This window comes from Anomalospiza imberbis, chromosome 8, assembly GCF_031753505.1.
Source record: "Anomalospiza imberbis isolate Cuckoo-Finch-1a 21T00152 chromosome 8, ASM3175350v1, whole genome shotgun sequence".
Taxonomy (NCBI): Eukaryota; Metazoa; Chordata; class Aves; order Passeriformes; family Viduidae; genus Anomalospiza; species Anomalospiza imberbis.
In genome coordinates, this window is record NC_089688.1 from 25,566,487 (window position 1) to 25,636,949 (window position 70,463).

Genomic DNA, 70,463 nt, shown 5'->3' on the forward strand with positions numbered 1-70,463 from the left:
AAAAAAATATTAATTGCTTTTAGAGTCTAAACCCAGAGAGAGCTTTCTGGGGGGCACTGCATAATAGAAGAGGAGTAATTTGACTTTAAACCGCTAGTGCTTCATGCCGAGGGGCCCCTTTGGAGTTCGGGTTTTGCTTGCAGTGCTGACCCCATCGCCCCCAGGGCTGGGCGCAGCACGGGCTCCCCAGCCCGCCTGTCACGCTGGCTCCCTGACCAGGGACAGACCCTCGGGCAGTGGCGGGAGGTGACACGGGGTGACAAGGGCCAGGGCAGGCCTGGCTGTGCCTCTGTGTCCTGGGGGTGGGTGCAGCCGGGCCCCCACCAGTGCCACCATCCCCGGGGGCGCGATGCCACCTCGGCCGGCGCAGCAGCCGGCGCCCCTTTCCAAGGGTTAGTTCCCCGCTGCGGAGCTGTAACACATCCCGGGGCTGCTGAGCGGCGACCCGCCGGTCCCCCCCGCCCCGGGACAAGCCCGGCCCTGCCCCGCCGGCCGCCCCCCCGCGCCGGGCGCCGCGCAGCCGCCGGCGTTCGCACTCCGCAGGCGCGGCCGGGCCGGGCCGCCCCGCCGGGGCGCGGGGGGGGGGCGGGACGGCGGCGGCCCGTGGGGCGACACAGCGGCGGGGCGGGCGGCGGCAGCGCTGGGACCGCGGCGGCCGCCGGGCTCGCCGGCAGACGGACGGACGGACGGACGGACGCAGCGCAGCACAGGGAGGCTGCGGGGCATGGGGAAGCGCGGCCGGCCGCGGAGGGAGCCGCGGAGCGAGCCGCGGAGCGCAGGGGCGGTCGGTGGGGCCCGGTGCCCCCTCGGGGACATCTGCAACACGAGCCCCGCGGCGGGCATGGACACCTTCCTCTACAACGTGCAGGTGCTCCTGGAGGCCGCCAGCTACCTGGAGCGGATCGAGAAGGAGAATAAAAGTAAGTGCGGGCTGGCGGCCGTGGCCGCGCGTGTGCGTGACCGCGGGGCGGTCAAGGGGAGTGAAGAAAATAAACCAAACTTTCGGCTGGCTGCAGGGGCTGGCGACACAGTGACAAAGGGCGCCGGGGCCGGCCTGCACCCCCCGAGGCAGAGGCGTACGTGCGACCCCCGCTGCCACTGGGGAGATCGGGCCCGGGGGGAAAGTTTGGGATGGAGAGTGGAGCGGGACGGTGCAGGGATGGTGGGACGCATCTCCGGTTCTCGGGGAGAGCGGGCTCGGAGGTGCACCGAGAGGGGCCGGGGGGGCGGCGGGCTCCGCGCGGAGCCAGAGCCGGTGGCGGAGCCGGAGCGGCGGGGGAGGAGGCGATGACACGTCCCCGCTCCCCCCGCCGGGGCATGGGCAGAGTCACGTAGGCAAGTGGCAGCGCTCGCCAGGTAGCCGGCGGGGAGGAGAGGGCAGGGCAGAGCAGTGCAGTGCAGGGCAGGACAAGCGTCCGGTGCGGGGCGGTGGCCAGCGGTGCCGCTAGCCCCCTGCTCCGCGGGCGCGGAGGGTGCGCGTAGCCCGCGGCTTTCCCCCGCGGAGCGGTCTCCCGAGCGGGCACGCGACCTGCGGGGGACGGCGGCACCGCGAGGAAGAAGCGCTTTGGGAACAAAGGGGCGGCCGTGGCCCGCGGCGGAGCGCGGCCGCGGACCCCGCGCAGTGGCGGAGCGCGCTCCAGCGGCGCTGCGCCCGGCGCGCCCCGCCCCGCGGGCGGACACATGGTTCGCACATGGAGCCAGCGCGCCGCGCTCATTGGCCGCCGCCCCCCGGGGGCGGGGCCGCGCGCCCCGCTCCGCCAATGCGCGGCGCCGGGGTCCCCCGTGTGACGTCACGCGTTGCCGAGCGGGCCGGGGGGGCTCGGGGCCGGGGGGGCTCGGCCCGGGGGCTCGGCCCGGGGGCTCGGCCCGGGGGCTCGGCCCGGGGGCTCGGCCCGGGGGCTCGGCCCGGGGGCTCGGCCCGGGGGCTCGGCCCGGGGGCTCGGCCCGGGGGCTCGGCCCGGGGGCTCGGCCCGGGGGCTCCGGGCACCGGCGAGCCCGGGGCTGTCACATGGACGGCTCGCCGGCAGCCCCGGGTTCCGCTCCGCCACCGGCCCTTTGCCCTCGTTTTCCTCGGGTTTCTCTGTTAGTCTTTGTTTTAGCCTTTTATTTTTTTTTTTTTCTACCCTTTCTTTTTTAATTTCTCTGCCCTCCTCGGTTTCATGTTTGCTTTTTTTTTTTTTTTTGTTTTTTCTCCCCCATTTTTCTACCGCGGAGTATGTGCTGCGTTTTGTTTTCCGTTTAACTTTACAAAGGGAGCGGCGAGTCCCTGGCCACGCGTCCCCATCGCACCATCACCCTCTCCTCGCCGTTCATCCCTATGGCAGCTATAGGTCCCGTACAGGTGCCGATATAGGGTGCCCTTGTTCTGCGGGAAAAGCTGCGTGCACGCAGGCTCCCAGGGAAAGGGATCCCACTGCGGAGGAGCTGCTCTGCCGCTGAAGCTGCGGCCAAAAGCCCTTGTTCCTTGCTCGCCCGGAACAAATCCAGGCTGCTTTTCTGTTTCGGAAAGTTGAGTTAATATTGGAGTGGGATTTTTTTTCCTCACGTGCTAATTGTTGTTTCGTAATGAATCTGCAAAGGCAAGCGTCTGAGGAGCTGAGCTGCGCCGTGAGCAGCAGCTCTGAGCAGGAAAATTACAGGAGACACGAGCAAGAATTGGGTTTGCATGTGAAAACAGCAGCATCCCTCGTTTGGAAACGGAGTGTGAGACCGTTTTGGTTTTTTTCTCAACGAGCACTGTTGTTGTGAAGGGGAACTGTCAAAATCGTGGCTTTTTTCGAGGTGGGGGGAGATAGAATTTTCCTTGCTGTTGAGATGGATAGTATCTGATCTTTTATACGCTCCATTTAAAAATGCATCATTTTGTATGGTTCCTTGTTTGGAACTGAAAAATGAGTGGGAGAACAGGATACAGGATTTTTTTTATTGCTAGATTTTTAAAAGAGGTGTTTGCATCTAAACAACTCCATTCCTGAGCACTTGTTTTCACTGAAGCTTTCACTAGTAATTGTTGAGGTCATAATGTTGAAAATCATCACTTTTATTAGGAAATTCTGCAAAACCTTTCAGTATTTTAATGTGTAATCAGGACATTTCAGGGTGAAAAGTCCCATTTAACCAAAGATTCAGCTGGTGAACATGCTGTTCAGAGCATGACCATCATAAAACAGGCAGCTTTTACGTGTTGCTCCCAAACAAAGAAAAATGCTGCTGGGATTGGAAAACAATCTCTGAGCCTTACTGGCCCTATTTAAACTAAGGAACAGCTGCAGAAGCGGGAGGGTTGTATCCTAATGTATATGCATCTCCTTTCTGGGAAGGGATTTACATCCAGAGCTCAGGTTATTGCACCAAGAGAATGCTGTGCCCTTTCATCTGCCAGGACAGGGGTGATTCCTCAGTGCACCCAGTGCAGGCAGCCTGGCAGAGATGTGGCTGGTCACTCCTCATTACCGTCTCTGAACTCACATTTCACAATAATGAATTGGGCAGCTCAAAAAAGTTTGGTGATGGAGACTGCCAGACTCGGTTGCAGTCAGACTTGGTGTTTGCCTGCTTCCTGCAGGATGCCCAGGTCATTTGACCATGGTGTTACGAAGGGCTGTAATGAGCTATTTTGGTGTTACTCCCATCAGGAAGGTGGCTGAGTCACAGCCCTGTTGTGCCAGGTGCTGTACATGCAGGGGAGTGACAGTGCCCTGCCCAAGGAAACAGAGTCTTAAAAAAATAGAGGTGACAAATAGATGTTTGTCTCTTCCTGGCCAGGATGGGTGACAGGGACAGAGCTGGGTAAAGCACCAGGATGCTGGTTGGGATCAGCATCACAGTGGTATGGAAGCTGGAGGGCTTCACTAGCCAAAAGAAGGAATTTAAGGAAGGGCTATTAAGGCTCCCAGAGTTCAAGTGGTTTTCTTCATAGTTTTATGGTTTCTGATAAACCACACTCAGTGTCCTCCTACATTCTTCCAAGCCTTTGGTGGCTGTGCCATGTTATTCACCTTCTCCAAACACTGTCCTCAGCAGGAGCAGATGCTGTTTGGTAGAGGGGCCTCCTGAGAGGTGGGCACAACCTCTTCTCTTGTGGATCCAAATGCTTGGATATCCCAGATGTGCATGTCACACCTTCTGGTGATAGAGGAGCAACTACAAGGATGTTTTCAGCCTCCAAAACACTCCTACCCTTGTCTGCAGGTCAGTGGTACAAGGCAGACAGCAGAGCCTTTCATGTCTAGGGCAGGACTTTCAGATAAGGCAGGAGTTTCCTACCTGCCTGAAGCTCAGGCGGAAATATGGAGATGATGATGATTTACATTTATAGGTCCCACATCCTATTGTTGTGGTCATGAATAACAGCAGAGGGGCCATGGGTTGGCTGGGTGGTGTGGAAGCAGAACCACAGGGCAGAGAGCTGTGGAGCAGGGTAGGATATACTGTCAGGGCTATGGCAGGGGGAGGCAGTGTTCAGGAGTGGCCTCTCAGCACCACCCTTATAGTATTCACTTATATTTTAAAATATTAGAATAAAAATTACCTGTGTTACAGTATGGTGACAGGGAAGGTTAGAATCCTCTTATCAGACTCCTTGGTTAAGCTGGAGTATTTTAGCTACTGAAATATAACTTAATTATTTTTCCAGTTGAGCCTCTGGGAGTGAATAACAGTGCTGCCTGCCTTCTTGCTGCAGTTCTCATGGTGACACCACAAAACCCAATCCCAACATACACCTTGCTAACTGACATGTACAGGTTTCCAAATGACCTGTTTCCAGAAATTTAAGCTTGGTATCCAAGGAATAGAAACATCACATAGAGAAAGTTACAGTGGCTGTTTTCAGAAATGAAATTTGTGCTGAGGGCAGCTCTGTTGATACATCTGTAACCTCTGCAAATGCCACTTCATGAATAAGCATGGCTGAAAATCTGTAGCAGCTGAAATGCTGGAATTTGGAAGATGTTTTTAAAGGGACCTGGAATAAATTCAGCTGAGGTTTAGTATTGTGCCAGGCATCCCCTTTGGGTGTGTAGACTCATGTTTTTGTCAGTAGGAGTTGCACAAACACATGATGAATCCTTTGGATACGATGACTATCTGTAATAGGCATGGTGTGTAATACATTCTGATCTCACTACAGATACAGACCTGTGTTGCCATATCCTCTTCCAAAAGCATGAAGGCAATCAAGTCTCTGTAACAGGGGTGACAAGTTCACAAGTCTAATAGAGGTGTGCATGCATGGGACAGTGGACCGTGGCCCCTTGCAGGAGATAGCTAGATCTTCTTCAAATGCTGGCTATGTTTATTGATCTTCTGACCAGGAACAACAAATGGGTGATCTTAGATTTGCCCTTTGCTCCTGAATAATTCTCTCTGAGGGAGAGGACAACTGAGCCTTGGGGATGAGTTAACACTATGTTCATCATGTGTCTCCTTCCATTGTTAATGTGCTGTTTAGAGTCTTTTTCTGACAAACCAAAGAAATGTCAGAAACCTGTAATTAGTGGAGGGCAGAAGAAGCTGAGACTGCCTTTGGTCTGCATGCAGAACTCCCCATTGTATCAATGAGAGCTGACTATGTGGCTCAAGGTCAGTGTAGATGGTCTTGGATCTTAAGGTGATGTGATCTACAGAGATGTGTGGGACCCCTTTATTTATATGTTTTTCATCCAGCTCACAGTAAACCCCTTTCATTCCTCCTGGTTCATGACCTGGCCACAGTGATTCATGCGTTAGCCACTTCCAGGTTGGGGTATTTTGACTCATGCTATTTGGACCTCGGCATAGAATTCAGAAGGAAGCCACAGCAGGAGAAATGATAGGGCAGAGGTAGAACCATGGAACTGTGCCAGAAGCACTGCTGAGAACCAATTACATCCCTTGTCAGCAAAGCATCCTGAGAGCTGGGAGAGAAGCATCTTCTGCCACTGGCTGAACAACCCTACCTTCTTGTTATTTAGCTGAAGGACTGTGTATATTTTTTTCTCATGGAAATTCCTCTTAATTTTGCAGCTGGATCAGTTAACTGACTTAATCAAAGTTACAGACTAAGTCACTGACTCATTATAAATTTGGGCACAGCACAGGTCTGAAAACAGAGCATATCTCCTGGAGAGAAGGAACAAGTGGCCCAAAGAGCCATTAGATCTGTGGCTTTTATCTTATTGTTTGGCAGAGCTTAGTCTTTGAATCAGAGTGTGCACTTTATTCCTGTTCAAACTTTTGGATATCCCAGAGGTTTGGTTTTGAGGAACGTCTGTCCTCAGTGGTGGATGGGTTCCAGATACCAGTGGGAGTGCTGAAGTGGATTATCTGATGCCTTGGAAAGACTGAAACTCCTGGATGAGGAATGAGGCCATGTCCTATAGGCACTTGTAGGTCCCTTAGTGAAGGTATTGCAAGCCTTGGAAGGGAGCTGAGTAGGTGGGACTTGGGTTGTGCGCCCGTCTGCTGCTGCTAGTCCTGCAATACTGAGCTATTACAGCCATGACTACAGGAATAGAGACCTCTTTGTTACAGTGTGTGCTGATATGTTGTTCAGATGTTGTTCCCCTCACTAGAGAAACAGGAGTGGTATGGATCTGCTGTTCCCAGAGATTTGGGGAATCACCGAATCTTTGCACTGTTTTGAGAGTGCCAGAAAATGGTTCCCACCAGGGATCTCTGTTCATGCTTTGATTGCACAAATGTTAGATTTCAAGGATTTGAAAACAATATTAAGGATTTAGAGGGTTTGTGTGAAGGTGGCAAAGGAAGCGCTTATGGCTGTTGCCATCTTGATGTTCCTCCCAGAAAATGCACATGGTTGGGAACAGGAGGATTTTAGGAAAAGCCAAATACAGAATGAAAAACAAGGCAGCTTAGCCAAAGGGATTGCCCTTACTGAAAATAACTTCCACGTTGCAAAGCATTGTGTTATTTCTAAGGTTTGTGTTCAAAGGAGAGGGCTGGGCATCTTGATTTGTGAGACGTGTTCCTGTTCCACCTCTGACTTAGGGTGTGTCTTCATGTGAGTAATTATGCTGCTTACACCTCAGTTTCACTTCCTGTCGAGTGGAAAGAAAATAGCTAAAGTAATTTTGGGTTTGAGAAGCTTAAAGCATTACTTTTGGAAAGCTCTTAGAAAATTTCCCTGATGGAAGTTGCTAGTTTAATGTAAGTGATGGTGATGTTGATAAAAAACAGATCACATCTGTTATACTTGATGAAAATAGTACAGCAGCATTTCAGATGTAAATATTAATTGATTTCTGCACTGCAGATTTCTTCTTGGATATTTAAATTATTGCTAAGGAGGAGGGAAAGGCTATCAGGGAGATTAACAAATCCATTATTAAGGCTGGAAATGGAGGGTTGCCGAAGTGCCATTTAATAAAATGTAAAAAGCCCCTTTCTAAAGGGCGAAGCAGCAGAACACACAATGAAAGTGAATCACAGCTGCCAGAAGGGATGCCAGCAGCAAGCACTTATAATCAGAAAACTGTACTTACAGATCATTCAGAGCCACTAAATTAAATGATCTCATTCTCCCCTAAAATACTCTTCCCTTAGCCCCTCCCCAGTGTTGCCTGTGGATTGCTCAACCACATTTAAAATCTGACTTTGGGGGCTTTTTGGTCAGCAGTTGAATGGTATTGGGCCTCTTCGTGCTATTTACTTTCCACCCACTTTTGTTTCTGTCACACTCTGGCATTTTGCAGGCTGACCTGCCCACATGAGCACTTGGGATGGCAATTGCAAGATTTTACATATCTGCTGTGGCTCCATAGTTGACTTGCCTCTTCTCTAGGGCTCCTTCTTTGGGAAAATGTCCCACAGCTTATTCCCAAATTTGTCTTTGTTTCACACAGAATTTTTTTTTCCTAATTGTACATCGTTTACTTCAGAAACAAAGACTTGGAAGCTGAGCTGAAGTGTAAATGCAAGAGCTTATCCTACATAATTTCACACAGAACTGATCCTGCTGTTACTTCTTTCCAGGCTGATTTAATTCACCATGTGTATCAGGATCCCCCTCCTTCATCCTCTCTTGTTTTGTATCTTGAACTTTACCTTCATGAGGCTGACACTCTGACATGCTCTTAACCTACCCCTTCATTTTCCAGACATGGCTTTCCCTATTTAATCCCTAGAGTGGCACCACATATCTCCCAGTGTGCCACCAGAAAAGCTAATGGCAGTGGATGCTCACAAGGGCCTGTTTTACAGTGATTTTGGGGCTTCATCATGAGTTTGGGGGGTTGGAGTTGCAGGGTTTGGGTTTTTTCCATGTTTAGTGTTGCTAATCCTGAGAAGCAAATGGCTCGCTGGTTTTGGAAGTAGGTTAAAGGAAGCACAGTTAGAGCCCAGAAATGCTCTTGTGTTAACCTCACTGTTGTGGAGATGTCTGTGCACCTGTGTCCTTTTCTCTAATCCAAGATCTTATGAGCAGTCCTTGAGACTGCTCAAATTTGGAGCTTTCCAGGTGCTTTTAACAGTCTCCTCTATGGGCAGTTTCCAGTGTAGAAATATGAGGTGGGGAGAGAGAATACTTCGTTCCTTGAGTTCTCCCCCGGACAAAAGCCAGTCTTTGCACATGCTGTGGTCTGGCTCGGTGTTGTGCTTACCACAGCTGGGTGTAGGTGCCTGAGTGGAGACTGTCCTGTCCGAGCAAGGTCTGGGACTGGCTTTCCCAGAATGAGGGAGGGATGTCCCTGGAGGTGTCCCAGCTTCCTTTATTTTTCAGCTATCCCACCTTAAGAGAAACAAAACAAATCAACCTCTAGAGATTTGGAGATGAAAAGGTCTATGTAAGAACTGAATAGTGGTATTATTTTTACCTCCATCAGCTGCAAGCCTGCAGTTTTCTGAGGAAACCTCAGAAATGGTGAATCAGCAAATTGTACGTAGAGAAAAGTTAGCTACCCTGAATCCACTTTTTTCAGCTCTTCTCTAGTTCAGTGCTGCCGACTCTTGCAGCTCCATCAGAGTCCCCTGATACTTTGTGCTCTGCCTAAAGCCCTTGCTACCAGACATAAGCCTTTGATTGAGAATCTCTGCTTTTTTGGGATTTTTTCAAGGTACTTTTCTGTCTCCCATTGTGATGGAGGAATGTTTGCAAATGTAACCAGTCATGGCCTAAAGGTTCAGAAAATAACCCCAGTCAGAACTACAAAACAGTCTTTGGGGGGTTCTAAGTCAGAATCAGTTGGAGATTCAGATATTTACTATGAATGTTCTGATCTTGAATGTTTTCTGAGTGCATCCTTTTCGGTATAATACAAAGACTGGTATAATAGAAATCTATGTTATCAGGTTTTTAAACTCTATTCCAGCTAATGCTGAAGTTGGTAAAATTCAGGGTGATAGAAGTGATCCAAGGGTTCATACCTATATGAAAATCAGGGTGTAAATACATTACTAAAGTTCTGAAAAGAGTGAAAATACTGAAAGCATTTGTTATAATGTTGAGATGGTCACTGTTGTGCCTTGTTAATGTGCTATTTCAAGTATAGTGAATTTGCTGTCGGTGGTATCTCTTGGGCTCTTAAATAATCTGTGCACATTGAAAAATGGGCCTTGCTCATTAGCCTCCCATGAAAAACAAAGTATCAGTCACTCCAGGTGGGAATTCCTGGCAGCTTTTTTTTAGTTCCATCTCCACAGGTGAGATGTAGAAAGTTTCCACACTGTGGCTGTGGCTTTGTCTTTTGCAGCCTTTCTGCTTTATCTGTGCCAGTTCCATGTGGGTGGGCATGGAGCCCTCACCTGGAGTGCTGTGTCCAGTTCTGGGCTTCTCACTTCAAGAGAGATGTGGAGCTCCTCGGGCAGGTGCAGTGGAGGGCTACAGAGTTGATCAGGGGACTGGAGCTTCCCTCTTAAGAGGAAAGGTTGAGGGAGCTGGGCCTGTTCCGCCTCAAGAAGAGATGGCTGAGAGGGGATCTCAGCGATGTCTGTCTGTTTGAAGGGAGGTGTCAGAGGTTGGAACAGGTAGTTTTTGGTGGTGCCCAGCAGTGGGACAAGTGGCAACGGGCAGAAACTGATACACAGCAGTCCCACCTGAATATGAGGAACTGTGCAAGTTACTGAGCACTGGCACAGGTTGCCCAGAGAGGTTGTGGAGTCTCTCTCACTGGAGATATTCCAGAGCCATCTGGATGCAATCCTCTACACTGTGCTCTGGAGTGACCCTGCTTGAGCTGGGAGGTTGACCCACCGTGGTCCCTCCCAGCGTGACCCACTCTGTGATTCTGTGACCTCCTCACCACCACCACCACCACCACCACCACCTCGGGGTCTGGGTGGGCACGGAGCCATCCCCTCAGGCGTGGGGACACGCAGCCGTTGCCCCGGGAGCTGCCCCCGGCACGCTGCGGCGGTGCCTCGGTGCTCCCGGGAACTGCATTTCCCAGCCCGCCCCGCTCCGCTCCGCTCCGCCCGCCCGTGAGCGCCGGGCAGAGGTAAACAAAGTGCTGCGAGGCGGCGGGCGGGGCGGCGGCCGGAGGGGCCGGTCCCGCCGCGGGGCTGCCGGGCCGAGGGGGCCGGGGCTGGGATCCTGGCAGGGCCCGGCGCGGGGGCAGCGCTCGGCCGGGCGCTGGGGACGGGGCTGGGGCAGGAATAAGCACTCGCCGCTCCCCGGCGGGAGCATCCCGGAGCGGGTCCTTCCTCCGGCATTTCCTCGCGTGTTCCCTTGCCGCCCCTCGCCCTCCCAGGAGAGCCGCCCCCGGGACGCTGTGACGAGGCCCGGGCACTGGGCAGAGACGGCGATCCCCGGCGCCTCCCCACCGCAGCCGCCCCCGTGTCCAGCGGGGGAGCCGGGAGCGTGGGGGCGGAGGGCGGCCCGGGGCTGCGGAGCCCCCCGGCCATGGAGCAGGTCCAGATGATCAACATCCAGCGGCTGCTGGAGGCGGCCGAGTATCTGGAGCGAAGGGAGAGAGGTAATGGGGGGAGGATGGGTGCCCTCCGTGAGGGGAACGGGTCTGGGGTCAGATCCCCACCGAGGGCGCAGAGTGACCCCGGAGAAGGGATCAGAGCCAGTGTTTGCTGGCGGGATGGTGGTAAATCCCCAGCAGTGAGGGCTGGATGAAGGATAGGGCTGATGAGTCCTCCTGAAGGTGGTGGGTGAGGTGGAATGTTTTTGCAGAGTGGGGGGGAGATTGACGTGGATGTGGTTTCTGGGAGGAAAAGGGGGTATTGGTGTGAAAGTTTTCCACTGGGCAGGAGGGATGATGATGGGTGGCTCTGGCTCAGCAGAGACGTCAGTGGCACAGTGAAATACATCTGGCTTGCCTGGTTCAGATAGGTTGGGCAGGAGGAGAGATATGAGGCACTCTCTGGACTGTCATGGGGTTTTTTTTTATATTTTCAATGTTTGAGTGGTGGTGACCTTCCTCCAGGGTTGGCAAAGACTTTATACTTCCCTTCCTCCCTTTTCTCCAACCCCAGTCCACTTCCCTGTGAATATATCCTCAGTCATTTCCCTGAGCTGTTGTGGTTAAGGGCCTCCCCAGCTAGGCCAGTGGGTTAGTGGTGAGGCCTGAGGCCTGCCTGCTGACTTTTTTTTTCTTTTTCCTTCTTTATTTTTTCTCTCCTTTTTGTTTTTGGTTTGTGTTTTTTTTTTTTTTTTTTGTTGTTGGTTTTTGTTTTTAATGCCTTGCCTGTTGATTCTCTTGCAGAGTGTGAACACGGCTATGCCTCGACTTTCCCCTCAGTTCCAAGCCCCGGGCTACAAGACCCAAAGCCCACACGGAGGCTGAGCCGGGCACGGAAATACAGCAGCAGTGGCAGCATTGCCAGTATTGCCACCAGGTACGAGGTGGGCAGCACAGCACAGGGGGCTGGCTGGGGGTCGAAGCTGCAGGAGAAAGTTGGAGGCAGTGGAGAGAAACTTGCTCTCTTGGAAAAATGGGAAGAGTCGGAGCAGCTGGAGGGATTCAGAGCTGAGATTCAAGTGCAGTGTCCATTCTGGATTCATAGCTCTGGAAGTAGAGGGGACACAGGGGAGCTGGATCTGAAGTGGTACTGCCAGCTGACACCATGCCAAGTCTCAGATGCTGCAGAGGGAAGGGGAATAGGGAGATCTGTTCATAAGGTTTAGGGAGGAGGTAGGCAATAGCTATTCCCATTATATACAGCTGATGTTCTTCCAACCCAGAAATCGCTGCTTTTAAGGGATAGTGCATGTGCAGCCTGGGTGCTTTGGGATTGTAATGACAGGCATGATTTGAAGCAAGGAAATGTTTTGAAATGGATCCCATACAACAAATGGGAGAGAGGGAGATGACTGACTGTAATGTACAACATGTTAAAAATTCAGTTCAGGAAAACAAAGCTGTGTTTCAGTGTGCCTTTCAGGGCAGTGGGATTTCCCAGCTTTTGATAGCTTGGTAATTGTAGAACTCCATGTTTTTGACACCTTTCTTATTTTACAATGGCATGTTTCTTGGTTTTTTAAATCTAGAAGAGACAACAGGTTTAAGCCTGTTGCCTGGTGGTGTGGTTGCATCTGCCTCTTCCCTCTCATTCCTGTTCTTTTTATTTTTGTTTGCTACCTTCTGTAGATTTGTTGAGACCTTCTGAGATACAGAAACTTTTGAAACATCAGTATACCTTAGAAAAGGCATTTGCAAGCTTGCTTTTACTGCAGCAAGGCCTGTGCAATCCATAAAATGGTGGCAGGTGGCTCAGGTGATTAAGACTTTCTTAAGGCCATTGGGAAGGATCTGTAAAGGCCTAAGGGAAAGGTGCCTTTGCTTGCAGTGATTCTGCTTTGGCAGCATTTGAAAATAGAGGTTGTTTGAAGCAATGTTAGGACACCTTGCTGTGGGGAAGTTTTCTTCACCAGGATCAGCATATCTGGAGCTCTTTGTATGCTCAATGTTTGCATTTGCTTCCCTACTTCATCCAGCCTGTCCTAATTTGAGGGCAGTGGTAGCTCTTTACTGTTTATCATGAGCCAAAGCCCCCAGTCCTGTGACTTTGTGTTGGAAAATGATGGCAAATGCTGAATTGAGGTCGGTATTTTTCTCTCTAGGTTTCCCACTTACTATTTTTCCATCCCACACCTCTTTGTCTCAAAGGCCTTTGTCATGGCAACCTGCCCTTCTCCAGAGGAGAGCTGGAAGCACATCCCCCTCAGGAAATCCTTAGCACTGAATCCAGCAGCCTGTAGGCTGGAGAGGGATGCAGAGCACTCCCAGTCCCTGGGGCCAGGGTGCTCAGCAGGCCCTGCCAGCACAGAGCTCCAGGCACAGCTCTCCCAGGGCAGCTCTGGTGCTGACACCAGCCCGCTGGGCCCTTGAGCCTGACAGGCTGAATATATTCCTGTGGGGGAAAGGCAACAGAGAAGCAGAAGAGGTACTTTGTAGTCTTACTTAAACCTTCTTTATACAAGGAATACTGAGAGCAAATTGAATCTTTAGAGTGAAAGCACTGTTATCCAGAGCGTTTCCTCCTGTGGGTGTTTCAGCCTCAGGGAGTGACCAGTGTCAGATCTGCTCCAGGCAGAGACCAAAGTGGGTCTTTTGGGGAGCTCAGACCTTACATGCACAGTTGGAAATGGAAGTTTCTTTTAGCACAAGTCGTAGCAGCTTGCACTTGCTGTAGGAGATGGCAGGCCTTCCAGATGGCTGAAGTGCTGGGAAGTGACAACTGTGAAGTTTAGGGTGCCTCCAAATTCACTGCAGTGTCTTTTGTGTGATGCTGAGTATAGCATCAGCCTTGTTTAAGGAAGGCTCTGTATCATCTCTTCCTGTTAAAATCAAAGGGGCAATTCAGTCAGTTCTGTCTGGTGGAGGTGGAATGGACTTTGAATTAAATATGAAGTCCTTGATGAAGAACAAAACTTACATTTCATGTGTGGACAAGAGATTTTTCTTAGATTGCTTTTGTCTCAAAATGTTTCATTAGTGTAGAGTAATTATGCATTTAGATCTCATGCAGATCTTGTAATAAAACAGCCTCCTGTAAAAATATCTCTCAAGCAACCTTGGGAAAGCAACAATGTTTTCCTTTTTGTTTTATTTTTTATTTATATGCTTTTACAATTCTTTTACAAATGGGCACATGTACATTGTTGATGGTCTTTATTGAACCAGATAATCCATGATTTTGTGATACAGGGTATTTACGAAGCCTGTTTGTTTGATTAATATTTTAATTCCAAGTATTTCCCTTCAGCATTTGCAGCCCAGACATGACAGCTATTTCCTCCCAACAGGCTCTGTGCTGTCATTGCACAAACACCCAGAAAGTTCTGAGAAGCAGACAGCCTGGTTCTGGATGGCAGTGGTGGAGGAATTCTTATTCTTACAGAACTATGGTGGTCTCACAGTCTCAGCAAAATAATTCTTTTCTACCCCAAATAGATAAGAGGGAGAACATTGCTTTATAATTTCTAATTCATGTGATGCAATTGTAAAGAAGGTTGTTGTGGCTCAGGTTCTCTTTTCCTTTGCTTGTCTCCGTTGTGCTGCAGAGGGCTTCCCTCTGCAATCATTATCTACATGAATGTGCAGTGTTTCATGCAGATATTTGAAAGACCTAGTGAGTTTGAGTTAAAACATGAATGTGTTTAAAAATAAAGTCGTCTGTTCTGGGAGTGCAGTTCCATGGGTACATTAACTTGTACTCAGTGTCACTGGAAATTGCTGTCATGGACCCTCCATGTGCAGTTCTAATAGACCCAATTATATGAAAGGTTCATTATAGTTAGTTAGGATTAGCCTGGCTTGATATTTGTACATTTTGGGAAATAATTGAGAATACTTTTCAATCAATTAAATCATTGTGTCAGCAGGAAATAAAATAAACAGTAGGGATGTTAAATTATTTTTCCCCCAATAACACCGTCAATTTAATGAAGTTAAGATTTATAACGAAATCTGAAATTACGTTACAACATTAGATTGTCATTTGTGTTTTGTTTTTATTTAGGCTCTCAGGCACATAGAATGCCTGTTGTTTTTTTGGTCTAATCCTGGGGAAATACCAAGCATCCTCCCAGCAGCACTGGGAGCCTTCAGCTCTCCCAGGAGGCCCATGTTGTTAAGGGCTCTCAAATAATCTATTGCTCAGTTCCATGGGGGAGGGTTTGATCTCTGTCCAGTTTCTTTTTCGTTTCATTTTCCTCTCTTCCCATTATCCTCCCTTGTGTCTGGCGCTGCTTCCCAAGGGCCTTTCAGACACCTACAGTCTGGTAGCAGATTGCTTGCAGAGCTTGGAGTCAGCAGCTGTGATGAGTATGGTAAGGCATTTTGGGCATGTTATCTTGGAAATCTGGGTGTCTGGGTTTCTTTGCCCTTCTGACTGTTCTACTGGTGCAGCTCCTCATTTTCTCTGTCGTTACACTCCTGTCTATGCATATGAAACTTTTTCCCCACTTCTAAAGCCCATCACTTGGTTTTGTGCTGAATTTTCTCTGTAGACCTTCGTTCTCATATCCTTTGAAACTCTCTCTTGAGGGTTGATATGGGGACTGTACTGCTGAAACCTTCAGGTATCCTTGGCTTTAAGCTTGGTTTGCTCACAGTGTCCCGGAGCAAGGGCTGTGGGGTGGGTGTGTAGCTGTGCATTAGGTACACTGTGTGCCTTAGGTGATGGCTTAGTGTGGCACAGGTTCACAAACATGGGTGCAGAAGCTCAAAGGGTGTGGCCGCAGGTGAATCTGCAAGTCAGCCTTGGGTGTCTGGTACACAAGAAATCTGATTTACCGCAGCAGAAGTGCTGTGCAGCTGTACCTCACTGTGCAGGGAGGAATAGAGGGGTTAGTGAACATTGTACACTTTTAATATATTATATCTTTTCTGTCAGAGGAGGATTCCATCCTCCTCCCCCCACATCGTGCTGCTGACTGAGTACTTGGCAATCTTCAGTCCTTCCTAGAGCCTCTGGAGTTAGGATAGTCCTGTAATTATGATTTTATTAGGAGAGAGGGTGTGCAGGTGGCTGAGTGTTTTGCCTGTCTTTTGTAAGGAATTCTTGAAAGAGAAAATTGCTGTGTCAGCTCTTGTTGATCTATTTTTCTGCACAAAGCCCCTACCCCTATCTTCATGTCCCAGAGACCTAGTGCCTGAGACTTTCTGTCCACAGCTTTCCTTCTTCCTAGGCTCTATAGTTGTTACTTGTTTCTGGATGATACTTTGTTTATTTACTTGTGAGTTTTTTTGGGGTTTTTTTTTTCAATCCTCTTGCACTGGATCACACCTCACTCCACAGCTAGTGGGAGTTGAGTTTTGACTCGCTGTGTGTAGGTGGATTAGAATCTGGCCCTTGTGTAATATGGGGGGGATAGAGACTGCTTTCTGCCTCAAGCCTTGTAGTGAAGCTCTATTCATGGCTCAGGACCCGGCTTTGCTTCACAGAGTACAAATCCACACGTGTAAAACAGAGAATGTGTGAGATCTGCTGTGCTATGTTTTGAGTTATGCTTCATTTTGATCATGTACAAGCAGTGTGATTAGTATCTAGAATCTTCATCTTGCTATTGAAACTTTGTCTGGACATACTTGGAGACAGGATATTGCCTCCCAGTAGAGGGTATACCTGAATGCGCTGGTTAATTTTTCAAGAAAGGGAAGCTGAACAAAGCTGAGCTGTCAAGGATTGCTTTTCTCTTAGAGATATTGAGGTAGACTGGCCAGCAGTATTGAGTACAGTAAGATATGTGCATGACTTCTTTTTGAGAAAGCATAATGACAGTATAAATGTTGGGCTGGGAAGCTGGATTGGTGGTCCATGCACAAGAGGCAAATCACCCCCTATTCAAATCCCACTGTCTTTGTAGGTTTGTACCTGCATACAGGTGCTTAGAGAAGGCTGGCAGGTAGGACTGTCCTGAACTCTGTTCAGCCTCAGCACATCCCCTCTGCCCATTTGATGTAATTTGCCCCAGTGCAATCTGCAAGTACAGATAGGCAACTCCCAGTGATGCTGGAGTTTCTGAACCTGCCAGCACTGCATTGTGTGAGATCCTGCCATGATTTGGAAAACAAAGTACCCCATGTAGGTGACGTTTTGTATACAGTGTTTTCTCAGTGGTGCTTGGCTTTGCAGTACAGCTGGCAGGTTACCAGGGAAAGCACAGAAAGTGGGGTGAACCCAACAAATGGCATGAGAAGCATAAACCCCACTCCCTGGTGAGGAATGAGGCCTCCAAAAGTGCAAGAGCTGATGTAGCAATTTCCATGGGGTAACCCACTGTGTTCCTCTTTGTCACCCTGTTTATTTTATAAACCTCCAAGGAAGAAGATCCTGCAGAGCTGCAGTTCCTGTTTTCCTTTGTGTATTAGCAATATAGCCATATATAGGGATAGCTGGGCGGCAGGGAGTCTATGCAGAAACCCACAATTCTAGGCTCAATTTATACTTTGTACTTTCAGTAGTTGTAAAATGTAATTTGTGTTCTCTTTAGACTAACCAAGTTGTGCAAAGAGGCCTTTGTGTAAACTAGAAGTAGGCCCAGTTGTTGATGTTATCTGCAACTGAGCTGTAATTCTCTGCTGCAGCATCTGTCTGCTGTGAAGTGTCACTGTATGTGGCTGAAGGCTCATGATCCCTTTGTCCTCCCAGATTTGGGGGGAATCCTCTGCAGGAGTGTGCTGTTTTACAGCAGTGGGAGTCAGCGAGGGCTCATGCTGTTTGTGTTGCAGCACTGCCCAGTTGGAGCTGTGCTGCAGCTGCCGTGGGCTGATTTGCATCACTGATCACAGTGCAGTTGTGATGACGGGAAACTTCACATTTTGGTTCTTATGTTCTCAGGGTCTTTTGAAATGTGAAGCTTGTTAGTCCCAGCCCCTAGAGAAATTTGGTGTCCTGGGATGGTGGGGAGGATATTTGGGCCAAATCTGGTCAACTGTTCCTGCAATTCTCTTGTTTTCTCTTTCCATTGTATTCACTGTACAGGCAATTCTCTGGTTTAAGTCGTATTCCTTCTTTGTCAGTTGTTTTGGTTTTCTTCCCATCTCAGCACATTTGTACCCTTTTTTGTATCTTCTCTGTGTAATGCTTCATTCACAGCACATGCAGAGATTTATCCTTCATGGTTTTGTTTAACCTGACCTGGTGCTGTGCTCGGCAGTGAATTGGTTGTCACCTGTAGTGTTGTTTCCATCTGTTCTCCTGTTTTATAGGTAAGACTGACTTTTTCCTTTCCTGCTCCTGATGGAGCTTTCAAATCCATTTCTATTTCTGACCCAAACAGACTGGTCAATGTCCTGCTGCTGAGTTAATTGTCTTGCTTGTTGGAGTTCCTGCTGTTCATCATCTCCTGATCCCTCCTGACAAACTTCTGCCCAAATTCAAAGACTGGCTGCTATTTGTTCTCCTCCTGAGAGTGTTGGCTCTTACTTCCTACCTTCTTTGAACCAACAAAGATAGGATTTGTTTTTGTTGACTTATTTTGGGCTTTCTTGATCAGAGGCTGTGGGTCTCTGGGGCTGTGCACTTGGCTGGCCTTTGCCTGGATCTCTTCTCTATGAGACACTGCCTTGTTGATCAGCTCAGAGAGAACAGGCCTGCTTTTTCCATCTTGCTGGATATATTCCCATCTCTCTTTTCTGTGTTCCCTACTGTACTTTAAGTCCTTTCATTCTCTGATATGAAAGTGATTTCACTTCAGTTCTGTTGCTTTATGAATCCAGTTTGAAGTAGCCTTAGATGATTTCCAATATTATCTTAATTACTTGTTTATGCCTTGCTGCTTGCTCTGTGACAAGCAGGCATGTGGACTGAGAGCAATGCTTTTGCCTCAGTTTTGATTAAAGCTCCTCTCCATGAAATAGTCGATTATTTTCTGAAAGCTTCTCATTTATCTGCTACCATCTGTTACACCATCAAGAAGGGAGAACTTGTGAGAAAGGACAGAAGACATTGGGATTGCTGTTGGGGCTGCTACTCCAGTGGTCATTGCCCAGGTGCCTGGGCAGCAGTAAAGCAGCATATAGGCATGGTAAGGTAACATGGCACTGCTTCTGATTTGCCTTTAACTGTGAGGCTTCAAAGTGCAGCAGTTCACGAACTGCTTTACAAGCAGCCTGGCCATCTGGGAGCTGTGGGAGGTAGCCACCTTGCAGCCTTCATGTTTGTTGGTGCTGCTTGTGAGCCAGAACTGTAAGAATGGAAGAAATCAAAGCTCTTCTGTTTTTCTCAGCCTTTCTTTTCCATGGATCTCCCAAATGCTGAATGAGTATGTCCCTGTTGACAGAATACAGTTGGAGACATAAGGGCATCTGGATTCTCTTCCTGATTTTCTTGCAGCCTGTGGAATCTTTGTGCCTCGTTTTCCCTAGTTCAGCATGCAGCTAACAGTATTGTCAATGTATTTTCCTGTTTTAAAGTATATTTCCCCCTGCCTTCATCTCTAGGCACAGTATTGCAGCAGTATGGTTGCAACATGAGAGATAACTAACAAACCTAAACAGAAGTGAAGGAAGCCTGGCCTGGCCCACAGCCATACAAATGCCATCAGTTTCTTTTCAAACAAAGTGCAGTTCAGTCAGGTGGTGTTTACACAAAAAGCCTCACTTTCCCCAGTGCATCTGACGGCAGTTTCTTGAGGGCAGAAGATGTGGGTTTGCAGAGAAGTACGTGTTCCCCAAACAGACTGCTGCACTGCAGAGGACACTGCCTAGGCTATTTCTGGAAATGACCATCTTCCTCAAAAGGGTAATGTTGTGTGTGTGAAGAAGCACGTTATAGGGGAAGGGCCCGGCATGCTGGGCCCTTGGATCATTTCCTGAGTCTGCTGCCGAAAGGCTGCCCGATCTGGGCGCGTCAGATGACCTACATGGGTCCTACCATCTGCACATTATATGGTTCCCACCATCTGTATGTTGAGGTAATGCACACTCTTTTCTAATCCTGTTTTCTGGGAGCAGTATAGATGTTTTGGAGCTTGTAACTATTTGAAAGATGAGACTTAATCTCCTAAGTTTTCTAGATAGATTTGAAAATTGCCTTCTGTGTCTTTATTCTTTTTCTCTGAACCACTGCAATGCAGGTACCAGCAAGTGGGATATTGGTTCTGATGTGGCCTTGGAAGGGGCCAAGTCCTTGACCATGTAGTGAGACATATCCTACTGGGAATCAGCAGGACAGGGACCACATAAAGAAGTATTTGTATTTTTCTGTCCTCATTCTTTGTCATGCTCTTCCTTGTTCATGGGAGAGCTTGGAAGTGAATGGTGACATTTTTCTTCAGCAGGTCATGAAATACACGGTTTTGTCAATATATTAAAAAAAAAAAAAAGGCAAGAATCTGTTTATAAGAAGCTCAAACTCCCTTGCATCATGGATCACAGACAGGAGTCTTGCCTTGGTGAAGGCAAAAATATTCCTTTTTCTGGCATGTGAGAATCTACCTGAATTGTCCAAGTTTTAATTTGTTATAGATGATGTCTGCTGCATGTCCAAGGGGGATGGACTAGGTTTTCTCTACTGAAATGGCTAAGGTACTTCACCAAATGAACATACATCAGCCTTTGTCTCTGATCTGTGTGTACCAGCCTCTTTTGACGTGGTTAACTGTAGGCTGGGAAGAAAAGGAAGTGGTTTCTGTAGGACTTTTGCTCACTTGTGACAGAAGACAGACAAATGGAGCAATGAATACCACTTTGGAGAACTTGCTTCACTCTTGGCTGCTGTCAGCTGCCCGGTGTCCAGTCAGCAAGCCCCTTTCAGGCCAGATTGTTATGGGAGACCCCCAAACTGTCTATTCCTCACACTGATCTTTTCCAAGATACAGACCTGGGATCTGGACTGTGGAAGCGCTGGTGGTGCACAGCCAGAGGGGGCACCAGCAGGGCTTGTGCTTAGAACATGCAAAGTGGCCCAGAAAACGAGGTCCTTGGGGGTTTTCATGGAAGTACTCACAGGGACATGGAACATGCAGTTCTGTTTTCTCTGTTTCTTAGCTTCCAGATTGGAAAGTGAGGATGCATGACAATAAATGTGCTTGTGAACTGACCAGCCACTGCTCTCGGTGAGCCTGTCAAAAAGCCTGTAAGGAAAGCACCAGTTCTGTATTCAGAGCAGGACTTGGCTTGAGGCCACGCATTGAACAATGAAGAGAAAACAAAATATTGAATAGCTGCTTGTTCAGCAAACCCAGTTCCTCTTGGCCGTACAGGGCCCTGCATGAGGACAGTTTTCCTCTAGCATTTGGGGCTAGGATCAGCATGTAGGGTCTCAGGTGGTGCAGGAAAAAGCCCACACCAGCACACTTGCTCCCAGCCTGCACAGTAGGGAGGGAAGCCAACTGGGGTTTCTTTGCTGGCCCCTGACTGCAGCACTGAATGCAAACAACATTCCTGCTGTTATGTCGCCTGGCTTGGAAAACCTTTCCCTGCAGAGTGCCACCTTGTGCTGCTTATTAGGATGTCAGTCTGGTTTGGGGGAGCTCAGCTCTGGAACTGGGATAAACTCGTGGTGCTCAGCGAGGAGGAGCTGTCTTCCTGCTCTTTTCTCCTGTGTGCTGAAAAAGCAGAACATGCACCAACAGAACAATGTTGCTTCCCCAGCTGAGGGTTATGTCTGATATGTCTATTGGTTGAGTTATATCAGTAAATTAATACTGCTTTGTTATTGGCTGCCATTTTAGATTGTTCTCTGGCACTTTGTACCAGTGGTGTTTGAGAGTCAGGATAGCCCACTTGGCAGACAGTGGGCAAGACATCAAGGCTGGTTTAGGTTTGGGTTGTTGTTGGTTGTGGGCTTTTTTCTCACTTTCCCACTTACACTTCACAATGGTTATGTGATTTTTTGGGGGTATTTGACCCAAGAGTCAGATGGCATGAGTGTTCATGTTACCTGTCTCTGGGATGCCTGAGAACACCTACCTTATCCTGGGGTTCAGGGAACCCAAATTAAGTACCCTGCTCTGCCACAGGTTTCCTGTGTGACCTTGGGAAAATTATTTATAATTTCTGTGTGTTGGTGTTGTCCCCCTGCATAAAAAGTATTATGGAAGACTTAATTTTGAAATGTTGCAAACAAAAATAATGGTTATGGGGAGCTGGTACCAAATTGAGAGAGGCTGTGTAAATACTGTAGGTGACTTTGAATATATTTACTCCTTGAAGGGAAGTATGCAGTATACTTTTAAAAGTTGTTTTGACTGAGTCTTGCAGGAGACTTTCCCAATACTATGTAGAAACACAGGGGTAGGTGACTTTCTACAGTTGTGAACCACGTGGAAGAGCTCTCTTCTGCTCTTTGAGCTGAAAACAAACTGTGGGGCCATTTCTCCTTTTGCAAAGATGAACAAACACGAACAGATGCCAGTACGGCTGCGTTCCCTTCTCTGCTGGAGACGGAGAATGTGAACTTTGGAAAGGGTCTGGCTTGATCCTGGGAAAACAGCTTTGATCCGAGCCTTAGGAGGAATCTGATACTGTGTCCGTCTAAGAGCGACAGAAAAACTAGCCAGAGTTTGGGGCCAGGTTAATCTGGTGCATCTCCACTGACGTCAGTGAGAAGGTGAAACAGTCTGTTCCATCCCCTCACCTCAACTCCTCATGGAGAAGAATTTACTCTGGACCTCAAGGCCAGACAGTGTAGGGGATTATTGAGGTAGTAATGGCTTACGATAATTTTTGTCTCCGGTACTGCTTGGAAGGAAACATTTTGTTAGATTTGCTGATACGCAAGGCTGAGGTGATGTTCTTGTTAGACTTGAGGCTGCTACTTGCAAGGGGCATAAGGATGGCAGCAGAAGGACTCCTGCTCCAGCTGTGCCATCTTCTGTTCAGCTGCATTTTGCTCCTCCTAGCTGTAGGAGCTCATGGCAGTGTTGAGTACAATAAGTTGCTATGTTCCCAAGGCTCCCCTGCAGCTCTCTGAGGGCCAAACTTCTGGGCCTCCCAGAGGTGAGGAGGATTCACAACTCCCTTAGAGCTCTTGAGCATATCTGGGCAGGAAGAGTTAACTCTTGTGCAGCCTTCATTTGTCTTGCCATTGGGCTGGAAGCTTGACATGCTGCTGGTGCTGAAGGTTCTTTGTGGGCTTCCCAGGCTGACTTCTGCCCTGGTTTCATAGGTTACTATGGTGTTGATCCACTTGGAACCCTGGCAAAACACTGGGGTTCTTCAGACAGTAAGTTCTGTTTTGTGGACACAGATATATTTAAAATGTAAAAAAGCTGTTGACCACCCTTCTTTTCCATGATTTAATTTTGTCATTTTTGAGGAAGAACTTGCAAAAAAGAGAGCAGTAATGTAGTTTACTGGTTTCAGAAGGATTGGTTATTCTTGGCTTGGGGAACAGAAGAAGGCATTTCCTGCAGGGGAATTTAGTGGCCCAGTGAATGGGTCAGCAGAGCCAGAAGGTGGAAAGGGTCTGTAAAATGAAGAAGAATGTGTTTGTATATGGTGTGATGATGCATAAGCAGGAGAAGTAGCTGAACCTGAGTGAAGTAAGACAGAAAGCAGTTGGCCTGGTCTGCAGATTAATGTTCTTGTTTTGCTAAACAGGATTCCAGTAACTGTACCCTAATTTTCACAAGCTGGTGGGATATTTCTTTAATTATTAAACTCTTGATAAAGCTGAGTAGGGTGAGTGAATTTGGAGGAGAAGCACTGGGTCTTGTGTAGGCATTAAGGATGTACTGGAAGAGACCCCTTACTTATGGCCAGCAGCACCTCTGAGACAACAGTATATCTGTTGTGGTGCAGATGGAGCTCTTGGAGTCCTGGACTCCTCTGGAGCCAGGACTCCTCTGGAGCCAGGAGCTGATGCCAAATACAGGCAGGAAGATGACCAGGTTCAAGAGAGATGACAGGATCATTGGGTCTAAATGCCACCTGTGTATTGCATAGGACAAGGGCTCTTGAGGACTGCGATTTCCTCAGTAGAAAATAGTTACCTCACTGAGATCCCAAACCAAAATGCAGATGTTCTGCAAATGCCTGTATTGGCCCATTTATCAATAATAAATGTGTAAACCAGAAAGGTCAGCTGTGTTTCATGTCATGTGGCAGCTTTGTGATTTTAGTTACAGTAAAAACTCCAATGACAAATGAATTCAATGCTCTTTAGAGCTTGTTCCTTTCTGCTGCAGTTAATTGTGTTGCCTTACCTGTGCTTGGGCAAATTTGGGGGCTGCTTCTGCCATGGTAGAAGAAATTTTATTTAAATAAAGAAAAATGGGGTAAAGTGGCAAATTACTTGCAGATTCTCATTTACTGGGGGATCTCAGTGTAGCTTAATGCTTCAGGAACACCTTGTTACTGTGTTGGATAGCGAGGTTGCAGGCAATATCACTGTAACAGGCACAAAAAGGTTGCTGCATGTAACCTTTAATTAGAATGACTGACAATTTCTGCTTCCCTCTTTCTTCCTATTCTGTATGCAGTTTCAGGTATCTGGGGTAAATTGGGATAACTTGAGTTTGTCCTCTTTGAACTTTTTGTTGCATAGACAGGGACTGCTCTGCTATTTTTGTTGTTGTTTGCTTGGCTCCTTTATCTTAAGCTTCTGAAACTCATTATTGATCTTTTTCCAAGCTGTTTTCAAAATGTAGTGAGCAGGATCCTCCTTCTTAATAACATTTATTCAGTTTTTAGGAGTAGTTATCAGTTTGGGTGTTCTAAATTGACTGTTAAAGAATGTCTGCTATAGAAACCTGACTTTTAAATGCGGACCCTGCAGACTGTTTGTGCTGGAGCTACTTTTAAATTGCAGCTGACGTTTTGAGCAGTGCCAGTACATGTGCTTGGTCTTTTCTTTTCCCCTCTGAGTGTGTCCATACCCGCCTGGCTCTGGTTTCAGCTTTGCAGGTTCTGCTTGCCCTGTCCACCTGACAGCAGGGGTGTGAATTCCCCTGGTTTGTGGTCCATGCTCAACAGCAGTGTCCTTGTTTCACGGAGTGACACAGGCTGTGGCTGCTGTCAGCAGCAGCCCAGCGGTGTCACACTGAGCACACTGGTTACTTGCTGCAGTACAACTGGAGTGTTCCCTGGGTTTTGGCAACAGTTTTCAGCTGTGGTGTTCATCCTGTACCCACCAAAAAGCTGGTGATGGTGCACCAGGATGAGGCCTTGATTTCAGTCTGCTGATAGTCTCTAAGTTCTCAGTTGATGATAAGACCAGCTCACTTAGAGACCCAGTTACATTTTCTTCTGTTTACCTATTTACCTATTTAAGGCACTTCTTTTTCTGAGTTGTATCAGTAGAGGCTTCTCCACTTTTTTCCACTTCACTGACAGCACTGTCCTTGTTTAACTCCAAATAAATCTTAGTAACATGTGCAGCCCAAAGATGAGGGGTAAAAACTAATCTTTTGATTAGGAGCTATAGAAAATGAAATGAGTAATGAACAGAAGAGAGAGGGTTTTTTCCCTTTTTGTGTTGTCCAAGCAAAAGGAAACTGTCACAGAAAATTTGAGTAAGTGAATGGTGATAGTGAGGAGCAGTGCTGGACTTTTTTCATGAATCCAGGGGAAATAAAAAATTAAAACTTTTCCAGATGGTCCCCAGTGAGATTAAGCAAAACATAAGCAGGTAAGAGAAGAAGCCTCCCTGTAGGATTGATTCAATACCACTGAGATTCTTTTGTTTGCATTCAGCTTCAGTGGGAAGGTGTTGGGGGTTGCTTTTTTTTCCTTGCCACAGACGTGGTTAAAAGTCACAGTGAATATTTCCTGACTTGGTGAAAAGCCTGTGACCTCTCTCAGTTGCCTTGTTCATCGGAAGGCAGATAGGTAATAAAGAGTCTCCTGTGTGAGAGGAGTAAGGAGAGCCTGCTGTTTTAATTTTGTTCACAGCAGTGGGCCAAACTTTGTTCTTTCAGCGCTGGCCTTGGTAATTGGCTCGATATAATATAGGAATTCAAGCCATTGCATATCTTTGGCCTTATAACTGCTAATGTCATAGCCAAGAAGAGTGCAGTATCCTGCAGGAACATACAGTAAAAAAGAACAATAAGCATGTTTCAAACTTCATACAGGCAGTGGTTCTAAAGGGCCTCAGCTCAGTCCTGATGGGCTCATTTGTGTCCAAGTTGCCTGGACAAATGGATTTTGCTGGTTTAGACTCAGGGACGAGGAGGGTGGGGTGTGGGTTTGATTTGGGAATTTTTTTGGACTAAATATTATGTTATGATAAACATAATGGACTAAATATTATGTTTCTGATTCATGGGAACCAGAATTCACTACTTTAGGGAGGGAATTCAGGAGTTTTCTCAACATGAAGAGTTTGACTATCGTGTGCATTGCTTTCAGGGTGTCCCATGTCCTGCTGAGCAGGGTGGCTTGCACAGGTATATACTAACATTTTGGTTTTCCTGTGTTCTCAGCCATGGTCAGCTAAGGCTCATTTACCTTTTTTTTTGCAGACATCCACAGTTTATTCATCATTCTCAATGCAGTTCTAACACCTGTTAGGCACTCCTCCTTCCTTTTTTTGGAGAAGCATTTAATTATGACAGGGTTTCCCTTGAAGCACATCCTCCATTCAGTTCCCTAATTGTAGAATTCTCTGTGGGATTCTCCAGATGGGGGATAGAGGATAATCTTCTCAGAGCTCTGGAAGAAATGTGATGCCAAATTAGAGAAAATAGATCCTTTTTATTAAGCTCTTGGGTTCTTTTTACTCTTATTTTAAGGTGACCTTCTGTTAAAGAGAAATGTTGGACAAATGGCTATCCTTTTAAATAATCCTCAACAACCTTACCTGGGTTAGATTAGAAATCCTGAATGGATTTAAACTTTTTGTGCCACTCATTCTGTCATCACAGAGGCAAAGAGAATGAACTTGCCGGTTTCCCTTTTGTTTCTAGTTGGTTTAATTTTCAAGCTGCAAGGCTCTAAATTAAGGAATACTATCAGTGTTCTTGGTGTGGTGGCCAGGTATAAAGACAAAGCCCCCTCCTTTGTCGAGTATCACAGTGTCACTTTATGGGTCACTTCACTGCATGCTGGTGTTGTGGCAGGGCTGTTCCCATCCCCAAGGGGTTTCCAGGCATCCTAAATGCGCTACGCAGTGCCAATGATATTTGAAAACATGGCGGTACTGGCTATCCCATTTTGTGCCCAAATGCTGGCCATGTCTGCTTCTGCTAAATTGGCTCAATCTGGCACGTGACGGCAGAAGGGCTCCAGGGGCTGTCCCTACAGGGCCAGTTCTGCTGGAAGGAAGGTTCCCATGTATTTGATGCACAGATTAATTCTCTGTGAGCTCCTGCATTAGAAGATTATACCGATATTTTTGTAGCGAGAATGAAGAAATTAAAGCACAAAGAAACAACTTCAGCCCTGTACTGACTTGGTGGCAGTGCCAGGAGTCTGGAAGTGACAAACTCTGGTCCCTTGTTCTAATCATTGCCTCTCTTTGGGATTTTGTGTGCATTTAAGTGTCTAGGGAACATTTTCTGTAGCAGTAAGGGTACCAGCATTTGCACTGGAGGGAAGGGACATATTGTCAGCAAGGAGGATGAGACTGTAGATTTTAATGTGCGTCGTTGGTTGGCTTTGCAGTGTGATGTGCCAGTGGGGATGTGTACGGATTGCAGCAGTTGAACTTTGGTGCCCAGAGGTCAAAGGTGGCTAATCCAAATTTTTTTTTATTTTCTAGGTCTACGCACAACGAACTCGAAAAGAACCGGTAAGTAGCTAATGAACTGAATTCTAAAAAATGTAAACCTGGTGAGTGTAATGTGCTTTGACCTTACTCATGCAGGTACTGTTTGATCAGCTTAGACAGCTGTGAGTGACCACACTGCATCATGTAGTTTTAAAAGTTTGGGGGAAGACACAAAAAGATCTGAAAAGGAAGCTTTGTTTTCAGTTGGGTTTTTTCTCTCTCTCTGAAAAGGCAAGAAGTGACCCAGTTTTGTGACTAATCTGTATGCAGAGTAAATACTGTTCTTCTCCTGACACAGTGAAATCTGATTGGGGCACTTTCCATACATGAGGTTGCTACGGGATCAGGTTTCTTGGGCGCTGGGTACTACTATGTGTTGCCATGAACCGAAGGGCAGAGCCCTGTGCTCTGCACCCTCTGCCCCCACCCCTGCACTGGGCTGTGACAGTCTCTGTAGCGCAGAAGAAAATACCATTGTCCGCAGGCTTGGAGCTCTGGCTACCTGCACTCCTGCAGAGACTTTTCTAACCTGTTCTAGGATTGTGCCTGTTTATCCTTGAATCTGATGTTTTAGCAAGCCCTGCAGTTTTGTTACTTGGCTGGCTCTTTTATATGACTCAACCCTTTTGTAACAAGAGTTAAAGTTAGATAAATACCATTGAGACAAGGGGAGCTAGTTCACACACAGATCAGATTATCACCTTCTATTTAGGATGCTATAGTTAAGGTTGTGTCAGGGTTTCTATTATAAACTTATCTTGGCTCTTCTGTGGGATTTTAGGGGGGCTGAGGGTGGGTGTCTGTGTTTTTTGTGGCTGCTCTAACAAAGGCAGTGCTTTGGCCAGCTGCTCCTATGAAGAAACCCCCAGGGTGGGAAGGAAAGCTGAGGTTGATTGCCTCCTCTTCTCTCTCAGCAGCCATCATTTAACAAGGGATGGGAGGACTGTGAGGATAGCCAAAGACACAGGGAGGCTTTGAGCCATGTGTGTATTTTCATTCAGACAAGATCTTCCCAATGTGGCTTCAAGGGAATTGGAGCTGAGTACCTCATGTTGGTCTTGTTTCCCTGTCTAGTTAAGTGTATGCAGAAGTCCATTGGGGAGGTCTTCTTAGTAAGAAAAAAAAGCCCCCAGTTTCCCCCATATCTGCCTCCCCCTAGCAGCAGCCATGCTGGGAAGCAGCTTGACCTTTGCATGGTCTGGGTGTTTTCTTCCAGCCTGTGCTTCTACCTCCTGATATTTTTGAGTATCTGCAGAATTGCCATCGTCTTATCTCTCTGGGTTGATGCAGGCAGGGTTTTTTATTTGGGTTATGTTGCTCCCTGAGCTTCAGCCTCTCCAGTCCCAGGTTGAGCTGTGTTGAGGGATGTTGGCTCCTAGGTTTTCCAGTGCTCTCTCCAGTTCTGTTTACCAGTGAGGGAAAGAAAATGCAGTCCTTGGGTCTGACCCAGAACTGAAGGTGCTTTTTTTCCTCCATGACAACAGTAAACCGTCACTAATCTTCAGTGTGCTTATTTGCATATCTAATTGTTGCTGCAAATGCTGCTTTTACTCAGTACAGCTTTAGAGCAGAGCTGTCTCCATCTTTCCCTGTACCAGCCTGGTCCTATCACATTGGCCAAGTTTGCATGGATATGTGATCATCTTCTTCTAGCTTGAGGGCAGGCAGCAAAACTTCAATTTCTGTGTGGGTGGGATCTTAGCAGCCAGTGTTACATACTTACTGTCCAGCTAAGGACTGCTGTGGACTGATGGGGTTGGGATATGCTGGGTACCAGTTGTCTGAGTTGAGGAAGTTTCTGCCTTGATTCCCTGTCTTTAACTGAGGACAGTTATATTATCTGAGGTGGGGATACCATAAGGATTGACTATTGACTAGCATGTCAAGAAGTGTTACTCATGAGAGGAATGTTATTATTCAGCTTCCCCTTATGCCTTCTTTTCCTGAATATTGACAAGATGTTTGATTGCTGCAGAATTTGTCCTTCCATTTTCACTTGGTGTAATATCTCTCTCTCCCTCTCCTTTTGTCTGTTATTCTCCTTAGTCCCCACCTGCTCCAGGCTGAAGATTCCTAACCATCAGCCTTCTCAGCAAGGTCTTTCCTCCAGGGCTTCCCATTCCGGGGCACTGTATTCCAGGTCTGTCTCAGACATGGTTTTACAAGCCTTTGGTTTTCATCCTTCTGAGAAGGGCACACACTGGATCACATTGGGTGCTCTGTGTAGGCAGACTCCTGTATCTGGGAACTTTGGTCAGGAGTCTGGTGTTACTGGTTTGGGATTGTTTGTCCCTTGCCTGCAGATGCTATGGCTTGATGAGCTACTCACATCTGCAAACCCAGCTAGATGCTGTGGTGCCTTTGCTGTGTTTGCAGTGTTCATTACCAGTGATTTGGGCAGCGAGTTGCATACTGGAAGCATTTATTTTCAAACTCCACAGCAGTGTTTTCTGAATGAGGGGGATTGCTTCCTGTGTTCCTCAGCTCCATGTTTTATTTGCTGTGTTGTTAAGTTTGTAAGTGTCTCCCGACTTAACTGTTGCAAATATAAAAGCCCTGATACTAATGGCTTTGTGGCTGACAGGTGCTCATTTTCCCTATTATTTGAGATTATTCCTTCTGAATCTCACTGTTATCTCTATTATTGACACACACTATAATTTTCAAAATTGTCCACTATTAGGTCTCTGACTCTGGTTTTTTCTCTTCTTGTCTGTGAACAGCAGTCTTCTTATGTTCAGTTAAATTTTGGTTTAACCCGTTCAACAATTACACAGAGTTTGTTTCAAGCAGTAGCAAGAGAATATTAGTAAAACAAAATGCTCTTCTCCTTTTTGAATATGTGATTTAACTTGGACTTGGTATTGCAGAGCTGGCAGTGTTTTCATGTGTACCCCTTTAATGTAGAAAACCCCCTAAAATGTATTTTAATATATTAAAGCAATTTTTAAAGGTCTACTGCTTGAAAATATGTCACTCCAGAACACTCCATTGGTTCTGCTAAGGAGCTGTTTGATTTGGTACCAAACATTAGCTGTAATATTTAAATGACTCCTCTTCTGGCTTTGATTTGGGTTTTTTTATTTGAAAAGACTGCAGTGACATTTATATAAGGGACTTTGTTGTAAAAGATTAAAGTTAATTTATATGTATTATCTGTCATTAATCCTCACACTGAAAATTTTTATTTAATGGGTATGTGTTTCAGTTTATCTCTGCTCAGGATGAGTCATAGCTTGCATTTAAACAAGAAACCAACATTCTTCTCATCTGCTGCAATATGTAACTAAAATGATATTTTTTAGTCCTTTAACACACCTACCAAAAAACCTGATGTGTAAGCAACACTTCATCGTTTTCTGAAAGAAAACAAGATAAAGCGTAGGACTGAAAGATGTAGTCTGCAAGTGTAATATTTTCTCCAAAAGGATAACAACTGAAATTCAGGCTAAAGGTGAATGTTGTGTGTAGTACAGAGAGTGGTGTTAGCTGTTGTCTGTGAACATTTAGACACATGGCAGTGTTAGGAGGATGTGGCCAGTGTGGTATTAAGGGAAGACACACAGCTCTGAGGTGACATCCTGCTGCTCTGTGAAGTGGCAGTTCTGGTAGACCAATACAGCGGTGATGTCTGTCAGAAAAGTTACATCTCCTGACAGAACAAGGAAGAGTTTTGTAATGCTGTTGATCAGATTTAAAAAATAAAAAATAAAAACCACCAGCATTTTTCTGTAGATCATACATTGTTCTATTAGGTTTTGATGATGATTGCTTTGTAATACAGCAGAAGGAAGGAAAACAAAGCTGAGTAATTCAGTAAAGAATGAGTTATGAGAGCATATTTTTCTTATGGTAACAATAATTCAGTTCAAACAAAAGATAGACCAAGGAGGTAAAGAGACCTTGAGATCACTGAAAATAGAATTTTCTGAAGATCTTGCAGAATTTGTGGCTTTGCAAAAGTACATCATTTTGAAAGAAAAAGTCTAAAGGAGACAAACATCTAAACCAAGTTGCTAAAAGTTTGTTTCGTGTAAAAGCAGAGAGTGAAGTGATGTAACATCCTTTCTCTCTGATATCTTTTGAGATGATCAGAAGCAAAGAAGACAAACACATAGTAAGGATCAAGTACTGTGGTTTTTAGCCTGACTCTTACCAGAATTCCCCATCTTGCGGTTCCTCGCCCATTCTTTCTTTGACGTGAGAGACTGTTTTTTGCAGTGGTTCTCCAGGGCGGTTTCTCACCCAGAGCTGACTGTTGTGCTCGGGTGCCTATCTGAGGTAGTGGATAAGATAAACAAAAAGCCCTGCTGAAAGTTGAGGAGAGAACAATGACCTGGGTCAGCTTGCACTGAAACATGGGGGCCTTCTGAGGCTCTGCAGCATTTGTACCGTTTGGATCTGTTTCTTTAGAATAAGGCTTTGAGTGTGTCTTAGGAAAAGCTTTTAAGGTAGGGCTTTTAAATAGTGCAGACAAGCTGTCTAGGCTGGGAAAGATAGAAGGAAGGGAAATGAAAGTATGGTGAATCCTTGCTACTCTGAATAGACAGGGATGATTGTGCTTTTGTCGTGCTATATATACTTGCCAAGGCAATCTGATCAGTGTTTGTCTTGAACCAACTAATCAATGTGGTGTTGAGTTCAGTGCTATTTATCAGGAGAGCTGGAACAAGAAACAAATCCAGTAAATTTCATTTGTTCTCTGAAGTGGGCTTTGTTTTCATGCTAACTTCATGTAGCAAACGTTGACAGTACATATTGTTTTCCTCATTAATAAAACTTGGAACCTGTGATGTTCCTTGCAGCAGTCAAACTGTATCCAACACAGCTGAGCATGCATCTTTCTTTGACACATCCAAAGGTCAGAGAATGCACTGATCCAACTTGCTCCTTGTGGGAACTGTAGCTAAACTCTCCTGTCTCCAAGGCCAGTGTGGAACAAGAGCTGGAGGTAGTTAGCTGTCTTCAACTCTGTTGTTTGGATGACAGATGCCTCTCTTTTCAGCTGGGACTAACAATTTTCAACAGAGCTGCAGCATGTTTCTCTGTTTTAGGAGATCTGGATAACTTATTATAGTGCTGCTCCTGTTTTTGCTTAACCTGGAGAGGGTGAAGATGGTGGTTTTTGGAGTAAAGCTGTCAGAGAGCTGTTCTTTCTGGGTACATTCAGGCTCAGCCAGCATTATTTAGTGTCAGTCTGCCTTTTGCTGTTTCTTTGCATTGCTCTGAGAACTCACCAGTCACTGGTGTAACACTGGGGAAGGCTGACCACCACACTTGCTCATGCAAAGTGCCTCCTTGGGCAGAAGCAGCATTTTGATTCAGTTACAACTGAAAGTCTGCAAAGGCTTTGTTTCACATTGGCTGGGTTGCTGAACATTCTGAACTCTGAGTACAGCTGCTGCAAAGGGACAGTTAGTCTCCATGCCAAGATTTGAAGGAAACAAAATGATCCACATTTCATTTCAAGTCCTTTAGTACTGCTCATATAGGAATTTCTAGTTTCAATATGATTTATTTTTTATTCAAAGAGATGCAGTGAAGAATGTATGCATGCCTATCATCCTTTCTGCTCCCAGATCTCTGCACCTCCCTTAGGAATCCAATAGCTGTTGAAGAAAGAAGAGGAAAAAGAACAATACTACTATTTTGGATGAACTGTCACAAAGAAAAATGTTTTTGTTTCAGCAATGTTACATAATAAAATCACTGTTATAAGCCATTTTTCAGAAACATATTTATCACAAAGCCCTTCTTAATTAAGATGTGTTTGGGGCACTTTCTGATGTGTTTTTTTCTCCCGTGGTGTAGAAAGAACTGTCAGCACAATCTGCTTGGTCTTGTCATAATGGTCTGATGCTGAGAATCCTTTCATCGTCCTGCCTCTCAGAAGGGAGACTTGAGAGGAAACCCCCATCTTCGAAAGAAACATTCTCAGCAGTCAGGTCTCTGCACCAAATCACAGGTCACCAGTCTGAATCGGAGTGCATCATTGCCAGCTGTGGTTCCTGAATCTCTTCCCAAACTTGCATCCTCAGATTTCTACTTGGGTGCATTGCCATAGTTTTCTTTCAGGCTGAACCCTCTCCAGTTCTGTATATTTATGTTTGTCCTCAAAAAATTATAAAGACTGGGCAAATGCCCTCTCTAATCAGTGAGCTTGAATCTCTGGTCCCAAGTAGGAAGTCAAGCATTCAGCTTTCCTGGCTCCTTTTTCAGTCATGTCATGGCTCTGTACTTACCATCTCTCTCCTAAATGGATCTCTGGAGACTTTGCAGGCTTGCTATTTTTTTTTCCCAGGGTGCTTTTTGAGGTGCTGAGAGCCAGCAGTCCTGATGTAACAACTTTTCTTCTTCAAATGACTTACATTGCTCATGGGCCTGAAAGCATTGCTAGCAAAAAGCCAGTTGGGAATTTCTGCTGTAGGGAAGATGAGGTAAGAGGAATGTAATTTTGAGACAGATCACCTGTTAACAACAAATTTCAGGACCTTGTACTCTTGGGGCAGAAGTTGGAGTTGTATGTGTTGATCTGCATCTGGTACATGCAATAATGTAGCCCATGCAGACTTGTAATAACCAAAGGAAGTGAGATAGAAAATGAAGGAAACACACTCTTGTTGTCTTTTCTGTATGTGGCCCATTTTTACCAAAGTATGACAGCTTTGATAACCTCTAACCTTATATTGCAAGGGAAGATGGGAATAGTGGGATGCCCCCAGGTGTCTCCTGGTGTGACCTCTGCCATGTGAGAAGCAGAAACATGCATGGAGCTGATGCCTGGATGAAGAAAAGGAGCAGGGACAAGGTTGCATTGACCCAGTCCTTTGCTTCATTGATCCACATCTCTTGCCTTTTCTCTCCTTCACACAAGTTTCCCCTATCCCACCTTCCTTCAAAACTTCATGCTCACTCCTTGTGTCCCTCTCAGTGTCCTTCTGTCCCCTCAGTGCTGGCCAGGCCCAGGAGGTGCTGCTTGACACCTTCTCCCATAAGGAAAGAGAAGATGGACACAAAGTGTAGGCACATTTGCTGCTTTGGGAGGCAGCAGTATGGTCTAACTCCTAGTTTTGGGTGCTGTGATGGTAAATGCTAGTGTGTGACAGGTGTTCACAACCTTACCTGGGAAAGGAGAGATGGGCTTCATCTTGTGATTACTGTGGTTCTTGCCTGGCTGCAAATGGTGCTGGTCACCCTGAGTAGTTTGCATAACTGTGGGCAAACAGACCTCACAGGTTTCCTCCCAAAAAGTACATGAGAAAACCATAAAACAGTTAAATAAACAATGTGAAACCAAGGGTCAGGAATTTTCCTCACATGAAACAAGTGGATAACATGGACAGGGCTAAATCAGGGGCCTGGCAGAACATAGCAGTAGATGGTGTAATTTACCAATGTTCCTTCTGTCCTTGGGAGTTTGAATTTGTGTGGAAATACAGATCATCTCTGCCTAGTGATCTTTGTGGTTGTTCCTTATAGTGCCTGTGCAAAATTAAGAGTATCCTGATTTTCAGAGGTGAAACAGACTTGAGTCTGTTAGATGCAGGCTGAATCTCAGATAAAGATTTTGGATTTGTCTGAGTCTGGAGGAATGCAGAGGAATCCCTGCATGAGTCAGGTTTTCAGCCCAATGTTCCATTAAGAAGGCCTAGGGGCTGTCTTTTGAAGCTATACTTTATGGGTACACTGCTGCCTGAGCATCATTTCCCATTAGCCATGTAATAAGATTTTCTGTCCCTCTTGCCTGTTAATTATTTACCTTTGAGAGTACATTCATAAAGCAACATTACTTATTTAGGAGAAAAATGAAAAGCTTTTGCAAAGCATGGATGCTTTTCTCTCTCTCTCTTTTTTTTTTTTTTTTTTGGCCTGGGAGTTCAGTACTTATAAGGCTCAGGATGAAGAACAGATTGCTGTGAATGGGAGATTTTGCAAATGAGCATGTTCAGCTCACAAAAGGTGAGGCAGGAAAGGGGATGTAGCAGTTACAGAATGATCTGGTAACTGTACAAGGGTTTCTGCACAGGAGGGGCTGAGGGAAAGAAGGAGGATTGGTACAGGAAAGCTTATTCATGAAGCCACCAGTGGAAACAGGACATGAGTTTGAAATGCAGCGTTACTTTTATAGAAGCAGACTCAGTGCATGGTATCAGCGGGTTCACACATGGTCCGGACTGATAGCAGTTCCCATGGTAAGGGTGTGGTTTTTATCATGGTACGTAGTAAGCAGCTGCACAAAATTTAGTCATGCTTGCAAAGTCAAGTGCAGGCTGCTATCTCTGAGTTGTCTGGTGGCTGAGCCAGGGTGGAATATCTAAAAGCATCTGAATCATTTAGAAGCAGAGCTCTTAATGGCTCTTGGGTGAATACTTGCTCCTTCACTTGGGCAGTGGTTGCTCCTCTCTGGTTGTCTCTACAGTGCTGAAGTTATGCCGAGTCATTTGGGGAGCAGTGCCAAGGGTTCCTTACTCTCCAGGACAGTGCATAATGCAAAAACAAAAGGTGGGCATTTGATAGCCACTGCTCTTCTTGTGATTAAATGGGTGTGTTTGTAGTAAAAGGGTAAGGACCCTTCCACATGAGTGAAGGCTGGCAAAGCCATACAACCATCAGGAGGGATATGTGGAAAGGTAGTTGATGCCAGATTTGATTTTGCTGCATATTTGTGTACGGGAAGATCTCCCTGTGAGCATCCCAGGAAAGAAAAGGAACAGAACAGGAAGGTTCAGAGGTGAGGTCAGGCCCTGAGGAGCCCACTGTGGCTGTCAATAGCCTTGAAGAAGAGCCTGGTCAGCCAAGAGTGTTCCAGGACCTGACAACAGGAAAGTACCAGCATTTCCATGTGCAACTACAATGTGTTAATCTCCTCTTTCTCTCGGAGCTGGATTTTGCAGGAGGGATTGCTTTGGCTCTCCCAGGAAGTTATGGGCAATGTGTCCTCCACATTTTCCTCTCAGGAGAGACTTTACAGTACTACTTAAAGACACAACCTGCTGAAAAGTTGGGTAATTAATTCTAATTGCTAATTCCACATGGTCAAAGCCCAGCCTTTAGATGGGAATTGTTCTGCTCCTTCTGGAAACTCAATGAAATCGTTCAAATTAGTCATTCTAAAAGGAGGGGCAGTGCAGCAGTTTTATTGTAGAAATCAGAGGCTAAAACAGAGGTTTGCTTTGTATCTCCCATGTCTTTTATTTCCACCTGTTTGCCCTTGTTCCCTGGGGTGGGTTGAGTTGTGGGTTACCCAGTCAGGTTTTGCCCAGCTGTGTGGGAATCTTCCATACAGCTTGGAAAATACCATTCATTAGCTACACTCCGGTAATGCCAGGAGGCCGAGCGTGGGGAGAGTTGGCGCGTTTGCCCAGATGCACGCTTACGTGCAAGCGCACACAGAGAGCTTGCAGTTAAAAGCTACGTGCCCTTCTCCTTTTAACTGGGGAAGACAGCCCCAGCTGTGTATACAGCTTGGTGTTTCCCTTTGATCTCTGTTTGTTTCCAGTGTTTCTCATAGAGAAATGGCTCCTCAGAGCTGTCTGCCCTTTTCCAAGCTTGCAGCTGTGTAACTGCGGAGCTTGCTGGGGTGCAGGCGGTTTCAGCAGTTTGGGTGGGGGGTTCCTCTTCCCTGCAGTCCCTCCTGTTGTTTGCTTTGCTCCTGGTCTTTCCTTGCCAATGTGCACAGCAGGGAGCTGTCTCATTCTGCTAATGGAAACAGTGCCTTGCAGATGCCTCAAGATCCTCCCTTATACTTTGCTTGTTTGCTCCTACACACATGGCATTAATGCCCTTTGCCAGCTGCAACTGCCACTCTGGAGCAGATCTTCTGCTCTGTCACCCAGGCCAAACCTCAGAGAGGTATCTGGAGACTCAGCGTGCTGCCCCTGCAGCTGGGTCGGGCTCTGTATCTAAAGGGGAGCAAGAAATTGTGTTCTTCAGATTTCTGTGGTTTCTGAAGTTTTCTGAAGCTGACAGAGATGGGGCTGAGAGGAGCCTGCAGCACTGATTTGGTGCCCTCATCCCAAGGCAGGATAAGCTCCATCTAAAGCTTTTTCTGGCAGGTGCCAATCTAGCATGGCCTTAAAAGCATTTGACAGCAGGATTGCATAGGGAAACAGTGCAGCCTGTTGCCCTCATTAACTGTAGTTACTGCTAGAAAGTTTTGCCTAACATCTGACTAAGAAGAAAATTATTTCAGCATTGTTCAAGGAAGGAAAAAAAGCCATCCAAAGCTGAGTGCCTCTGTGAGTGTGAAGAGTCCCAAATGCTGAATATAGCAGTCAACTTTCCTAGCAAGAATCACTCTGTTAGACCATCAGAGTATGCTGAGGAGTTGTGGCTGAGATAGGCAAATGTGGGAAACAAAATACATGGCTCTTTTCTTTTTCCAATGCATGTGTTCTGAACCCACTTCACCTAACCCAAAGAGCAACTTCGATGCCAAAAAAAGTGGGAAACTGGATGGGAACACTTCATCTCCCATAGATATTCTATGTAATAGGACCCTCTTAGGAAATGTGCAGAGCCTGTTGTCCATGGTGTGACCTCTTTTAAACTTTTCTTGGCTTGGAGAAGCAGCTTACAGGCTTGGTATTCACTGGAAAAAGCACTTATTTGATATATTTCAGTGAAGGGATTGCAAAAGGAGATAAGTGAAATCTTATATCTAGTGTCATATACTTCAGGAAAACATGTGAGTGAAGGCTCTCTGGAGTCATGAGTGTCTCTTGGAGTTTCTCTGAGTTGTGTGTTGTGGTGAACTCTGCAAAGAGTACATGTGGTGGGGACAGAGCAGAATGGGAAGGGGTTTGTACTGTGTGTTGGGCACACTGGAAGTGCTCAGCAGCTGTCAGAATGGAAAGCTGTGGTACACATGCAGGGGACTCCCATAAGCCATCCAGGGAAAGCAAATTGCACCAGGTGCTTAAAGAATTTTTTATTTTTTATTTCAAATGAGCTTTTTTTTAAATTGTTCTGTTATTTAAAGTGAAAATATTATTAATCTTGCCAATTCTTGTAGTCTTCCCTGCAATTCTGGTGGTACTTGGGGCAACCCAGCACCCAGAGTTAAGTGTTTCCTATCCCCCACATAAAACCAATGAACCAGTGTTATCTTTGTATTTAAAAAACAGAAAGAAGAGGAATCATCTATATAGGTGTTTGTTTTTTAAAATAGTGTGATGTCTGAGCTGCTATGGTGTATATTTTTATGGGGCCTAAACCATAATGGGATTAACAGTAGGGCATCAGAAACTAAAGGTTTTAAAGTAAAAAGTTTTATGACTCTATGATTGCAGTGTCAACAATACAGCCTTCATCTTGTCTTCCTGATTATGACTAAACTCCTTTGAAATTCCATCTTGAGAATTGCTTGGGACAGAGGTAACAGAAGACCTCAGATAGATTTTTGTTGCATATATGGAGTAGTGAGGAATTACTGATCTAATTTGGGAAATGTGGCCATATTGTATTCTGAGCCTTATTAACTACCAGAGAAAGCTGGATGAATTGGCTTCCCAGAGCATCCTGGTCTCTTGGCTCTTCCCACCATTGTCATTGCTGAGCTCCATGAGCACCTGAAAACCAAGAGTAGCTATAGCTGTGCAGTACTGCATGAAGGAATTAGGATTAGCTCCATTTTGTGGATGAGTGGTGAGTACTTCAGTTCCTAAAGGATTTACCTGGGGTCATGCAAGCTGTCTGTGGACAGGTCTGATTCTCACTTAAAGGTCTTGCCTGCTGCATAACCCTTTCCTGCTTGTGGAAATGTCGTCTCCAGTTTGCTACTTTGCCCTTCCTGAAAGCGCCTGCAAGCTCTGCCAGCTCCTGGCTAGCACAGCACTAGGAAAGTCAAAAGGTTTGTCCTTCTGGTTTGTAGTTTGGCTCTTATGCTGAGGAAACCCACCACAGGCTTTCTCTAGGTGAATTGTGTTTGGAGAAAATGAGCTTTTTATTGTTTTTTAGCTATGATTTTTAACAGTAGTGTTTTTTGAAACCAACAAAGAGTCATCCCAGGATGGGATGCAACATAGAAAATAAAATATCTGATTGGTGAAGCAACAGTGAATGAGGCCCTGAGAGTGACATAAGCACTACAAAAGAGCAAGGAAGGAGGGTGTGATTGTGATTATAAAGTGGTGCTGCTGCAGGTATTTCTGTACGGTCACGTGGTTATTTTCTCAATACTGCTCTGATAGCAGAGCAAATGGAAACCAGTTTCCACCAAACCAGATGAGTAGGTGTTCCAGCTTCTCTCTCTTTTTCTTTTTTTTTTTAAATAATTTTTCTTTCCCAAACAAGCCATGAACCTTTCAGTGTCTGGTTTGTTCCAAGTGGGGTCCTAACCCTTCTCCTGCTGGGAAAATACAAGGTCAGGAAGCATAAGGCAGCTAATCCTCCTACAAATGTTAGTTTACTCAACTACAGCTGTTCTTGGTTTGGGGAATCAAATTTGTATCCATTTGTGGCATTGAAGATCCAGACAGGGGTCATAATGGTCTTCTCCAGCTGATCAAAAGTTCACTAGGTAGCACGTCCTGTGCTTCATTTAATGACTTTTGAGCCCTGTTGAAAGCACTAGAAGTTTTGTAGTTGAGCTGAAGCAAATGGAGCAATTTGCATGTCTTACAGATACATTTTGTCTTGCTTCCAGCCCAGGGAAGTTGTTTTCCAAGCAGCCAGCTCCATGCTTTTTCCTTGTTTGAGCCATCTTACATTTCCTGGCCTTCACCCACTCCTACAGGAGAGAAAGAAAATATAAGGAAGGTGCCCAGTTAAAGGGAAAGGGCAAGGCAGGGGGTTTGTGTTGTTCTTTCCCCCTGAAGTTTATGTTGTTTTAATTTTCTAGGTGATAAACTTGGCCTCTTTGGAAGAACTGTATTGAGAAAGAGTTTGTATTAGCACATCACACCAGCTAAGCAGAGGCAGGGTGTGTTTTCACACTCTCTGGTGCTTCCTTTCAAAAACTCTTTTTTTTCCTGGTACCTCTGTATGTGTAGTTCAGGACATGGCTCACCTGCTGTCAGTGTGCTGGAAGCTATACTCTGTTTAGGCTCCTCTCCTGAGTAAAAAGTATAGGTAACTTGAGTTAAAACCATTTGTCACTTAATATTAGCCAACTCCTAGCCTCTTGAAATACAGTATTGCTGGTTTTTCTGTGCAAAAATTCTTATCCAGTAAGAAAAGTACTGCTAGGATCTTTTAAGTTCTCCTTCCTACTGCTTTTTTTCAAAACATACATCAAAGAATGACCTTGGCTGGTAATTCATTTTCCCTCGGAAGTTTGAGGTTAAATTTAAAATAATTTTACAAGGTGAAATTACATGCACTGCTTCCCTTGTTCCAGATGTATGCCCTCTACTCCTGAAAGGTACAGTAGATATTTGATGACTCCTTAAATATTTCTGACAGTGTGAAGAGATATTAGATGAAGAGCACATGCTTTCCTTCTGGCATAAAAGATTTTGTGTAAACAAGTATGTCAAATGGTCACATTCTTAGAATATACTTTCATTAGGAATTTTCTTCCATGAGGTAAGCTTCAGAAAATAGATGTATGTGATGGAAGAATTCTTAGTGGCTATAACTTACCTGTGTGATTTTAAAAACTATGTTAATGACAAAAATAACTTCTAGTACCAGATCAGAATTTATTCTTGATACTGACAAATTTCCCACTCATGATTTTAAAAACAGGAAATATGTTTTTCCAAGTAACATTAATAGCATCCTTTACTCCTTCAGTGATGTACAAATGTCTGTCTTATGAAAAAAAAGCTTGCTTCTTTCAGCTGGTTAATGAAAGTACAAGTTTGAAATCTGACTCTATTTGGAAGGCATCAAAGTCCAAGGTCTCTTTCAGTAGCATTGCAAAGAAGCGGAGGCTTTGAGGTACTGTGTGTGCTTCTACTGCTGTGACACCCTGTGGACCAGGGGGAGCTTTTCCACTGTAGGCAGCAGACCAGTCCCTGGCTACTCTCCAGCTGCCTGCTGAGAAGCTGTCTGCTGCCTTGGGTTCTGCCAGGCTCAAGTGCAGGCATCGGTCTTCAAGGGTCTATGCAGATCCTTGCTAATTCATCTGTTTTCTGGTGTGCACCATCTTTGATTTCTTCTGGAGAGGCTGGAAGGACCTGGTGACAGTAGATCTGAGCTGGAGAACTTTCCCATTGCCTGGCAGTTTTAGAGGCCATTAAGGATTATGGAGTGAGAGCATCCCTGCTTCTCAGTGTCTGACTGCAGAAGCTTTGCAGGAGTCCAAATACCTCTTCATTTCAAAGGCATTGTGCTTAGCCAGGAAACCTCTGAACAGAATAATCAAGAATAGCTGGAGAGTTTGGAAAATCTTGGCTATCTTTGCTGGTGACCTAATTCTAGCCAGTAAAGCTGAAAATCTGTAGATTGCAGCAAAGCAGGTTAGTGCCTCCTTGCAGAGGAGGTTTCATCACAGGTTTCTGATGAATGGCACAGCTGCTTTGCAGGCCTGTTGGCATCATGCAGGAGGACTGCGCTGACTTGGCGGCTGTGAGCACACTTTGTATCCCTAGAAGGATAATTACAATGGTATTAGTGAGAACCAGGGCACAGGACACCGCTGGCTATTTGAAGAGCAGGTCTATTTTTAACCACCTTTTAACAAAGATAGAGTTTTTATTAGCCTGGGCTTTATAATTAACCAGCCTGGGTTGTATGTTGGTGTTTACAGCTTTCTTTGCATGTTCCCTGATAGTCAAATATAGGATTATAACCATATCTTATGGCCAGGGAAGGAAATTGCAATACCTGCATGCTTGGCAGCACATTGAAAAGTTGGTGGCAAATGATCTTTACCTACATGTGGCCATACTGGCGGCACCTGGGCTGTGTTTTTAAGTCAGAAGGAGAACGTGGTGCAGAGCATTTGTGGCCTGTGGTGGCTGTTGGGTTTAGCATCTTGTTGTGAGCACAGCTCAGCCTAAAAGGGGTTTAGCTGGTAACACTGTCTTTTGTGCTACACTAAAATATAATTAGTTATATTCACCAGGGATTAAAATACTTTCTGACTGATGTCCAAGATTGATAATAGGAGATCCTCAATATATAAATTTAGGGGGAAATCTGCTCCAGAGCATCTGTTGCTGTTTGACATCTCTTAATAGCTGTCCAAATTTCTTGCAAGGAATGACATAGAGGAGCTGGGAGTTGGGAAGAGAAAGTGGCAGACGGGCACTGAGGTCAGTGTTAGACTGTATGAAAATGAAGGGGTGAGAGGAATGCCAGGCATTGATTGATTCCATTCCTCTGCTGGGCAGATGGCCACCTATGCTGCTCTCATCGCCTTCTCATTGTGAAGCCCAGGTTACTGCATCTGATCTTTTTCTACTGAGTTGAAGCAGTCCTGTCTCATCAGTGCCTCTGAAGATCAAAGGGGTTATGAAAGGATGAGCAGTTGTGTTACTGACCAACTGTGAGTTCATTCTGGAGGAGGCACCTTCCAAAATGGCATAATTTTTATTACTGTGAGCATCACTATACAAAAGTTTTTGACATGGCCTTTTCTAGTTTTGGAAGTCATGAGATTACAGTTAGTCTCTCTTTTTTGTTTTATTCATTTAAATGAAGCTTCTGTCTTCTAGCCCTATAGTTTAAAGCAGAAAACCTCAAGATGTGCAACAAATAGGACCCAAAGGCCCAGATGTTATGCTGTGAATAAAATTAGTCCTAGATATATCACTTCAGCTTCAGAATCATAGTTTTGCTTTTGTATAATTATTTGGGATCTGCTTGATTTAGGAATTTTGAGTGCAGACACAAGAACCTGTTTCAATGTCTGTGCATTTGACAACTGTATACTTGTTCCAAGGAGTTTCCAATCCAGGAGACAGTCGGAGAGGAGGACAGAAACAAAGCCTGGACAGGCTGAAGGATTGCAGCTAGTGATAGCACAGCAGAGCAAACAGTACTGTGAGAGGAGAGTGAAAAGGAAGGTAAATAGAGGCTCAGTGTGAGATGAGAGCAATCCTTCTCCCTGAAGTGCTGAGATGAGGATGGGACTCCCAAGTTTTCAAAAGTGTACTGCTCACAGCTGTGTCTGCAGTGCTGTGGCTTTGAATCCTGGAAGTGGATGCTCTCTCACGTGTCCACGTAACTCAAAGTGTATGTAGGCCAACCCCTGCACTCACTGAACACTGTGATTTGCACTTAACATCTGGATAGTGTGAACAGACTGATCAGCCACTGGGAGATACAGCCAGGACTGTCAGTTACCACTCCACGCTGCAGCCCAGGAGACACCTGCAGGAAATCCAAATCTTTCAGCCAGATCCCCCATATTTCACCAAAGGATTGGAGGCTGCCTGATTTCCCCTCCCTCCATCCCTTTTTGAAAACCTTGATTTGCCTTCAAAATCATAACATAATCAGGAGAGCCCTCTCAACAATGTTCAGTTTTATACCCAGAAGGATCCCAGGAAATGCAGAGATTTTGACAGCTGTGTGATGCAGAGGGAGGTGGAGAGAGCATGTCTTTATCCAGGCTGCAGTAGTAGGCTAGAAGGATCCATGTTGGAATGGACCAGTGGTGGCAATACATCACTTGGCACAAGGTTTGCTGGTCTTGCAGCTTCTGTTTGCCAAGAATCTGAAACTCTTCCAGAGCTGACATCAGTGATGAGTGTTCCCATCTAGAAGAGTTGGGGGTAGAAGTAATTTCTGTGTAAGCTGGCCATACACTCATGCTGCAGTGCAAGGCCGCACAGGGCTCAGGGACAGTCAGGGTTTGTAGCATGGATGCTTCCAAAGTGTACAGTGAGAGGGTGAGCAGTACATTTTCAGGTAAAACCCTTGCTTTATGCTTACCTTAAGGCTTGCAGCTTCTGTTGCAGATGGGGGGAGGAAGGTGTATGTGCCCTAAAATCGACCATTTTTTCTTCAGTATTTCAGTTGCTTGGTAAGATGCTCCCTTTCCAGGGTACCTGGTTTTGGTTTTGTCTCTGAGGTGGCCTTTGGACAAAACGCTGCAGTTGTGGAGTACATCACTACATTGCTGTTTGTGTTTTGTTTCCACTTATGGCCTTGAATCACGACTCTGCTTTCTTATGCACTGTGCCACCCCTTATCTGCCTGGTACATGGCTTGTCACCAGGCAGAGGTACATTGATTTATGTGACTTTGAAAAACTGCATTGCCTTGGGATATGGGTGTTTTATTTCTATTATTGCTCTTACCATTGTTAGGTCATAGATCTCATCATTTGCAGTTTGTTTTTCCTTTGCCCTTGATTTGAGAATACAGCTGGGTTCATGTTCATCTCTAACTTTTGCAGACAGACCTGTCATGGTTAAGATAAGGTTGAAAATGTTGCTTGTAGAACTTTTTTGTTCCTTTAAATTCCTATTTATACTATGTTGTCAGGTCTTTTTATTGTCAGTCTTAAATTTTCATTTCTTTGTTTATTTTAAATGGTAGATCTTTACATGTAAAAATTTAAAAATATGAAGGATTTTTTCAGTTAATTTTCATGGCAGATTTTATTAGCTTTTGGAATAAAAATACTCCTACATGCCAGGGAGCCTTCGGTAGAAATTGACTGGAAACAGGGTCAGGCGAGCAAGTATCCTCTTCCAACTGGGAGCAAACGCACGAAAAGAATCATGAGGAGAGACCTGATTTAAAAATCCAAAAGCAAAGCTTGTTGCGAGTGATTTCACAGCTCAGGTGGAGAGCATTAACTTTTCGCTGTGCATTTGTGAGTCAGATTTCCTTGTGAAACGTGTGTCCGTGGTGCCGTGTGGAAGCGGGGTGAGCGGGTGTCAGGGTGTTGGTTGCAGGCTCCGGGCGCCCCCGCAGCGTTACTGCGTGACCGCTGCAGCACGGACCGCGGGCTCGGCCCGCTCCTGCCTCCTCCAGCCCGCAGCCAGGCGCTGGGGAAAACCGCTTCGCTCGCTGGAGACGAGTGCTCGGTAAAGCAGGGAGCGGGTACCTCGCTGAGCGGCTGGGCTGGGGGTCAGGGACAAGAGCAAGAAAAAAACATCGAGTGGTACGATGGCTGTTGGAGATAAGCAGCCTCTGACCTGTGAATTGCTTTTAGAAGGAAAGCGTGCTTTCCCTGCCCTGTGGTTTTTGCATGTGTTTCTCATTACTTTTACCTCAAAATCATTCTCGTACAGTGAATTATTGATGTGGGGTCACATGTGTTTCTTCAGGAATTGCTTTCTTTAACCAGTGATCCCTCCTGAATTTCTTAGACAATCTGTTAGGCTCTGAAATCCAAACAAAGTTGGTGGTTTCTAATTTCAGGGTTAAATTAGATTCAACTTTGAAAAGGCTTTGAGGGAAGGAGAGACATATGATAACGTCCTTCTCCATGTTAGGGTCCTCCTTCTTCTGGTTCTTTTGGTTCTATTTTTTTAACATCTCACAAAGATCAAGTGTCTGATTTAGCCTCAGTGGAACTTGAGCATATACCTAATATTGAGCACATGCTTAAATCCACTGTTGAATTCAAGCCCTATAGACCTGGAGGCATAAGTACAAAAATATCTGGGAAATTCTTTTCTTTTCCCTCTGATGCTCCCTTCTTTCAACATACAAAATTAAGAATTCAGCATTTTGAACTGCTGGAGGCGAGCTGGTCATTTCCTGCTGGGAGGGAGGCTTGATCTTTTAAAGATGGGAAGAGAGTTTGTGTGTGTGCGTGTCTGTGTGTGTGTGTTTTGCAGATGTTCAGGCCTTGATTCAGCAAAGTCTCTCAGCAGTGTCTGACGGGGGGATAGAGCTGAGTCTGGTAAACCTGCTGCTCCACAGCTGAGCGTGCGCGCGGTTGCCTGACTCCTCAGCAGAGAAAGTTTCTTTTCTCAGTTTCCATCACTTCTGCTTATGGTGGAAGTTGGCAAGAACCCTGCACAAATCCCAAACCACTTCTGGCAAAGAAGCTGCTGTCTCTGTGGCAATGTTAACATTCAGGGATGGCTTGTTTCTGCAGCATTGACCAGAGGAGGATGGAGCAGGCGGTGGGGGGCACCCTTTGTCAGGGGCTGCACAGCGGCTTGGCTGAGCCCACTGGGCCCAGGAAGGGAAACTGCCAGTGGCCTTACAGCCCTGGGCTGGCCCTTGCAGGGACCCGTCGGGCATTGTTAGGGGGTTAAGTTTCCAGCCCCTGTGTAGCCACTTTGTGACCAGCAGACACAGAGCTTGGAGCTGCCAGCACAGGTCCCTCAGCTCTCTGGGGACTTCCCAGGCAGGGAGGAAGCTGGTGGCTTTGTGCCTAGCTTGCTATGGTGCAGGGTGTTGTGCTAGGTTGATTCCTACCCAAACTCCTGAAAAATGTATTTAGAGGTGTGGGGGAAGGAAACAGAGACTTTTTTTTGCACTCACACCTTTTTCTGCAGTGCAGTTTTGATTCAGGCAAAAGAGAGCCCAGTTCCTGCAGTGGGATTTGCATGTGTGTTGTACACTGAGACAGCTGAAGCTGTGAGCAAAAAGCACGCATAAATAAAGGCTTCCTCCCTGTGCTTTATATAACCAGAGTGGGTGATGTCATTGGGAGCTGGAGAAGAGAGCAGGCTGTGAAATTACAGCCCTCTGCAGCCAGACAGAGCCAAGTGCAAGGGGGGGCTGTACAGAGCAAGAGCCAGGCTCCTCTCTGATACAGGCTCAGGACAGAGGACCTTGGAGGGGAGCTGGGGGGGTAGAAGTAGATAATCCAGATACAGTCAGATAATCCAAATTGCACAGTCACAAAGGGAAAGCAGGGAGAACTGCAGGTGCCCAGTGAGCAGCACTGGGGCTGCCATTTTAAGGGCCAGTACTCCCTTCTTTCACATGCAGCCTTCTACAGCTTATGGATCTGCTGGAAGGGCTATGGGACTGCTGGGCTTTTTCATCCTTCTTCTGCTTCAGTCTCCTGGCCCATTGCAGCTCATGGCAGAGAAGAGAGCATCCTTTCCGTGCTTGCCCTCCACATCCCAGAGAAACTTGCTTCTAGTCTCTTCCTGGCCCCAGAGGAGGAAGCACAAGCAACAGAGGGGCTCTGTCCTAGCCAGAATGGCCAGGTGACATAAGATAAAGGGTGATCCTCAGCTCTTTGGGACAGGGCTTCTGTTTGGCTCTGGGTTTCTGAAACCTCTCAGGTGTTTTACTCCTTTTTTGGTCATCCCAATGCCCCCCCCCCCAGTATGGGAATCTCAAACAGGAGTTTTCCCTCTCATCGAGCTGAGCAGGAAGAGGGGACCAGGCTCATCCCGTGGGAAAGTGGAGAGCCCCCTTCTTTCAAATCCTTCACAGACTTCTCTTTCAACACATCAAGCATCTACAATGTGCTCAGGATGTTGCTGTGAGAGCCTGATTTTTTCCCACTTTAGCAGAAGGAAGGGCTCCAGCTTTTCCCGTCTCCCCTGCAGGTAGCATGCAAAAGCTTTGGCCTCTGCTGAAACTGGAATTCTCCTTCTGTCATCCTCTGTCTTCCTCAGGATCAAGAGAATGAGAGGCAGCAATCCTTTGCATCAAGCCTGCCTTGTTTATTTGTTATATAACAATATGGGCTTTTAGACTTGTTTTTCTAGATATTGGCAGATGCGTCAAATATTGGCATAATCCAGTGGTTTACATGGAAAGCCGTCTGGCTCTGTCTGGAGGCTGCACAATGCTGGCATTTTCATTGAAAACAAGAGCCCACAGCATTGTCAAAGCCACGTTGCAACAGAGTCCAGGTAAACAAGGGGAAAGACACTGGCTGGCATCATGGCCTGACCTGTGGAATTACAGCTGCCCTGGGGCAGCTCCAGGACTTGATAAGAAAGATTAATGGCTTTGCAATTGCTTTCTCTCTGAAATGGTCTTTTAGCTAAGTCTTCTGTGATGGCTTTCAAAGAATCACAAAATCATTGAGGTTGGAAAATACTTTCAAGACCATCAAGTTCAACCTTTGATGCATCACCATTTTGTCAGCTAGACCATAGCCCTCTGTGCAACATCTAGTTCAGTGAGCAGTGACTCCATCTCCTTCCAGGGCTCTGAAGTTTTATTTCTGATGTACCCATCAGTCTGTCAGACCTGCAGTGTGTGCTCTGTGGTTTAAGAACCCATCATGGTCCACTGGGGCTGTTGGAAGTTAAGAGAGGTCAGGAACTGTGATTGAGTTAGATTTTAAAAATAAAAAGGTAAGGAGGCAGCAGAGGGGTAACAGCTGGGGAAGTTGTTTAGTTGGATCTGTCTAAAGGAAAGCAATGTGCTCCAATGCCAGGACAGTTTGCAGGCTTGGTTGCTCCTTCCCATCCCAGTGTGGCTCAGCTTGGAGTGTGAAACAGGGGAAAAATGCAGAGGCGGCACAAAAGAAATGGCTTTGGTCAAACCTCTTTGAAACCTGCCTTAGCTCAGCCAACACCACCTGCCCTGCAGTGTGCTTGCAGCCTGAGCCATGCTATGTGCCCTTGTGAGCTTATCAGCTCATACCACACTCATGTCCCAGGCAGGTGGCCCCTCCTGATGTGTTGGTGTGCTGGCACAGGCCATCATCCCTGCTGCAGGCCACTGCCTTTGGCCAGCAGCCAGCAGAGCCACGGGCAGGAATGGCTTCTCTGAAAATGGTCTGCATGAGCCTGGGACAAGCAGTAACCTTCTTCACTCAACTGCAGTCCTGAGGCACAACGAGAAGGTTTTCAAGTGTCCAGGATTTTATTACATGGCTGGACCTTTGCCTGTAGCTTTCAGGTGCTTAACAGGGTTGATGTTGTTCAGTCTGCACATAACCCAGCTTTTGACGTGGCAGATCAGTGCCACCCTTTTGATTTTTTGATTGCTGTCTCAGCAATCCAGCCAGTGCTTGCTCCTGTCTGAAGCTGATCACTGGTTCCAGGAATTGCAGTTCCTGGTGCAGCACCTTCCCAGTTCCTGGTAAAACACAGTGCTGAGAATCAGCCCAAAGCTCAGGCTGTAGATGTGTTGTCCATTTATCTCTGCATTTGGGAATGGACTGTGATGTCTTTGCCACTGCTTAGATGTTGATTCCCCAAACTTTTTTTTCCTGTTACACAAATAATTCGATTTTCACCATGGGCTGGTAGTTGCCTTCAGGACTGTGGTGCCTGTAGCAGATGCTGTGTAGCCCCCAGATCTGAGCTCTGCTCGATCTGTGTTTTGAACTTGGGCTGATCTGTAGGTGAAGTGTGTGGCTGGAGCTGATACTTGTGCTGTGAGGAAACACATGTGCTCCGTGCTGCAGCTTGATGACTGTGCTCTGACAGCTCTGACTCAGGGACTTGCCTGTGTGGCCATTTAGGAAGTCTGTGCCGTATCCAAAAATTGGTTTCAAACCCCAGAAGGTCTTTGACCACAAGATCCTGCTCCTCTTCATTTCTGTGCAAGAAGTCAGTGTCCAGTCTCCCGAGGGATGACACAAACTGTAGTGCCAGTATGAACCAGCAATACTTTTTCATTGCTTACCCTTTTGGTCATCATGGGACACAGGGCAAACACCTGTAGTGGCTGCACTCCTGACCTAGCTCTGTGTTGAAAACTGGGTTCCTGGTTGAAAAAAATCCCCCCATGTCAACCATATAGGTTTAATGACAGTGAGGTTTGCCCTAGAGCAACTTGAGAAGTAAGAGATGAGATTGATGTGATTACTGTTCTTTCAGTTTGATTTTTGGATTATGATTTCCCTTTCCCCACCCCTGTATTTGTTAATGTTTAATGGAAAACATGCTTTCTTCAAGGCTCTTGCTGGTAACATGCAGCCCTGTGATTGTTATTGAAACAGAATGATGAACCCTTCGTAAAGAGATTTATGGTAGAAACTGTGAGGAGCTCACAGCTTCAGCACGGCCAGTGAACACTCCCCTGTGCTGACAGTTCATCAGCAAAACCCCTGACCCTTCCACCCTTAATCATCCTTGCTTGTCACTGACATAATTGCCTGATTACAGACTCCTCTCCCCCACCCCTTTCAAACTGGGTGCAATAGTGCATTTGAAAAACAAATGGAAATGAACTGTCCATGCTCTTTTTTTCTTTCTTTTTTTTTTTTTCTTCCCCTGCATTGAGATAGATCAGGCTAAGATTCAGTTTCTTTGTGCATGAGCAGGGGCTGGGATAGGCTTTCAGGAGTCTTTTGCACTGGTGTTTCTTGCATGTGAATGGTAAAGCTGATGTCATTGTGTTATTGATTGGGATGACAACTTTGGACATAAATCATTAATGTCTGGGAAAGAGAGAGGGAGGGGGAAAAGGCAGCTCACACTCGATAGTTTTCCATAAATCTGCTGTTCATCCCTGCATATGTGATCTAGAGGAGGAGACAGTGGGAGCAGTTTTCCTCTGCAGCCTGAGGAAGATGTGCGTTGCCACTGCTGCCTGAACCATGTACTCCAGAACATGTTGCCATGTTCTGCAGAACATGTTGCCATGTTCTTGCCATGTTCCAGCAGTGCTGTTGTGCTGGAGCCTGTCTTTGTAGATGTGAGCCAAGGTCAGAAGTCTGCCCGGGGGAAGGTCTTGGGTTCTCTCATTCCCACAGACCTTGCACCCCTAGCAGCATTTCAGACCTGGGCCCAGGAAGTAGTAAGAGTGCAGTTCTTGGGAACTACTATGCCTCTCGCTCCTTGAATTGCCACCAGGGATTGTTTCAGTGTTTTGAATTGACCTTTTTTTTCCACTGATGATCTTAATTTCATGCAAAAAGGTGTTCAGGTCAGTTCATATAGCAAATGTCCCTGAGCTAGCAATGAACAAGCATGCAGGGGGGTAGCAGTCATTCAAAACTACTTTCATAAAAGTTCTTCTCAGCAAAACAGACAGCAAATACGTCAGAGGAATCCATGAGATACTTGTACCCTTTTCCTATGTGCCTTTGCCCCTGCACAAAGTTCATCCAGATGGGTCAGATTATCAGTTCAGACAGCAAGAAAATAAACAGTGTCTGTCAGAGGTTAGCAATAAGGAAAGTATTGGTGAGCAGCTGATGTTTGAAGTGTAAATAGTTCAGCAGCAGTCTGTGCTGGTACCTGAGGGGAATTTTGTGATGCGTGGAAACAAGGAAGCCTGAAAACCGCCTCGTAGGGTGGCAGAAGTGAAAGAAATGACATTCCCTTGCAGAAAGCATGGCTCTGATCCTCCTGTTCTCCCCTTGCAGCCGAGCTCACCTCCGTCTGTGTCTAGAACGCTTAAAAGTTCTGATACCGCTCGGACCAGACTGCACCCGGCACACCACGCTTGGGCTGCTCAACAAAGCCAAAGCACATATCAAGGTAAGAGCTGCCTTTCCCTGCTGCTTTCAGCGTGGGCTCTTGGGAAGTGCAATGCAGTTGCTCATCCTTGCAGCCTAGAGCTAGCTCTGTTGAAGGAAACAGAGTTTTGGCACTGTTAATAAATAAATTAATTACTTAATAAAAAGAGCAAGCAAGCCTTGCCCCCTTGATTAGCCATTAATCATTGCCACAAGCCCTTCTGTTTGAAGAGTCCATAATTAACTCCTTAACTACAAAAATGATGGATCTGAAGAGCAAGGATCTTGTACCATATTGTGATAATTTGTTGACAGCTGCATCTCTTTAAAAAAAAACATACCTACTGCTGAGTGACTGCATTTTGATGGGGAATGCAGCTTTTTTTCTGATGTGCTAGTGAGTTTCCACTGCTGAAGCATTAGCACAAACCACAAGACTGTGAGACAGGTTTGGCTTGCTGGAGTTCCATGTGTGGACCTTCCAGCTAGCCCAGCGCTCTTCCAGCTCCACTTTTGGCAAAATGAGACATGAAAAGAAAATGCAGCATTGTCAGTGTCTGGAAGAGGCTGAAATACTTCATTGCAGGTCAGGATATAGAGAGAGAAGATGGGTGATGAGGAAGGAAAAGTGCTGCCAAAGGGACAGAGTTAACCTGAAATGACTCCTCCTTATGCAATGTGCTTGTTGTAGGAAACAAAGAACAGTGCCCTGGTAGATTTCCCAGCTGTGATCAAAGAAATCTGTAGTAGGTTATGTAAATCACTCACTGAATAGAAAACTGTTTCTGAGAAATCCTTCTAAACCATGCAGTAAGGAACACAGAACTCCCGGGCCACGTTTTTATGTTGGAACAGCTCGTAAGAAACCCTGGAGTGGATTGGTTTAGGGGTTTGAGGCCCCTACGTGGGCAGAGGCGGTAATGCAGGTGTCCAATCCCGGGCGGAATGACCCACAGACTGCTGCAATTCACAGCGTTTCCCCTGGAGAGGCTCAGTCCTCAGAGACCCTTTGTACTAATGGGTATGATTTATCAGCACCTGAGAGGTGGAAAGATGTGGGGAGAGGGCATTGTGCTTGGAGACTGCGAGGCAGCTTGGTTCAGGGCACTTGTAGCTTGAATCCTTCTGGGACTGGGAAGGTCTAAGCATGGCAGGTGGCAGGGTGGTGGAGGTGGGAGGGAAGGAGAAAAGGATAAAAGCAGTTACTGAGTTATATTTGATCATGTCAGAAACTTGAAGAGGCTGAGAGGAGAAGCCAACACCAGCTTGAGAACCTGGAACGAGAACAAAGATTCCTAAAGAGAAGACTGGAACAACTACAGGGTCCTCAGGAGATAGAGCGAATACGAATGGACAGCATTGGATCTACCATTTCCTCGGATCACTCGGACTCGGAGCGAGGTGGGTGTCGCTGAACCAGCATGGAACTGCCAGGACTCTGAAGTGAGAGAATGAGATTCATACATTTCTTATCTCTTAGCCTCCCCTTCTCATGGCCTTTGGTGTTTAGGTTGCTGATTCTGCTCACACACAGGCACATACACACACATACATATGGAGAGTTTAGTATTTTGCATGAGTTCTAAGTCTGGAAGAGTTGTTGTTGCTGTCAACTTGATCTGATTTCAGTGGTATTGAAAGAGATGGTGAAGTTGAGCTGCTCATTGTGATTTTTGGTCTGCTGAATCTCTTGGCAACACAAAGAGGAAAATGTAAGAAGATATTAATGAGACTGGAACCAATGTTTCACACACCTATCCCCCGGCCCCCCTACCAAACCTCCCATTGAGTTCACCTCTTCAGTCAAAACTGGCTAGATATATCTGAATGGCTAGCTGAATTAAGATAACTTCCTTTTTAAAATATCCCTGCAGTGGACAGAACATTACGCACAATAGATGGTTTGATATTTACTGACAGACCAGAAGATACTTTGGGTGTGAGTCTGTAGTTTAAAACAAAAATCCTTTGGAAAATTCCTGAACAATATGGGAACCAAGATACCTGGTTAATTAGATCTTTGCTTTTTAAGTCTTTCTTAAAAACAAGATGTCTGTTCCAAAATCCACTGAACGTGTATGAGAGTAACCCAGATTGCGATGGTAATTCATTAAAATTGTTCATGGTCCTGGCTTTGGCAATATAATGTCAAGCAACTAGCATGTTCAGGGTTAACTCCATGCTCCATTTTCTCTCTTGCACTCAATTTTATCTGTTTCTTCTTTTTTTCTAACACTGGGGTATTAGAGATCCAAAGAAAGAGGTAGCGGGACAAGCTCAGTGTGTGGGGTGGCTCAGCTATGCTGACAGTGTGGCTGGCATGTGGAGGAGTGAAGCCCCTTTGCCAAATCCCTAAAAATGCCTCCAAGCTGGTATTAGTATCTTTATAAATAATGACCACAGCCCATCCCATTCCAGGGGAAACCTGCCAGATGACCACTTCATTGCCTGTGTTGGGGAGTCCCAGGAGCTCAGTGGCATGAAGGGGGCAGTTGGGGGTGTGGTGCTAACCTGTGTTCATTTCTCTTTTCCCTTTCTAGAAGAGATTGAAGTGGACGTTGAAAGCACAGAGTTCTCCCATGGAGAAGTGGACAATATCAGCACAACCAGCATCAGTGACATTGATGATCACAGCAGCTTGCAGAGTATTGGGAGTGATGAGGGTTACTCCAGCGCCAGTGTCAAGCTCTCGTTTGCTTCCTAGAACCAAGTGAGACAACAGTGCAGGGTGAATGATTTCACTGGGATGATCAAACTGGGTCCTAGATGCCAGTATCCTCTTTCAGAATTGACATATTGACAGCTAGGCCTGGAGAGACCTGTATATAAAGCTTTTTGGGTAAAGGAAACCTCCCCAGAAACCCATATTTGTCCATTTGGTCATGTTACCAATCCCAATTTTTGCTGGCAAAAAGTTAGGCCAAATACTAGTCCCTTTGCAGTCAATGAAATCCGTTTGTTTCTGTGGGACCTGGATCTAGACCTTAGTGATGAAACACTTTGTTTTGAATTTATTTGAAATTGTTTGAAAGAGGATACTAGAGACTCATCCCTCTCTTTCTGTCATGAGATCTGAGAAATGTCAAAATTTCTTACACTGCATTCAGATTGAACAACCTAATTTAGGCCCTTCTGAAGAGCTTTTGTGGTCCTGAAAGGACTGTATCCTACAGTTTACCACAATCTAATGCTGTCACAAATTACTAGGAAATCTCAGAAGGCTTACGTAGCCTAGGAATAACAGTGACAGTAATGATTAAGGTCTCATTCTGTGCCCAGAGGGAGAGGGACAGCGATGTTCAGGGGAGAACACCATTCAACTCAGCTTTCTGTTGGACATCATTTAAGCAGTGAGTACCTCTGAAGCGTGGCTAAAGCGAGAGGTACACACCTGTAATCTACCAGCACAGGGCGGGCTGTCAGGCCTGGGGCTGTGCCAGCGCCAGCAGATCCCCGGTAGATGTGTGTCCCTCGCAGGCACACGGCCAGCTGAGGGCAGAACGAAACCAGCACTCGAGAGGTGACACACCAGACAGTCATGCCCAGATACTGAGCCACTATGACCTTTTTATTTGAAGTGATTTTTTGATAAACATTTGTAAATGTGTTGGGAGGGAAAACACCCCAAGTCTGATGCATCTTTTTAGAGCTTGTCCATATGAAACCTTAGATGTCTTTTATATGAATTTATGCCATGAAAAGATCTCTGTTTTGATGAAGCACTTGACCCAATGAAATGCAAAGATCCTTTTTTTGCCATGCACATAATGGATGAAGGTTGTGCTAAGCTGGAAGAGGCCAGGTTTGGTGGGGGTTTCTTCAGTTTTCTTTTTAGAATCATTCCCTTTGCTGACTTTTGAAGTTCCAGTCCAGTAGTTAACCTAGTTAAGCTCAGCACGTCTCTCATGTTAATGTAACGTTTTGACTGCACGTCCTGTTCCCAAGGGCCTTGCCATCTTATCTGTGCAGGTGCTGTTAAGAGCTGTTATAGCAAATGTTTTCTAATTTTCTCCAAGACAAGCATTCTAACCTGCACTTTGAGGGCTTTGCTTTTTTATTTTTGTCTTTTTAATGGCCAGGATTATTTTTTTTTCCAAGTTTTAAAAACCTTAATAGAGTCTTCACCTATGGCATTGTTTGAAACTTTGTATATCCTTAAGTAATTTAATTACCCCTCATTACTAAGAAAAAAAGAGGAAAAATGCTTTATAAAATTCATAACTTATTGCTGATTTGAATGGGTTGTTAATTTCAGTCCTTTAGATTTTATTTTATTGTTTTAGATAGGGTTGGGTAAAAAGAGGTAAAATAAAGTAAAAAAAAATAAAAACAACCATATTTAGCAGTGCAGTGGAATTGTGTTTAAATGTTAGCATATGGTCCCCATTAAAGTAGCACTTTAACGCCATTAAACATTTCTGTATCTGAAATGAGTTGTGTTCTTCCATCTTGGTCATTCCTGTCACTTCAGCCAACTGCTGTTCTTCTTGTGCCCTTCGGTCCTGCGGTGACATCCTGAGCGAGTCTCATGTAGACTTTAGCACTGTGATAACTTGCCTGTTTAAATATTCTGATGTTTCCCCCACTCTCCAAAATGTGTCATCCCCTGTAAGATGCACAACACACATGCTTGAGTAGAGATATAATCTTTCCATGGCTGTAATGAATGATTTCTCTCCAGTCTGGGTTTTTTTTTAATTAATTTGCTTACTAAGTTTGCATCTGGTTGCAGTTGTTAAACGTGTTTTCACTTGTGTGCATGTAATCCAGTGTCTCAGTCCATCTGTTCTTCTTACCTGACAGGAGCAGGAGTCTGCCACAGAGTGAATTAAGCTCTAGGTTACAAATGGAGCCCAAGGGCTTTGAAAGAAAAAAATGCTGCTTGGATTTACGTTTGAGATCTATATGATCTCTGAATGACACAAGACTTGAAACAGTCTGTAAAGCGGTGAAAAGTAGGAAACTTCAGCATGGCATTACTTACTTATTATTCTTCTTGGAAGTGTTGACCACTGGCAGTGCTGGTGCTGAGCAGTTGGATACCAGTTGGATTTATTTATTTATGAGCCCTTTTCCATAGCTGTCCCAGCACCTCCTTTTTCCTGTTATTCCTGTTCATGTTAAATGCCCACTTGGGAAAGCAATACAACAGCTGAGAAGCACTGAAACTCAAGGGATGGAGAATGGCTCTCCTAGTTGGTATAAAACAGTGACATGTCTATGGTTGGAATAAATGCATTTGAAATGTTTGTTTGTAATGCTCTGGGACAGTTTGGTATTTCCTACCTTTCTAGTGATGTGATCTCAAAGGGGTCCTGATCTCAAGTGCAAGTAAATGGGGAAAATGTCATAGGAGATGAACTTCCATCACCAGCCACCTGCCTGACTGCTCAGCCAGCAGCAGTGGTCGAGGCAGAGGGAGGTCAAGGAAGAAAACAAAACTGGAACCTTTCTAATAACTCCAAAGACCTGGGGTTGATTGCTCTGGTGCTGGTGAGTTCTTTGTAGCAGATCCTAGCAGATTTCTGCTAGAGTTTTGATAATTTCTTATGTGATGGAAACATTTCTCTGGCCTTTCAAAGTTGTCCTGCCCTGCTTTATTTCTGCTTTGGGGACTCTGCCTTTTCTCACCTCACACAGCTGCCATCCTCCTCAAATCTCACTTTGCTCTTCTGGTCTCCTGTATTGCAGTGTTCAAGATGACCAATTTTTAGAGAAGTTGCTATAATTTTACAAGAATATGGTAACTTTTCTTGTAAAAGCAGAATTGGGTGCACTTTCCTGAGGCAGCCTTGCCATGCAGTAGGCACACATGCACACGCACGCACAGCTGCTTCATAAGCTCATTCTGTCAAGTCCTCCCTCTGTAAATTAGATCCCCAGTGGGTCTCTTTGCTACAGACAAACCCATTAAAAAGACCATCCAGCATTTTCCTTCTTTTGACACAAGTGTATTATGGAATGTCACCTCGTGTCTGCAGACAAGGTGGAGATGACTATCTGGCTGATTTGTCACGGTTATCCTGTGGCGAGTTGTCACTTGAAGGTCATTTTAATGTCCGTTCCATTAGCAGCATGTCAGTGACGAAGGTGGTCTCACATCTGTCTGTCTCAAGAAATCTGTAGGTCAATAGAAAGGGGGTTAACTAGACAGACTTATTTTCTGGGGTTGGTGATTGTATTTTCCTTTTCTCTGTTTGTTTGCATGCTTGCTACCATCTGTTTGTGAGCTCCAGCCTCCTGCTTTTCTGCTTTGTTCTCTTGTACTTGCTGTTCCCTGTTTGTTGTGTTGCCCTGTTGGAATGGGTGAAACATTTGGCTTCAGTGGAAGTGAGATCCATTGGGTGCCCTAACTGGAGATAGTTGTTCTCTTTCCTCCCCACCCAGAATCATAAGCTTTTCTTGTGGCGTTTTTTCTGACACCAAACATGCATCATTGGAGAGAGAAATCAAGGTCACTTCCTAGAAGAGAATGGTAAAAAACAGGACTTCATTCTGAGGTTAGGGAGGTGATAACAGTGAAAAGCTCTATAAAAGCAGAATAAAGTCCAGTTTTTTTTCCTGGAGCTTTCTCCCATGGACACATTGTCTGGTGAGTGAGAAATTCCGTGACTTGATAGTGACTGAAACTCCTCTGCATCAGCAGTGCAATTTCTGAATTGTCCTGTGGGACCCTCGGGGAAGAGGAGTGTGTCCTTCTGCCCCTCTGTTCCCCAGTCCACACAAAATACCTAGAAAACACTGATGTGCTGTCACATCTTCTTGAAGTGTGCCAACAAATCTGAGTGACATTTGGGAGGATGAATACAGTAGAGTGGTGTCTGCACAGACAAAGTTTTCATTTCACTGAAAGGCAGGTTGTTTAACTGGGAATAATACATCAGCACTGGCCTCTGCTTCTCTGCTCATTTCCTCCTGCAAAGAGGACTGATCTGTGTAGTGGCTGGGCAGAGGCAGGAACCGGGAGTCTGTGGGTACTGGTGTTGTGGCTGTGGTACTAAATACCTTTTATGGAGGGGCTCTGTTTGGGGTGCTGCTAAAACCCGAGCTGTCTCACAACATGTATGAGTTGAGATCCCTTCAAAAATGTCAAGGATCGGGGATTGCTGAGCAGCCTCTGAGCAGAGTGGATGTGTCCTTGGAGGTGTGGGCTCCTACAGAGCTGAACAGTTGAGTCACGTGGTGCTGCTGGCCTGGCTGATGCAGGTCAAAGGTGTGAAATGTAGTTTATTTTGGGGGAGATCTTCAACATTAGGCATGCTGTAAAAGCTGTGGGTAGCAATGTATTTTTATCACACTGGAAAAACTCAGCCCCTTGGTTTGTAGTACCCCAGTGAGGCCTGGAGCAAGTGGTGGGGTGAGCTGGGTAGTTTGGCCTTTAGCAAGTCATCCAACATCTTGGCTTGCAGACTGCTGTGCTGCAGACATGTGAGGAAGCTTTATTTTAATACAGAAAGGATACACCTTCAGCAAGGATTAATTTTGATCTTGAGGGATGTTGCAGCAAAGCAGAATAAGCCATGAAGGAATTTAAAGCATTTTATGGTGGTTTTAATATTGGGGTTTCTAGTTAAAATGTACACTGGCCTAGGCCATGACTTGAGCTACCAGTGCTCTTGCTAATGCTCCATTCAGCTAAGGTTAGGAAATTCTTCCATTTAATCCCCTTTCAAAAATATGTCTCAAAACAATTAATTGTTATGGATCTCCTCCTGGAAGGCTTGATGGGGAAATACAAAAGCTCTTTCCTATCCCAGAGTGATGGATAACTCTACAAAATAGTATCCATCACGCCAGGAAATACCAGTTTCAGCAGGTCAGTCAGGTAAGGTGTGAAATGCAGCATCACTCATATTCCTCATGGATAATGTCTCTTCGGGAAGTAACGGCACCTTTCAGTCTAGGTGAGCGTCGCTGTTGAGTCAGGGACGGGAACAAACACTCCGGTCTTCAGGAGGTGAAAAGGAAGCCTTTAAAAGAAAATAAAGTGTCTTTTATAACCCGACTCACTCAGCTGAGACTTGACTGGTCTTTAAAGTAAAAACCTCTCAGTCTATTGGTGAACTAAGAATACCACACTCTGGAAAATCATATCTACAAACAACCTGTGCAGAAAGAGAGATAATAATTGTTTTAATTATTTTCTCTAAGTTTTCTCACAGCTTCTCACAGCTTCCCAGGAAAATCCTGGGAGAGATATGTCTCTCTCTGTTCAGAGGATATGTGATTACCACAGATGAGAACAAGACTTTTTCAGTCAGCACCCACTGTGGGAAGGCTTCGCACTTCTGTACAGACCAAGGAGTCGTGAGGTGAGTTCGGTATAGAAAGGGAATTGCTTTACAGAAGGAAGCAATGCAAGTGCTTTTATGTAGCAAAGCCTCCAGCTTAAGACCAGAGCTGGCTTGGGTAGGTGGCACCATCATCCCAATGCAAATGTCCCTCTGTATTTTACCATCCAAGTGAAGGTTTTTAGAGCCCAGATAGACTGGACAAATTGCAACTCAAAGAGCAGCACCAGCTGCCAGGCAGCAATCCTTCTCTTGGGCCAGGAATGCTTTCCACAACCTTACTCTTCACATAACTTTTGCAAAGAGAGTGGTTGTTTCCCAAGACCCTGCCACAGTTGCTGCAGGTGAGCAGAACCTCAAGGGGAAGCACAGAAGTTTGCTGTAGGTTTTGCCTTCTAAACATCTCCACTATTGAATTGCAGTCCTCTCAGGTAAAGTCCCTTTTTGTATTTACAAACCTGTGAGGCTGAGCAGCTACACAAATAAGTGACACGGCACGCACTGGCTTTAGGGAAGGCAAAAGAGTAATGGATTGCCATGACCATGAGAATTTGAGTTTGCTACTGTTGAGACTTCTAAATACTTAAACTGACTGGGGCAATCCTAGATCTGAGTCAGGTTTATACTGGTTTAATTTCCACAATGGGTTTCAGTTTGCACAGGACTGAGGCTGTACTAGGTAAAAGTAAGGCCTTATAGGAAATGGTTGAAGAGGAAACATGCAGCCCATACTGGTCATTTTGTGCAATACTCAGATTTATCTGACAAGCACAAATCTCTATTCTCTGACAAGTATCTCTTCCATCTCTATAGCTGGGGGGTTTGAACTCTACTTTTACAGTAACATTCCCTGTCATTTCAGTGTTTTTAAGTGCTCTCTGCTTATAGCAGGATTTGCTGGCACTGGGGTAGGTAATTTGTGTGCAAAGGCCCAATGCAGAGCATGAGGTCCCATGCTTCTTGCTGTCTAGACCAGTTAATAAAACTGGAAAATAAATTGTAAAAAAACCCCAATCAACTAAAACACCATCAGCTACATTTCTGGTCAACTCAGAATTTGTAATGTAAGGAACTTTTGTGTTTTGGCAATTACCAGCATTGCTTCACGCAAGATTTATTTTTATTACATGAATTTTTCAAGCCACTTTACTAAGGCTGTGTTCCAAAGCCAGATTACAATGAACTGGCCCATCCTGCAGATGAAGCAAGAGCATAAAAAAAGGAATGGCTGTGTGGCCAACACAGCTGTTTTTGTGGGGCAGCTTTTTTGTTCATTTAAGTCGTTCTCAAGATGTTTTCTCTTCATAGACTGGACCACCCCAGGTATAGTGGTCTCATTGTTTCACTTAATCCAGGTAAGGTGTTTAAGGAAAAAGCCAGTCAAAACTTGCTTTTAGCACTTCTTTGCAGTGCCCAACAGAAGAGTTGCAGCAGAGTTCATGAGGCAACCCCATTACAAGAGGTGACAGTAAAATACTCAGTGGAAAGGTGCAAGTTTTGCTAAATTTTTTGAAAGGTTCAGCTAAAACAACTTGGGCTGGATTGTCCCTTGCAGGGGAGGCTCACACCACCCATTGTGTTCTAGTGACTCACTCTATTGCTCTCCAGGGCTAGTGAACAAATAAATAGCCCTGGGATGGTCTATTGATTGTATTTATTACATTGAAGATAAGCAGATGTAGCTCATGTCAGGTATGAATCAAGACTTCTTTTCCAAAGACTGTTTTCTGTTAAAAGAACAGGCGGAGTTCAGAATAGGCTTCCTGAAAACTGCAGTTCTGCCTGCTTTAGCATGTGTCAGTTCTGACTTCAAGATGCTCCTTTTGGGTAAGTGAAAGGGACACTGTATCACACCCACCTGTGAAAGACGACAGGTGACCTTCCTCAGCACTGAGCTGTCAGTGTGGCACGACTGTCACCTAGTTAATGTCACTGCTGGAACATGTGTTTGTAGCTGCAGGCTGCAGTACAAATTCCCTTTCTAAAAAGCAGGCTATTTTACTCTTGTGATGTTTTTCCATGCAAAAGAAAATTTAACTGCCCCTGCTACCAGTGAAGATAAGGAATTAAGCAACACCATCTTGCAATGAGTGCGTTGTACTTCAGAGCCACTTCTGAGTATTACATTCTGTCCAGCAGATTCTGCTGTACTCACCCCTGTCCTGATGATTTACCATTATCCTCCCCTCATGAATAATTCCACTTCACCAAATATATCCATCAGATTTTAAACACTTTATTTAATAAAAGTTAAACATACAAAACTGAAATTAACACACTTTGTATTCATAAAAATCACCTTCTCCCATTACAGGGAGAACTTTTTTCTATGTATGGATTCTAAACTACTGCTTGTAGAGTTTAGCTTGAGTTGTGACTCAGGTAACTGATGGACATTTCCACCAATCAGTGCATCAACAATTGCTGACGTGACCTGATCTAGTTAACAAATTACAAAATGAGCTACATTAACATAATATACAGGGAAATAATGGTCAGGGTTAATGGACAAGACACACATTTTATTTAATGGGGGAAACAGCTGATGTACTCTTGTCCATTAACTCAGTCCTAGATTTTACAAAAATAATATCTACATTGTATACAGGGCTACCCATTAACTTCTTTAAACGCATTACGGGTTCAGAGGTGGCATCACTACCGTAAGTGCGAGACAAGGAACAGAGGAAAGCAAATCACAGAGTACAAAAAAGCATAGGGATTCCTGAAGAAAACTGAAGGGGCTCAGCAGCACTGTAATACAGCTGAAGGTACAATGGACACTAGGGCCAGTCACTTATGTAAGGACAAGCTCCCAACTAACCTTTACTCACTCACAACTAACTAAGTGGGACCTAGGCATTCGGATCTGCTGTGCCGTGGTTCTCCTTGCCTGGATGGGCACAGGCTGTCACTGCTCTGACTGTACCAACACACCTACAAGATCTACAGGGGAGGACAGGATAGATCCTTTCCACAGCACCAGCTCTGATCCCTGGGGATGGGTGGGGACTCTTAAGTACAGTTCCTTGTCCTATGGTTTTCTGGTTACAATTCATTAGCTTCCTATTATAATTTGATGAGTATTTATAAAACAAAGAAAAACAACCAACAAGAAACAGCATCTCCTCTGCTTAAATTCAAGTGCAAGAAAATTGGACTGAAATTAAGTCAAATTCATTGTTTCTAGAATGTAAGTGATCACTAGTAATAAAGATCCTATCAGCCCTGTTCTGCCCTCATTTACAGCTGTACAAACTGATCTGCAGTGGATTTGTAAGGGAGTTATTTAAACTTTTTTAGCAATTCCATGTGACATGTCAGCTCTCTCCCAGAGCTGCAGCAGCTCTGTAATGCTGAGCATGTCACAGACAGCACCGTGACTACAGAAACCAGGGAGGCTCTTAAGGTGCCCTTTTTATACCACCACTTTTTTTGAAGGGAAAAAAAAAACCTTCACTACTGGTATGAATGAAAGATTCAAAGCTGACAAATACTGCTTTGAAAGTAACAGGCAACAGCAGTTCATGAACATTTACCTGCTACAAAAAGTTTAATGGTTGGGGGGTTCAAATCAATTGCTAGAGATTTAAGGCTCAAATCAGCTGAAGCCAAAGTGATGGTGACAAAATGGACTACTCACTATGTGCCAACAAATAATTTACTTTTAGAAAAATATAATGATAAAAAGTTAAGTGTAAAGCCCTGCAGAGATGAAGTTCCACCTTTTTCACCTGTTACTGAGGCATCAGATGCCTGACATTATATTTAGAGGTATCTTGATACTGTGTCATAGGTTTGTCTGCAATTCCACATGTTCCAACGCCAACCTTGCCAGTTACACTCTCAGGGGAAGCAAAAATACTCCTTTTCACCTGGAAATAAAACAGAAAACACCATTTCTGAATAATTACAAATTATTAAATTTTACCAAAAAACCCCAAACAAACAAACAAACAAGCCAACAAGCAATCATTACCATCTGAAGTGCTTCAACATTCTCAACTTTTGCCCTACAGATGGGGACACTTTCTAAGGGCCAGCTCAGCTTTGATGTGTTGTCACTGAATGAAGCAATGGGGCTGGGAACTTCTGGCACCTCAGTACTGGATATGATTGTGGTACTGAGGTTCCCAAGTCAGGCCAATAAGGAATAAAATTCACCTCTCATAAGGGTATCTCTAATAATTGCTCTAAAGGAAGATTGAAGTTTTACCACTATGACTGACAGCTCTTGGTCAAGCCATGACAGAAATGGAGTAAGACTTAATGTCCTTGCTACCTTTTTTGACCTACACTTGCTGTTCCAGGGCATGTCCTCAGCACTGTGTCTGCTGGGTCATAAATACAGCAAGAAGCCAGACTTGGAGGTTTAGAGGGGCCCTCAGGTTCTTGGCTCCCACAAACACCAGCTGGCAACTGATGCAAGCCTAGTTCTCCCAGCCAAGTGCAAGCTCACCCTCTTAGGAGTAGCACGCCTCTAAAACAATCCAGTAAAAAAAACCAGGCATTTGAAGTGCACAAAATACAAAAATGCACACTTCAGAATCCCAAAGACACCCAAAGCCCCACGCTGCATCCCTTTAAAAACCACCTCCTTTCTCCCAAGGTACTGCAAAGAAGTCTATTCCCCATTGCTACTCACATACTGACAAAAGTAAACAAACCTGGCCTTTTTTGTTTTTAGAATAGGCTCTGTTGTTAAACTGTTGCCACTTGACTTTCTGGTCCTCGCGTTCCTGTTCAAGTTCTTTAATTCTCTGAGCTTTTTTCAAAGCTTTCTTCTTTTTATATTCTCGTTGCTGGGCTATCATCTCTTTTCTGGAGAAAAGAAAAAAAAAAAAAAAACAAAACAAAAAAAAAACCACAAACCCCACATTTTATGTTTGTGCCTCTTCCTGTAACATGTGCCTCTTCCTAAAATCTGACTGTAAAACAGACACGCACATTAGTTTTCCAGAAGTAAATTACAGAAATAAAACTTGTAAATATTCACCATTTCTAGGAGGTAAAAAAAAAAAATCCCAAAAACCTAAAAATCCAAACCTAATCTTTCCATTAATAAGCGTTACCTTACTAATTTATGTATTTGGCATTAAAACAACCACCAAGCACACCTGAGGAGCCCATGCCAGACACAGCCACCCATGGGATTGGGTGCAGTTCATTTCTGGGTGAAATGGGGCCTTTCAGCACTTCTACACTTCAGAAACATCTCGGGTTCGGAAAGTGTGAATAACCCATTGGAGCGAAAAGCCCAAACTTTTCTGGAGGTCTGCAGGACTCTGATGCTACCAATTATTGGACAGGGAGGAAAAGGACAAAGATTACTTCAGTGAAGATAAGGAAGTTGAGTCAATCTATGCCACGATGCAGCATCCTCAGAACAACCTTTTAGGGAAGGGATCACTGGCTATAACAAACTCTGATGAAGCTATAACAATCTCTGATGTACTATCTTTTTTTTTCCAAGGTAAAAAAAAGTTTTCAGCCCGTACAAATACGTTCCTGTGTTACACACAGCAGGATACTAAGTAAATGTGAATTGAGAACAAAAAGAAACAAAAAAACACCACCTATTTCATTATTATGAATTTTTTACCAATTACTAATTTTTATAGCTGAGGGAGAAGAAGAAGAAAACAACCGACTCAAAACCAACCCACAAAGCAGCATTCAGACTTCCAGCTGTGTATTACTTACTTGGACATGGGTTTGTTGCCAGTGTCCTCTTTTGCTTTCCTTCCCTCTTCCACAGGCTTGAGGTTGAACAGAGGTGTGACTTCAGCATTGCCATATCCAGCAAATGTAACTGCAGCTGTTCCATTCTCCTCATCTATTTCTTCAATCTCAGCTTCGTAACACCTGTAAAGATATCATGGCTGTAAGCATGTGAGTAAAGCTTTAATACTCAGCCCTTCAACACCTACATCAGCCAGCTAATGCCACTAAGTGACAAATATGCAGACACCAGCCTTCATTTTCAGGGGTAATACACAAACCAAGAGATTATTGTCTTAAGGTCAAAGGGACACAGGCACAAAGACTGGAATCTGCTGTATTTGACCTTTAGCTTCAACAAGCAATGCCCTCACAACTATCACAAGTAATGAATAATGCTGGGGCCAGTCTAATCAGCTATCCTGATCTGGTTTTAGTTCTGGCAGGTCATGGAATAAGAAAAAAATTGCTGCATTCACAGAATTCATTGAGGAGTTTTAGAAATGTCAGCTCAGAAGTGCAAAGCTTTCGTTCCATTTTTCTCCATAACACAAAGATTTAAGAAAAACTGAAGCTTTCAAAACATTCCCTCTTCAACACTTTTAAGCTTCAAAGTTTTCTTATTGATTTAAAACAGCAATTGTGAAATTTTCACAGAAATCAGTCCATTTCATATTTATGTGTGTGAAACACTTTGGTGACCTCAAACTGGGAAAAATGAAAAAAGACAAGTGACAGTTCCAAAAATATTTAAAATAACTGTGTCTAACTTAAGGGCAAAAGGATATATCTAGAGCAAACAGAGGAAAAAAAGAAGTGTTTCATAGACAATATTCCAATTAACTAATTGGAATAATTAACTAAATTAATTTCTTGTGTGTTTTCAGTGGGCCAACATCTTGAGCTAAGTGCAAACACACAAAAACCCAAAGTCTGGCTAGTTCTTTATGAAACACTGCTCACTTAAGAAATGCTGCAACAGAAGAAAGGTTTTCTAAAAGAAGCAGAACAGTAAAGTCCAATAAGATGCACTTCCATTAACATTCTAACACACTCTTCCCCAAGCTCTGATCCTGTAACCAAGGGATCAGAACAAAATCCATGACCCAATGGTGACCTAAGACTAAGAGATTCAATTTTTAAGTTCTACCACAAAAATATTTTATTCATTAATACACAGAAGAACTGTTCACTTTTAGATTAGTTTTCTACTTAGGACATCAACAGCTATACCAAAATCTTTACTTGGTTACTACATTGTTAAAAGAAGCACATTCATCCAATAATAGAGCCTCTCTCTAAGTGGTAACAATTGCAATACTGGTCCTGCATAAGCAGTTATTTTTTTAAAACTGCAACAGTTACACATTTGCAGTATGAAAAGTAACTTCTAAATGTTAATTTTGAAGTTTATGGAGTCATAATGATCTGCTTGGGTTCCCAGAACTACACAGGCTAATATATAAGAGACCAAACCCAAAAGGTTAATTCTACAATTACATTACATAGTTAGTTATTTTATATCCAAACCCATCTTTTTAAATTAAAAATAATTTCCAGTAAGAGGCCCAAACTGAGATACAGCAAGAATTTTTCTTCACAGTAATCAGTGACACTGCTACCTGCAATACTAACCTTTTATGAACAGTCCAAGAACACTTAATACCACATTTATTTCATAATTTCTTTTTTTTCGTCACTCTGGTCAATTCAAACTGAATGAAAGTCTCTTACCATTGAACTATTTCATGTAACTGTTAGAGAAGTTTTCTACACTTACTGTCCATCCTCACTCCATATGGCCATACACCGATCCCCAACCTTCCATGAGTGACTGGGCAGGGCGGACGCAGAACTGTCAGAATTCGCAAGAGTTTCCGAAGGTTGTGTTGAAAGGAGGTCTTTGGTTAACTCTATGACTTCCTATTAAAGACAAAAAACCCACAAAGAGTAATTTTTTCAAATTCCTCATACCAAGCATATTTTTACCCCAAGCTTACTGGTTTTGGTTTGGTTTTTTTTAAAGATGCTGTACTATATTCATTGCTGATGTGTGAATTACACTCGCTTTGGTTTTTTAGTAATTTAATTAAACTCATTATTTGCAATTGTAGATAAAAATATGTATGGTCCTCACTGTACTGCTGTAAAGCTGCCCATGCCCTCCTCCAATTTTCAAAAAGTAGCTTTTTTTAGCATTTCTTTTATTGGCTGAACTGCAGCATCCAGAGTCAGGGTGGCAGAGCACCCTCCAAGCTGTGCAGCCCTCTCATTTTGCTAGAAAGCATCCAAGTGCACAATAAAGAACTGGTTTCCTTAAGTCATTTTTATAGGAGTGATTGTTTTTTCCTAAGTTCCCTCACTTTGAGATTTCAGGTCAGGCCTTCCCTTGCTAATTCAAGATGACAAAGTAACAGAATTTCCCAATTTCTTTACACATTATTTATTTGCAGGCAGGAGCTTGCAAAAACCTCACCCAATTTCCTGTAAATGTTACATTAAAGACTAAGCAATCAAGACCTCTCTTGGATTTCACTAGGGTTAAAAGTCAAAGGAGACAGCACCTAAAAGGCCATGTAAACTTTCTGTATAATGCAAAGAAACTTTGTTGGCCCTAAAGAAGAAAAATTCTTCAATTCTTTGAGTACCTCAGCATGAACCAGTCACTCTCCTAACAAACAGTAAACACTTAAGTCAGGGGAGGGTTACAGACAATGTTCAAAGCCTGAACTTTCCTCCCCATTTCACATCTTACTTCAGCTATGGGCATACAGAGACTCAGGAAAATGCAGTAAAGGAGCTGTTCATCATCCCTTAAGAATCTAAAGGACTGTAAGCACTTCCAAGTAAGTTAATACATCATAAACTTGCATGCACATTTATCTGATAAACTATACAACTAGCATCAAGGCCTAACAATTTGTTTCTGTTGCAGCATGTTAATGTCTGAATTTCCAACAGCTAATAAAAGTTTTGCTCTTTGCTTTGGAGGAGCTGCTGGTTAATAAGTACTCCAGTGAGCACAATCAGTAGCAACTCTGAGCACAGGAACTCACAATTACTTCTACTACTTAGCTCACCATTTTCCTAATACCACAGCTGAAGCACAACAGATTTTAATTATCAAGTTACCTAATTTGAGAACATACAGCATTAGCCTAATTTTCCCTCCCAGGTGCAAAATCCCAAACTATTCCTTAACATACAGGTAGCTGTATTCTGCAAATCCAGGAGGCATTGTGGCTTGAGACAAGTATCTCTCTCAGCAGGTCAAGTACATCACATCAGGCACAAGCCACTCCTGAAAACAAGTGCTTCAGGTACTGGAACTAGCTGTAACACCAAACTGTTGACTAATTCTTGTCTCAGAGATGGCTTATTCTAGAACTTGGATGTGAATAGTTTCAGACAATTCTACCAAGAATCCTCTGAATTCAATAAAGTCTCTTACATACCAGGCTATTAAAATTACCAAACTTTTGGTAAAAATCTTCATCTGATATCTACATACCGTAATGCTCAGCTCACAAGACAGAGACGTGAATTTTACTGCAAGCCATGAGACAGTTCTCAAGTCTTTAAGAGAAGAGATCATTCCAAGAAAATTGCTGAGCAGGACTTGGACTACCACAGCAGCTCAGTACAGGCAAACAGGTTGAACAACATGGCTTGGTGCCACATCCCCATGATAAGGAGGTGTGACCCACAGGGAACACTACTTAGTTTGCCAAGATTTTTCCTGACCAACTGGTCAAAGCCAGACAGAGCTCTAGACTTCAGAGCACAACACCCACAGATCTCATCTCCAATAACAGAAGCTGACAGCTGCCATCAATCCCAGAAAAGGTAAGTTTGGTTCTTGGGTGCACAGACACTGTCCTAAAAACGCTGTGGCGAACCAAAAAGTGAAAAGCTAAGTACTTCTAGCAGTTTCTTCTAATATTTTAATCTTGAATAATCTAAGCATACAAAATGCATCAGCATTTATAACAGGAAAAGGATGTTCCAGTAACATAGTAACCTTAGTAATCTTTTGGAACAGACAAAAAGCTGTTTAGTTGGGACACTGATGCATCAAACCCACTCTTACAGTTGTTTGCTTAGTTGGCATATATCAAGTCTGCAAAACATTATGTCATTTTCAAGGTGGAACATATGGATAGCAAACCTTTTGGGGACGAAAGTGTAAAGATCTTCCCCATTCTGTGCAGAAAGCTTTTATTAAAAAGTTTGCAAGTTGTCCTTTCACATCAATGATCTCTGCATATCAAAGCCGAGGTCGTGTTGGTATCGGAAATATCATCCCATATGGGTTTTGCTGTGCATTTTAAAAATATAAAAATATACACATGCTTTTAACAGTGTACAACAGAGCACATTCAGACGATCTATAAAGTGCCTTGTGGGCACAAAGCCTTTGCAGTTTAAAAGGAATTCTAAAGATCACTGTTTGGAGGCACCACTTGTGTTTTGGTTTTGAAGCCCCAATTTATTACTGTTATTTCCATACAGAGCAGTGGTCACTGAACCTTGCACTGGATAGCTTTATATATTTTCACACCTGATGGCTAAAGCAATCCACAACAGAAATGAAGCAGCATCTTGCACTCTCATGACAGATTTTAACAGCACTGCTGGGATTTGCTATATGCCAATGTGTCTTTATATGAACAAGAATCTAAAAGACCACTCATACATTTAAAATTAGGCTG

At 44.8% G+C, this 70,463-nt stretch overlaps 2 protein-coding genes across 3 annotated transcripts in view; one reads left to right on the forward strand and one right to left on the reverse strand.

Moving 5' to 3' along the window:
• The first annotated feature begins 620 nt into the window (after positions 1-620).
• Positions 621-56,169, forward strand: MXI1 (MAX interactor 1, dimerization protein). Of its 2 annotated transcripts, none has more exons than XM_068198020.1 (6): positions 621-920; positions 11,649-11,781; positions 27,541-27,570; positions 51,647-51,761; positions 52,969-53,140; positions 54,280-56,169. In XM_068198020.1, exons 1-6 carry the CDS (start codon positions 725-727, stop codon positions 54,441-54,443), a joined length of 810 nt encoding a protein of 269 aa, XP_068054121.1. In that variant the 5' UTR covers positions 621-724; the 3' UTR covers positions 54,444-56,169. The 2 variants fall into 2 exon arrangements, with proteins under 2 accessions (XP_068054121.1, XP_068054122.1); XM_068198021.1 differs by lacking the exon at positions 621-920 and adding an exon at positions 10,525-10,910.
• A 6,077-nt stretch (positions 56,170-62,246) lies between these two features.
• SMNDC1 (survival motor neuron domain containing 1) overlaps positions 62,247-70,463 on the reverse strand; it is a 9,675-nt gene continuing 1,458 nt past the window's right edge. Inside the window, exons 3-6 of the mRNA XM_068198022.1 lie at positions 67,532-67,674; positions 65,734-65,895; positions 64,698-64,851; positions 62,247-63,905 (exon numbers count right to left, since the gene is read on the reverse strand). Coding sequence (XP_068054123.1) covers positions 63,768-63,905; positions 64,698-64,851; positions 65,734-65,895; positions 67,532-67,674 — 597 coding nt within the window. The 3' untranslated portion in view covers positions 62,247-63,767. The remainder of the gene's footprint in view (positions 63,906-64,697; positions 64,852-65,733; positions 65,896-67,531; positions 67,675-70,463) is intronic.

Excerpts from the sequence above, each read along its gene's own strand:
- MXI1 (XM_068198020.1), top strand. The coding sequence starts at position 725 with ATGGGGAAGCGCGGCCGGCCGCGGAGGGAGCCGCGGAGCGAGCCGCGG. Across the intron at positions 921-11,648 it reads GATCGAGAAGGAGAATAAAA|AGTGTGAACACGGCTATGCC; the intron begins GTAAGTGCGGGC and ends ATTCTCTTGCAG. Across the intron at positions 53,141-54,279 it reads TCACTCGGACTCGGAGCGAG|AAGAGATTGAAGTGGACGTT; the intron begins GTGGGTGTCGCT and ends TTCCCTTTCTAG.